This window comes from Mercenaria mercenaria, chromosome 14, assembly GCF_021730395.1.
Source record: "Mercenaria mercenaria strain notata chromosome 14, MADL_Memer_1, whole genome shotgun sequence".
Classification (NCBI taxonomy): domain Eukaryota; kingdom Metazoa; phylum Mollusca; class Bivalvia; order Venerida; family Veneridae; genus Mercenaria; species Mercenaria mercenaria.
The window spans coordinates 70,848,828-70,920,916 of record NC_069374.1 but is presented as its reverse complement, the minus strand read 5'-3'; the positions used below and the strand labels follow the sequence as shown (position 1 = coordinate 70,920,916).

General features: G+C 34.1%; 2 protein-coding genes across 2 annotated transcripts in view; both read left to right on the top strand.

The window, feature by feature from the left end:
• Nucleotides 1-19,574: 19,574 nt before the first annotated feature.
• LOC123526913 (chordin-like) lies at nucleotides 19,575-45,982 on the top strand. Its single transcript, XM_053522704.1, has 23 exons — nucleotides 19,575-19,598; nucleotides 20,288-20,383; nucleotides 20,999-21,131; nucleotides 21,382-21,468; nucleotides 23,486-23,618; nucleotides 25,569-25,662; nucleotides 26,209-26,350; nucleotides 27,143-27,274; nucleotides 27,799-27,875; nucleotides 28,294-28,432; nucleotides 29,088-29,173; nucleotides 29,766-29,897; nucleotides 31,600-31,744; nucleotides 32,407-32,591; nucleotides 35,473-35,586; nucleotides 36,786-36,980; nucleotides 39,171-39,264; nucleotides 40,784-40,920; nucleotides 41,426-41,534; nucleotides 42,289-42,354; nucleotides 43,114-43,211; nucleotides 44,032-44,125; nucleotides 45,585-45,982. The coding sequence occupies exons 1-23, from the start codon at nucleotides 19,575-19,577 to the stop codon at nucleotides 45,626-45,628; spliced, it is 2,556 nt and encodes an 851-aa protein (XP_053378679.1). The 3' UTR covers nucleotides 45,629-45,982.
• Nucleotides 45,983-62,046: 16,064 nt separating this feature from the next.
• LOC123528283 (uncharacterized) overlaps nucleotides 62,047-72,089 on the top strand; it is an 11,684-nt gene continuing 1,641 nt past the window's right edge. The window contains exons 1-4 of the mRNA XM_045308015.2: nucleotides 62,047-62,953; nucleotides 69,375-69,639; nucleotides 70,521-70,643; nucleotides 71,729-72,089. The exon at nucleotides 71,729-72,089 is cut by the window's right edge and continues 1,641 nt beyond it. Of these exons, the coding sequence (XP_045163950.2) occupies nucleotides 62,726-62,953; nucleotides 69,375-69,639; nucleotides 70,521-70,643; nucleotides 71,729-72,089 (977 nt within the window). The 5' untranslated portion in view covers nucleotides 62,047-62,725. The remainder of the gene's footprint in view (nucleotides 62,954-69,374; nucleotides 69,640-70,520; nucleotides 70,644-71,728) is intronic.

The following is a 72,089-nucleotide window of genomic DNA, read 5'->3' as shown; positions in this document are numbered from 1 at the left end:
CCCCTTTCACGGATGCTCGAACCCACGACCCCTGGGTTGGGCGGCCGACACATTATTCACTGGACAACCGCTCCCCTCAAAATATTTGAATTTCAGTCATCCTGCTGGATCTAATTTCAATTCTGCCTCGAAATTCGACGAATTCTTTTTATTTTGATTTCGATTTCCGAGTCTGTGCGAAATTCAACATCATCCTTTCAAAATTTGAATTTTTATTTTCTACTTCTAACTTGCCCAAAATATGCCGCCTTAAATTTCAACGTTTCTGTTTTAAATTTTGAACTTCGATCCTCAAGCTGTTTAAAATTGACTATTGGCTGTAAACAAATCATATTATGGAGCGTCCACTAATATATAAATCCGTACATGTGTGCTGTTTAGCGGGTGAGAAGATATCAGTCTTTACCGTTAAGGAGCTTAAATTCCGTAAGAATTGACGGAAACATACGGGAATGTTCGAGTCTTTCCGATAAGGAAAAAAAACCTATACTCATCTGCAAAATGCTTAAAAAAGACCATTTTCTTCTTCACCTAGAAAACTGAAATTAGTATGAAACAATAGCTAAATGAATATAGATTACTAAGTCGTTTGCAAAGGTCTTTAAGCACACATAAGAATCTATTTATTCTTTGTTAAACAGAAGAAATTTCAGCAAATTATCCATATTTTACTATATTTCTAATTGTAGATAGACAGACATAAAGTATACGCAAAAAAGACCATTTTCTTGAAAATTCATTTTTAAAATAAAATATTCATAAGAAAGACAATGCATTGAATATTATCACATCGTTTGCAAAGCTAAACTACCTATAATACTTTTTCCATGAATTTAAATAAAGTAAAGGGCTCCTTCTTTGCGCTATATAAAATATTTTCACTCGTGTGAAAAATCGATGGGTCTAATTTTCCCATATGGGTGCACGCGTCTGCGTGCTGGGGGTTTCGTTTCGAGGAGGCTGCGTTTTTGGTGCGTGGCATTCCCTGTTTGATATTTTTCTTTGTTTTTTTACGGAAAACGAGTGTCAAACAGTTTCCTGTTTCCTTGGAATAGATATGTGAAGCTTTTCTCATTGAGCTACAGATAGATTATTGTTTGTAATTCTAAGTTAATTTCTATATACAATATGTTGAAGTGCCTTTTTTAACGCAAATAAACTGGCCATTCTAGGAGATAAAGACGACCTACTGCTCAGTTCATTTTGTTGACAAGAACAATTTTATTGAAAAATTAGTAATTTCCGGTTTTGTTGTTGTCGTCTACGTGACATCTCTAATCACAAAGCAACTGGCACTTCCGTACATTTCCATTCGTATTCAGATATAGCGTGTCTCGTTACCGTTTCAGAGACAGAGAATCAAAACCACTACAGGGAAATTGGTTAAGAAACCGATCACTCGTTTATAATCTCATTCAATATTTGTCTCAATTAATCGTGTTACTTTTAATAAATAGTACATTTTCGGCCGTTTACGTTGATCATGTTCCACCGTTATTTCTGAGTAATAAAAAGGAGTAAATTTAACCTGTACTGAAGTTAAATGGTAGAAATTGCATTTACCATTTCCCAAAATATTGGAAATGATGTAAAAGAGAAATTACTTAACGTTTATAAATCATTCGCAGTGAACTAATCGATCTTACATATCTCATGCCGTTTCATCAAACTACTTCCAATCGCTGACTTTTGGAGGAGCTATCCTGATCTTCAATCGCACATGAAATAATGCCCAGAATAAAGGCATAGGGTGGGGGCGTGGACCGGGCAAACTAATTTTGAGAGAGTTGGACCAGCCTCTGATTTTCCTGGACCCTCCTCTTGGCTTAACAAACTGACTTTTGCAATTATAGAAAACATTGTGGGGAAAGCCTGTTAGAGAGGGAACTTCGATGTACTAGTAAGGATTTTTTATCCACATCGCCGTGTTTCTGGTTGTCAAAAAAAAACTGTGCAAGAATACGTGTAATATGAGCAAACTCGGCACTATCTACAAACTTTGAAATCACTCCCATGCCAGTGCAAGGGCACTGTATCAAGCTCAGATGACAGATATTGTATCGATGAACAGTCAAAATCCTACAAAAAACACTTGAGAAAAGAAAAAATGCAACATTAAGACATATGGACATGAGATAGTAAATCTTAAAGACAAGTGAAAGAAACATGACGTATAAACTGTTATCTAAGTCTAAGCAACGCAGAATAATTCATTGTTGTAAAGAATCTCAAGTCGGACATTTGTTGCAATGAAATACAATTATTTAACATATACATATATTTATGAAGTATTACATACGTTCAACACCTCTCGTATTGTTGAAACATGTTCAAAATAAGCTGTAAAACAGAAAATAATGTGCATAAAGAAGACACAGGACAGCTTTCAGTTATGATCAGTTTCAATTTATTAGATCGCAATGACACTTGGGAACTATTTTATTGTTCTTTAGCCAAGACATTTACTGGTAACAGACAAATAATTTTGTTTTATCACCAAGCTTTGGAATGCAGTAACAGAATTCCAATTTAATAGGTCGCAATAACACTTGCAGTAACACGGGACAGCTTTAAGTTATGACCAGTTTAAATCTATTTGATCGTATTGGCACTTGGGAACTATTTTATTTTTCTTAGCAAATACATTACCGGTAACAGATGAATAATTATATGTTATCACACAGGTTTGGAATTCTTAAAAAAATAGAATTCTTAAAAAAGTAGAATTCAGTCATTTTTAGATGATCTAACTAATACTATCGATATAATGTACTGACTAATGAATTATGTAGTTTTTTCTGTAGTAAACTGATTTAAGTCCGTTTGCTGATTCTCTATATTGTTATATCATATTGCCTTGACAGATCGTGAAATTAATAACGTCCTTGATGAAAGATCTATGCCATGAAATGCACCTTCTAAATAATATGTAAACTCAAATTAAATTAACTTGCACTAGCTTATTACATTGTAGACCTAAAATTGTTTAAGAAATATCCTTTTATAGAATAATCTATTTACGGTCTAAAAATAAGTATATTATTACGCAGAAGTTATCCTTTTGGTTTTACTTTAAATCATTCTATTACAACAAAAATATATCTTCTAAAATAAATCTTCATCTTATACTGAAAGTAGAATTCAGTGTACAAGGACAATAATGGAAGAACTAAAATTGCATTGCTATTTCAAGACTCACAAATTTACATTAAAAGTTGACATACCACTTACAGAAATGCACTTTTGATTTTCTAAGTATAAAGGAAATTCTTAATAAGGTTAAACGTGGTGCTCAAAACGGTCTGACATATCTGTTTCCTAATTTTACTGATTTAAGTTAAAGGGAATGAACTCTAGCTTTTGACTTAAACTGATCTTTCTTTAAAATTAAAGTTTGGTCATGCAATTAGTTCAGAACATGAGTTTTTGTTTCTAAACTTTCTTTAAAAATGCGAACTCAATATCTGCGTTGGGAATCGAACCGGGACCGCCTTGGCAATAATACCTTTCCTATCATCTTGACCAGTAAACTATGAAAGAGTTCGTATTTAATGAAGCTTTATGATTAAGACGGTTTACCTCCGGTTCCACTTTACAAACATAATTCAATTTTGAATAGAAAAAAAATACTTAAAACAACTAATTCTCTGTTTCTTTTTCATATAATCTGTCAGTTACTAAGTTTCATAGCTTTCTTCAGAAATTAGCAATAATTTCCTGATATCTACAAACGTTCTTTTTTCTTATCTAGAGGTCAGTACCTTTAAATGTGGGTCTGACTTTTGTATTTGGGAGCAGGACAAATGATTATCGTAGTTTGTCACAGGGGTCATGTCAATCACGAATAGGAATGTATGTCACTTTGTTCTAATGTCACACGATTAAACAAAAATGTGTATTAAAAACAGAGAAAAAAATATCATTGTACCACCAATGGTGTGCATAATGGCAATGACTTGGTATTTAAAAAGTATTACGGGGAAAGCGGATTATATGAATAAATCAGTACTTATTCCTTTTGGACGGACCACGCCTATCAAAACCTGAGTATATTAAGTTCTGTATAGTTCAACTTTGTGTGATATATCTGGCAGACGGTTTATAAGATCCCCTGTTTTGATATGTTACAGTTGTCTCTAGTATATATATGTGTGTGTGTGTGTATGTACGTGTACGTGTGCGTGTGCGTGTGTGAAATCAAAATCGAAGCTGAGAAATATTGAATAAGATGTTCAAAAGGTGTACGAAACATATTATGCTACGGAATAAAAAGATGAAACAATCATGAAAACAAAGTTCAAGGGACTTCGCAAAATGGCTAAACCTACATGTGCTCATGTACTTGCAATTGTTGAGAGACAATACCCTTAGCATGTGACACACACTACTTGTTCAGGTTTTCAGAAGTGTATCATTAGCAGCTACAACTTCAGGAAAACAGAACTCATGAAAATGAGACAGGCTATGTTATCGTGTATGAGACTTGCTTAGTTATCGGACATGAAACAGACTACGTTATCAATGATGAAACAGCTTAATTATTGAAAATGAGAAATGCCAAGTAAGCAGACATGAGACAGGCTTCATTATCGGACATGAGACAGCTATGTTATGCTAATCTGCCGGTCATAAGACTGGCTACATTATCGGACACGATACATGCCATGTTATCGGACATGAAACAGGATGGATATGTTTATCGGTCATGAGGAGGGCTACGTTATCGGACATGAAACATGCTAAGTTGTCGGATATGAGACGGGCTACGTTATCAGGCATGAAACATGCTAAGTTGTCGGATATGAGGCGGGCTACGTTATCGGACATTAGTGGGCTACATTTTCGAACATGAGACAGGTAAAGTGAAGTTATCGAGACAGATTCAGTTACATTGTGTTAGACAGAAGACAGGTGCTGTCATGAGTCGGGATTTGATGAAATTAGATTTAAAGGAAATATTTTCTGTGTAGAACAATAAATACTTTTGCATTAGTCTTACAAGATTATTTTCGGCCTTCTATGCGTGTTAAAATTGCAATTGGGAGATCCGCTTAAATGCATTATTGTCAGTGAATTAGTTTTCAGCGAATTAATTCAAGTTCTTAAATTTAAACATTTCTAAACCCCAAATCTGAAATACACTTTTTAAGAAGACCTTGTCAATTTATAAATGTCAGAAACATTAAACATAAAATAGGAAAAATTAGAGAGAAAAATGACAATAACATCATTCTCACTGATGCAAACGGTCAGTTTAGCAAGAATGATATGAGCCGCGCCATGAGAAAACCAACATAGTGCTTTTGCGACCAGCATGGATCCAGACCAGCCTGCGTATCCGCGCAGTCTGGTCAGGATCCATACTGTTTGCTAACGGTTTCTCTAATAGCAGTAGGCTTTGAAAGCGAACAGCATGGGTCCTGACCAGACTGCGCGGATCCATGCTGGTCGCAAATGCACTATGTTAGTTTTCTAATGGCGCGGCTCAATTATCGTATTAAGCATTTAATATTTATTCAATGGCCAATTAAATTAAAGGTTGGACCTTAAATATGCCTTTAAAATTAATATTTTGTGAAATATTTCAACAATTACGTCGCTGATGACCAATATTGTACACTTTTGAATATTTACCCACACATTTTCTAAATGCCCTCTAAAAATTCCTTAAACCCTATACAAATATAGACAAAATGATAGTTAAAGTATCATTACATTTGCATAAAATATACGGTTACAATTAATTTAGATACTATTAAGCAAATATTTGACACATTTTGCATTTATTTGCGGACGTATTAAGTGAACAATGAGAAAAGCTTAAGAAATGTGTCGGCATGAAATGAATACGCGTTTTTCTCACTTTCCCTTTATATTTGAAGTTTACTTACTTGTTAAATGATACACAAATAGTTACTATTTGCAGTCAAAATGAATAATCCGCCTCAATATTTCTACGTTTCTGTTGTTGTGTATACTGCGCGTAAAAATGGACGAAAGATTTGAAAATGGTTGTGAACGAAAATGTTTAATTAATAACCAGCTATCGTGATTCTTTAATTAGATAGTAGTCGGCCATCATTTTTGTTTACACATACATAACTAAAGGGTAAGTCAATATTTTGGATGTATTGAAAAATAAATTTATGGAGGTATGTTTACATAAAAACAGTTTTGATATTTTCATGAAGACCGGATTATTTCATTATGGTGTAGGAATTTCATCATCCTTTAATTGATGCCGAATCTCAACTTCGTAAGATACTCGTATGAAATTTCAAAGTAAATAAATAGTGTTTGTTTATTAAATATTTATTTCCATTAGTTAAGGGTTTAGTTATAAAAAGAAAACAAGCCCTTTTGTAAAAGAAATTGAATTAAATTAAATATGTACTGCTGTCAAACCAAATGTTGACTCCAAGTATACTTTTTTTTGTATTTGCATTTCGTTTCTAATTAACTTGACATCACATGTATCTGTACAATCAACCCAAAATGTAATTAAACCAACCATATATCATTGAATATAAATACCTATGGACTTACCTTTTATTATCTGGTGAGGCAGTCAGAAAAAAAAAACATATAAAATGCGCAGAAAATTTATCAGCTCATTTGTTTATTCCATTCATCCGTAAGTAAAATCTGATTGCCGTAAATAAATGTTTGAATAATTTTTGTAGTGAAGTATACAATAACGTATGGAGGTGATAATCCCATGAAATTTACGAAAGTCATGCACAGAAGTGATTTGATTCAAACCCCTTTAAACCACTAATAATGTATCAATTTATTATACCTGCGTTCATCTTTAAAATTTAGAAAATAAATTTGTTGAAATCTGGCTATTTTTATACATTTACCGCTGATTTAAGAATTTTATATCTTGTTTATGTGTTGAATAATAATTACATATCAATTTCCTCACACAAAATGGATTTAATAATTCAAGGATAAAAAAACAAAATTGAAGATTGCGAGTATATTTGTGAAAATGAAGGGATCTGTCTGAAATGACAATTTGTTTCACAGTAGTTTAAACAAATCAAGCATTGGGCATTAAGACCTAAACGGATTAAATTATCCATAAAGAAGTTCAATTTTGGTTAGTTTGACTATATATGTTACAAGATACGAATAACGGCTATATACGATGTATTTCCCGTTTAATAAAGACATCGGTGTAATTTCTGGTTAATCCAAAATTCGCGTTTCCTTTGTCATAAAAAAGAAAACGAGGAAACCACAGTGTGACATGTTGTGATTTTTTTTAATGATATTAAATTTCAAAAGGAAAAATAATCCTCAGGGTTGTTGAGGTTGTTGATCAACTGCTGCTATTAGGTGATGTCTTTGAGATTGTATTCAGTGAAAAAACAATAACGTTTACAACATTGCTCGTTAACTTAATAGTAGAAACAAATAGAAGAGATAGTCAACTGCAAAATATGTATAAAACAATCTATAAAATGCGCATTTCTTTATCTCGCTGCCTTGACAGTATTTTGAAATTCGTCGCCTTAGTTTACATAACAAGTATATGCCGACAACCAGCTGCAGCGTTAGGCTGGGAAACAGCGGGACCAGACGTGCTGAAGAGCCGTGTCATTCCACCACTGTTCAACCAGACTTATCCAGGTACAGAATTGTTTATGCAGTATATCAGAACCAAGTCCAATATGTACTTGATATTTGTATGTTATATTGTTAAATGAAGATTATACATATGTCTATACAAGTATAATGTATATACCGGTATATTGTATAGACATATGTACAATCCTCATTTAAGTTTAATCAGTGTATAAATTTTTCATATTCTGTTTACATGAATGGATATCAAAAGATATAAATACATTGCCACTCTACAGAAGAGTTATAAGAGACTGAAATATGTTAAGACATATGTGTTGTTTTGCAGTGGCAATATCTAGAAGTACACATTCCTGGATTCAAAACATATATTTTAATTCCGTATGGCTGCGCTCTGAATAAATGAGGTACTATCAAATGACTTCACACATAATGTGATCATCTGCGCAACATTTTCTGGAAAACGGGTATGTCAAAACAACACAGAACTGCAGTTACTAGTGGTTTCTCAGACTTAAAATACATGTATTTTCATAAACAAAAATTTCTATAACACAAACACTTATTCTGAGTGTCATTTCATTAAGTAATTTCCAGACGGTGTCGTTGGTTTTATTTGTAGCCCTGTCTCGAACTAATCGATTTTCACCTATAAAAGTGATGTTTGTTTGTTTGTTTGTTTTTTTAATTAAGCACTATTTAATTCTAGTATAGTAAAAACTCGATATTTTGGTTTAATAGACAATATTATAATAATGAAAAAAAAACAAGATCATATCAGTAAAAGTGATCATATACAAAATTAATAAAACAATTTTATCATAAATGTGCAGTCACTGTTATTGGTATGTAACACAATGGAATATATTCAAATTATTGCATTTCATGTATAAAGTATGCATTTACTCGTTCATTTCTAAGTTACAGCCTGAGAGTCATCTTACTTCCCCGGGTGTTAGACGAACTTTTCCCAGCGCCGACAAAACACGAGAAACTCCTGAAATTTATTATATCACAGGAGTCTGAAATTCTATCTGTAATGCTCCAAAATGGCTAAATATAAAAATGGCCCCTCCTATATATATATAAAAAAAGAACAGGAATGAAACAAAACCGTACCCCGCCCACTTTGTGTAAAAAAGAAACTTCGAAAAACAGCAAAGCATCTCTATACGAGCGGTCTTATTTTGAAGAGGACAAAAAATCTACTAGAAACACTGCTTACTGTAAACTGTCTTCCTTTTAACTAACATAAAATCATCATTTTCAATACCTTTTCGTTCATCGCCGAAACCATTGCATGACGTCCACATCTACATGTACCTGTTTCACAGCCGGCAGTTAATTCGATGTACTTTTCACTTCGATAAGAAATAAAGGTAAGAATTGTTTATGTTCTATATTTTATTTGTTCATTTTTCCATGAATAAAAATTATATATTTGCATTTGTTTGTCAATGTATTCAACTAATATTTCCAAAACAAAAACGTAAACAAAAGGGGAAGTAATCCATTATTCACTGGAGGGAAATTTAAAACTAGAAATTTTCCATAGTGACTATTTTTTATTATGGCAGATAACCTGAGCGCTGCGAATGGTATGGAAATCCTGTGTTTTTTATAAAAATGTTGCATTTGACCCTTAATTAGTTTATGACCCATCGAAGTGAAAGTACATCGAATTAACTGCGAGGCTGTGAAACAGTACATGTATGTGACGTCACGCAATGGTTTCGGCGATGAACGAAAAGGTATTGAAATGATGATTTTATGTTAGTTAAAAGGAAGACAGTTTACAGTAAGCAGTGTTTCTAGTAGATTTTTTTGTCCTCTTCAAATAATACCGCTCGTATAGAGATGCTTTGCTGTTTTTCGAAGTTTCTTGTTTACACAAAGTGGCGGGGTACGGTTTTGTTTCATTCCTGTTCTTTTTATATATATAGGAGGGGTCATTTTTATATTTAGCCATTTTGGAGCATTACAGATAGAATTTCAGGCTCCTGTGATTATATATACAACACCATATCTAGACCATGCCTAAGCTAGAATATTTAAAAAAAATCTAACTTCTGTTATGAAAATTATCTAGATAATCTAGGTAACTAAAAATGTATTAAGAAAACAATTAACATGTTTTAGACTGAGCTCGCATGAGATTGAAATAGAATTTGGTAGATTTTCTGGAACTATAAGAGAGGCATGTATTTGTAAAGATTGTTCATGTAATATGATTGAATGTGAATACCATTTTCTTTTGCACTGTCCATTATACTTGTCAGAAAGACTCATGTATTTAAGAAATACTGCATGGCCGAATATTCATATGTTTATTTCTTTTATGTCACCTAGAAACAAGAAAACCATATTAAATGTAGCGAAATATATAAACGAAGCTTTCAAGCTGCGAAAGGAAACCCTTGCCTGGTTAACTGCTTCTTAGTTAAGAAAATGTCTTTTCTAAATGAAGTTGCTCAAGTTGCTATCTACCAGTATGTATCTTATTATGCTATGTCCTTGTCATATTTGTCTTGTTTATGTTGATGGCCAAAGGCAAATAACTTGCCGATTTGCTTAATAAAATACTTAAAAAAAAAATGAAAATTCAACGTAAATATGAAATAAAAATAACACTTGTAAAATTAAAACAAAAATATACCAGGAAGGTAACAAATACAAGAATATCGAAAAATAAAAATGTAAGGAGTAACAACGGTTCAAACACAACGACGTTATATGACATAAAGAATTAAAGTAAACATACTGAGCCCGATACAATTTCCATTACACATTAGAGTAACTCTAAATGATTATATCATTCGCTATAGCAGAGAGATGAACATAATCCCTAAATAAATAATTTCTTTCTGATATTTGAGGATGTCTTATGTAAGCCCCCCCCCCCCCCGCCCCCCCCCCCCCCCCATTTGGCGACACATCCTTGTTAATTTTTTGGTTTACCTCATCCTATACACCAATCTCGGAAGAATTGTGACCAATAATTCTTGCATTGTTAAATGTATTTTTGTACGGCATCTATAGCTAGTAGCTCGGTGCTGTTTAATGGGCTCTGGCCAATATCGTTTCCCCCCACAGTGTATCACTATATAATCAGGAGGCACATACCTAGTGAGCAAATTCTGAATTTTTTCTACTAAATGATGAATTCTCATGCCCGGCTGATAATCCCAGTATATACTGACATTGGTAATTGAAGATTCTTGTCTTGCGTATGGTAGAAGGCATCTCGGATAATCGAAGACCCAACTATCCATACTGTGTGATATCTGAAAATGTTATAAACTTATAATCTAATGTATCTCTTGTAAGCGACTGACCTCCAACGTCCGTAAGTCCTGATTGTTGCTCAGGGACACCCTTAACATACAAATATGAAGCTCCCCTATACGAAATGAGTGCGTTTGAAAGGACTTAAGCGGATATCCCAAAAATGTTAGAGACTTACTAAGCATTTGTCTAAACTGATACTGAGTCTGATACTTTGGTCTGGCTAAATAAAATTGTGTAACGCTTTCCCTTAGCAAAATACAATCGCTCGATTGCAAATTGATCTTTATCGTAGCGCCTTTGCCTAACTAATCAGTTTTTGACGTGGCAAGATGCACCTGAATATAATTTTGAAATATGATAATTTTGTTTCGGAAATTTATTCACTGACCCTCAATAAACCAAAGAATGCCAGTAAAATGCCGTCTTGAAGAGAAGTGCTTCGTACTCGGAGCTACAATAAACCAATTTTTTTGTGATGTTCAGTTAACATATCTATGGTGATTGGTTGTCTTATGTCGCGTCTATATTGTAAACGCTTCATGCCTTCAATCATTTTCTGAATAAAGAAATTCTGTGTAGTATCTACTAAATTATTGATTTTACATGTGAATGCAACTGCAGCCACGTGACAACCAACAGACCCGTATGAATAGCCATTCCGCGACATATAAGCTATATATTCTGCCAATTGTTGGACGCTTGGAGGCCAGTGCTTGCTGTAATGCATTCGGTGCCTAAAGTTTTCGAACGCGTCAATTCCAGCTCTGTAACATTTATGTGTATTTTCTGAGATAGATCCTTTAATAAATCTGCTAATTTCGTGCTGATAAACTCCTGAAATTCAGAGGGAATCATGAGAGGGGTTTCGCTAGCGAAGGGTGGTAATAAAGTTTTAATTCTGTTAAATTGTAGACGGCTTATAGCATCGCAAAGTTCGTTTGCTCTTGACGTGATGTGAACAGCCTTAACTTGTATATTGTTTTCTAAAAGAACTAAAACTAGTTTTCTTAACAAGACTAACACCCGTTGGATACGGGATGTCTTTTTCTTAATAATATGAACGAGACTCATTCTCCGTTCAAGTAAGCACCACATGCTAACGATTTGTTTCCGGCGGCGTCGGTGTACAGATTAATGTGGTTATCTGAAAGCCATTCCTGTTCTGACATAATGGTGGTTCCATTAAATGAGTTTAAAAAGGTTAACCACATATTTAAGTCTTCTTTCGTGTCCTTATTAAGACGGACATAGTGATGAGGTAATTTAGCTTGGACTTGCGCTTGATACAATCTACAGCTGAAAGTTCTGCCAGTAGGAATGGCTTTCGAGAAAATATTAAGGCTTCCAAGATTGGACTGCAGTGCTTTTAAAGTTATTTTCTTTTTCGAAATAGCTTCTAAAATCTGTGCTTTTGCCTTTTCAATTTTATCACTGGGTACCCGGATTTCCATACAGATGGTATCTATTTCTAAACCAAGGTAAACTAATGTAGTGACGGGACCTTCCGATTTTTCGGCATTTATTGGAACTTGAATATCGTTGCAAATATATTCAAAAGATGATAAAAGATCAGAGCAATCACTTGTACCAGCTTTACCGGCAAAGAAAAAATCATCCAAATAATGATCTAGATTTTTTGAATTAGCGAACATTGCTACAGCATATTGTAATGAAGTTGCGAAACGTTCAAAAATAGCCGGACTAATAGAACAACCTTGCGGGAGCATTTTTTGAATCCAAAAATTGTTATCGCATTTAATTCCAAGAATATTAAAATCCTCTGGATGAACAGGTATTAAATTAAATGCAGATTTAACGTCTCGTTTCCCCATTAACGTACCCTGTCCTAGCCTTTGTATAATATCAATAACATTGTCAAACTTTGAATATTGAACAGAAGACAATTCTGGGTCTATAAAATCATTAACGCTATTCCCGTATGGGTATGATAGGTGTGTTATTAATCGCATACCGCCAGTGCTTTTTGGCACCAGTCCGACAGGATTGGTCCGAAGGTTCGAGAATGGTTCCATCTTAAATGGCCCAAGTATTTTACCAAGCTCCACCTCTTTATATAATTTTGAAAGAACTAAATCTTGGTTTAATACTGCGGACTTTAAATTGTTTGAATGAAGTGCGTAACGTGGACCATGATATTCGATTCGAAACCCCTATCTGAAACCGAATAATAAATAATTTCTTTCATTATGGTCGTAGTCGTGGAGCCACATGTCTAAGCGCACCGGATCTATCGGTGTATAGCCTAGGTCCCATAGATAAGCCGTTAGAAACTTGTCTGTAAACGGGCCTTGGGAATCTTGGTCTGAAATAATTCATGCCTCTAGTTTGTTCTAGTTGAAAAACATTTTTGCAAATTACCGAAGAATGTGACCCTGAGCATTTTTTACATTTGTGAGAGTATTTTGAACAGTAACCTTTATCACTAAAATCAAAACAAGGCCTCAATTTGTCACTGACCGGTGTGTGGCTGGTCATAGTAATAAGCCAGATTTGCCCGGATTAGTTTGTTGTGAGATAGTATTAACATATCCGGCAGATAGTGCGTTTCCATGCCATTTTGGTTACTAGGCAATTGTGTCGACGTTGCATACTGGAAGGTGTCACTAGGCACTGATATGACAGTCTCGGAAGTGTAAGAGTTTCCAATGTTTGAGTAACCATGTTGCGTGGGATTGACTATAGAATCAGAGCTGCCTTGTAGCTGATGGCTGAATTCACGAGAATTACAAGTCCCTGATTGTAAATTGGCAGCTGTATGCGCAGTTTGAGGTGTTCCCACCGTTGAAGCTGGGTCTGAGTTAAGGCACTGCTCAGCGGACTGTGGAGTAGCTGACGCTAACTCTGTAACTCTGTGACTACTTCTTGTCGCCGTGCATTACGTCTGGGTCTGCCAGTCACAGTTGTAATACGTTGCCTTCCTTGTCGTGGCATGCTGTTTGTTCAGCTTCCCAGACAAAAAGGAGGAGCTCTGCGCGTTTCTTCTTGATGACGCAGGCTTGATGACGTAGTTATAAACCGCGTGCATGCCATCCAACAAGACCGGAGGAGTTAGCTCCCATAACATCTCCAGATAAAGACATCTATTTGGAGACAAGCTCCTAATAACTGTACTTATACATTTATCTTCAACAAAACCAGTACTAATGTATTGATGGGTACTCTTTGAGAGGTGACTTCAAATCACTGGCCCCTCAACGATGTTCGTTAGAGACCTCGCTTGTGGTGTACAATTCTTTCACGTAAGGAAGTTGTCCATATTTTTATGACCTGTTATTGTGTTGATGTGACGTTAAACGCAGCAAAAAATGTATACTGTTTTTGTTAATACTCATAGAATCAATGAAGGCTAAAACCATTTTCTCAGCTGGCTTAATTTTGGGCATGAATTTTTTTGATACTAAATTCATCTTACCAGCAGTGCCTACGAAGCACACCTAATTATGGTATCAATTTATAGCTTAGTCAAAATGCCTTAAACTTCAAGGTTAGATACACGATATGCACAAAGAAAAAAAAACGCATCCACTATTTTATTTCAAATGTCAGGCCCTAGAGAAATGCTGTTTTTGAAAGCAATTAAGATCAACAATGATGTTATCAGAAAAGTAGCTGTTTCAACTGCCATAAGGAGCGTAAACTAATTATAACACAATAAACCCGATCGAAATAGATGAGAGAAAAACTTGAAATAATTATTTCCACCTCAGTGGAACTTCTGCATCTGGTTTTCTAACGCAAATGTAGTTATACCGCAAATATATTCGCATAAAGATAATAAAACTCATTTGTAACGATACCATTTTTTCTGGAGTTTCATCTCTAATAATGACGTTTTATACCAATATTTAGTTACACAATTTCACTAAATTATATTAAACGAAATTACGCTGGATTATTTTTCATGTACATTACATTTCGTATTTTAATTGATGAGGGAAACTAATTGGATAGTGTGTTGAAGTAATGAATCTGCCACTTTTTTTTAAAAAAAAAGGGCCCACAAGTCTTGAGACCGCCTCATGTTTGAAACTTGACTAAGGTCTGATGTTTTTTCATTCGTTTGGTCATTTAAGTTTAATTACGGCCCATCCGCCCTTTCAGGCACAGTATATAGCTTTCCGCTAATAGTAGAATAACGAGCCGGGCCTGCCGTTGAAGAAATTTTTGAACACAAAAGGTGAAGTTAATTTACCTCTATGCAATTCTCATAAAGTGTAAGTCAAAATGTCCAATAGTTTTGAAGCCAAAATGGGTCACTGCTCGAGGCCTGTGAGACCTAAATGTGTGTGCTTGATTTTTTTTGCTGAACTGATTTGAAAACTTTGGCCCTTAGTCAAATTTTCATAATGGAAAAATCAGTTTTGATGACATTTTCGCAAATAAAAAAATGCAGAACAAAGTAGGTTTTAATGACACTGTTCACTTTTGTCAGTCAGTATTTTCCTTTTTTATGATCATACAAAATGTAAAGGACTGTAGTAAAAACTTTGCCCATGGTTTTAGAAATCCGCGAAGTTCAAGCGGATTGAAAGACAATAATTTTATCTTACTTTTACCCATGCCTTTTCGTTTTCTTTTACTCTTCTGTGTTCAGTATGTATGTGTAACATTCTGTCGAAATCGGCATGGTTCTATTGCATACTAGATAAAATGGCGGCTAAGAACTTTATATCTCGACTTTGAAAGAAGCGAAAAGGAGTAATCTTAATTGACGTGCAGCTTTCTTATATAACCCAAAAGCGAGCTCTCGGTATAATGTAGGGATAATACACGTTTTTGTGTATTAACGTCTGCATAAAACAAACGTGTATTGTCGCTATTCTTGCATAAAAGCATGACACACCGACCAAATTTATTGTTTCCATATGAGATGACTACGATTCCGATACATTTTTTAATGACCATTCTATTGTTCTTGCAAACGATATACATGTTTTAAATATCCATAACCGGGGCCTACCAATCAACAATACTATCAAAAGCATGTATTGAAGGTTTTAAGCGACTATTTTTATTACTCCCCCGCCACGAGTGGTGGGAGGTTATATTAATGGTCTCCGTCCGTCCTTCCGACCTTCCGTCTGTCCGTAACATTTTGTGTCCGCTCTGTATCTCCTAAACCCCTTGAAGGATTTTCATGAAACTTGGGTCAAATGATCATCTCATCAAGACGATGTGCAAAACTTATGAGTCAGCTATGTCGGCTCAAGGTCAAGGTCACAACTCGAGGTAAAAGGTTTGAGTCTTCCGTTCTGGGTCCGCTCTGTATTTCTTAAACCCGTTGAAGGATTTTCTTGAAACTTGTGTCAAATGATCACCTTATCAAGAGGATGTGCAGAACTCATGATTCCGCCATATCAACTCAAGGTCAAGGTCACAACTTAAGGTCAAATGTGTGAGCCTTACATTTTGTGTCCGCTCTGTATCTCTTAAACCCGTTGAAGGATTTTCTTGAAACTTGTGTCAAATGATCACCTTATCAAGAGGATGTGCAGAACTCATGATTCCGCCATATCTGTTCAAGGTCAAGGTCACAACTTAAGGTCAAATGTTTGAGCTTTACATTTTGTATCAGCTCTGTATCTCCTAAACCCCTTGAAGGACTTTCATGAAACTTGGGTCAAATGATCACCTCATCAAGGCGATGTGCAGAACTCATGAGTCAGCCATGTCTGCTCAAGGTCAAGGTCACAACTTAAGGTCAAAGCTTTGAGCCTTCCATTCTGTGTCCGCTCTGTATCTCCTAAACCCCTTGAAGAATATTCAAATTCATTGATGTCGAAATACATGGACTATAAAATATAAATAACAACGCCAATGCTTCCACCCAATACCATCAGCCCATTCACTATCCATAACAGCGGCGGGGGATATAGCTGTCTTTCAGACTGCCTTGTTTCTCGTTATTACAAACATGATATTACCCATAATTTTGCATGTTACTTACAAATTTGATAAACCGGAACACAATTCCAAGAATAATAACTTTGCATTCGTGTTATTTTGAGTACGAACACATTTCGAGTACGGATGAGTACGAACGTAGTGACAAGCTTTCAAAATTTCCATGAATATTGCGAGCAATTAGATAAAGCTATAACAACGGATACTACCCTAAATTATAAATACACGGGCTGTAAACACTGGCTCCCACTCTTTATGGCGGTGAGTTGAGAAAAGAGCCAGTGATACTTCCCGGCGAGGCGGCGCTAATGACTGGAACTACACGAGAAATGTAAATAAAGACAGAGGGTGAGTTTATTTTTTACTTTCTGTAACAAATTTAAGTCCTAATGGGCAATGCTATTCCACTCAGAATTGGTTAAACTTCTAATATATGCAGGTCGATCTGCAGAGGGAATGCATTTCTTGACGTGAGAACTTTTGAAAGTTGTGAAATAAGACCGAATTAAACCGAAGTCATTGATTTCAAAGTCATTGTTCGTATGTTGTTAAAAAGAATGTCTTACCAGTGTTTACAGCCCGTGAAATATGATTCATAAAAACAAAAAATCGAACACTTTACACGCAGTTCAATACATTCACGGTTGTCGACAAAATTTGAATCGACGCTAAGTTAAAAGAAAAGGGAAGTAAACAGAGGGAGAAGCGGATAAGTACATTGTTGGAGGCAGTACAGTTGGGTCTGGTAACTGATACAGCAAAACATACTATGGATTAGATTGCATCTTTTATGCTAAGAAAGAGATTATTGTGGAAGAAACAAGATGCAGATACGATACCAGAATTCCATCTGTGCAAAGATGTGTGTCCGTCCCTGGCAAAGCATTTAAAAAGTTAAAAAAATCATCTATTAACAGCACGTGAATCGCCTTGTACACGATATTTCTCCCGTTATTATATGGGCGGATCCAGAGAAAAAAATAGTTGTTATGAAAGAATACCAGTTTGCAGTGTAGCAGCAGTGATGTCATTCCATTTGTTGCCGTCCTCATGTTGATAGTATTATGAATAATGGCAAGTTTTGTTTCCTTTCAAATGGTATCTTTTCAAAAAATAATTATTTCACAATCAACTAGATACGAGTCGTTTTGCATTTCCGAAGTTATAGGTAATTTTATCTAATTTGATTGATCAATCGGATGACGCTATGTTATTAATTGCACCGTAACGGCGCTTCCGCCTCTGACAATGTAGCGGCGTCCAGATAATGTACTGCATGATATTCAGTACTGATGCCCATAACTGAAAACTGAAACTTAGATGAAAAATTCCGGCAAAAGTAAACAAATCCATCAATGAATGAAATATATACTCATGTTACTGTAAAGCTCGCTTCTCAAGCTCGCTATATATATTTATATGCCTGAAAAACCACCATTTCCTCAGCACATAATACATTTTTTTATATTTTCACTTTCATCATGTATTTTTGTAGAAAGGAAATTATTTTCATATAATTAGCACTTGTGAAATAATATCTCGGACAACCCTTCCTGTGGGATTGAACGTCGAATTTGGATCTGATGTCGTTCACGAATGAAGACGATGATAAAATGGCATCGTTAAAAAAGCTTTGAAAAACAGTAATCAAAATTATCTTTTTTTTTTAAATCATAGCTAAAACTCCCTTTTTACGGTGAAGACTCTGTGATTTTTCTTTTAAATTAAGGATTACTTGAACTAAAATCAAGAATTGTATTTTTATAAAAGGCGAATTAAACTTAAGGTTAGTGAGTCTTTTTGCTGTTCTACCTTTTTACTGTAAGGAACGATGGTCGAAGATTTATGACATGACTTTCTTACATTTATGGAAAAGAACATCGTTTTTGTAGTTAGCTACTGTAAAAAAGTAAATAAGATTGACTGCTATTTTCTAATGCTAATATAACTGATATAAACCAAACTTGGGCTTCCGGCAAATTCATCCACATACTAGATTTTACTAATTAAATTTTTTATGCAACTGAATCTTAGTATGTTTGTAAAATGTTACTTTATTTCATGTTCTATGTTACACACTAATGAAATAATTGTCAAAATCATTACGTTAAAGGACCATATTTTAGACTGACCTATTCTCGTTAAATAAAGTTATTATTATTATTATTATTATAATTATTGGTAATATAGGGCCTACAAGAATCATTAACGGTTAGCCCAGCATTTTGAGAAAAAAAATTAAACAACACCAAATCATAGAAAGAAAGGGTGGTTTCACATGAAAATTGAACAGCATATAAAACATGTACATTACGCTACAAAACAATTGTCAGTATACTGATATATGCATTGATTTCCGGAAGAAAAAAAACATCATAAAGGGGCCACACTTTGGGCAGCTCAACGCTTTTAAATTTCGCCATTTTCAAAGAACTGTTACAGATCTCTGTTTTGGTGCATTTGCAATAACGTTCCAGTGATAAAATTTCACATAAATAGGTAGAACATAGTTTCAAGCAATTTTATTTCTATTTCTTTACAAATTACATTCATTTTTAAAGTAGGTGGCGACTTTTTCAGAAGTATCCATCGTACGGGACAGTCCGACAGAACATGTAATGATCAGGTAGATTGTTGGTAAAGATGTTGTTCGTTTATCAAATATTTCTGCGTTTTGATGATATACTCCCAAACCTTAACGCGATCATACCCATATAAACGCAAAAGAAAAGAAAACTTCTAATCATTGAAAACATTTTAACGATGGAATGATAGTTTGTGCATTTAATTGGGTATAGCACGCTAGCGTGATTCATAAATTTTTCAGAAGTACTAAAGTGAAAAATAACACATAATGTTTATTAGATAACAATAGTTTTCACCGGGAAAAATGATAACAGTTCGTATTTCTGTACAACTGATCAAATCAGCCACCTCGCAGGAAGATGATCGCTTAAACTCAGTCCATTTATTGATTTTGGGATACGAATTTGAAATTTGCATCCTAGCTAAGCCGACCAAATTTGGAAATAATGTTTTATAATGTTTTCCTCATATCAATTACGGCAATACATAGAATGGTCAAATGTTGTAATATTGTTATGAAAATCATTAACGCCAAAACCTCGTAACAAGAAAACCTGTTTTGTAGAGGTTTCAAAATATATTGTGCCCCATGTGGTTCTGGGACGATCTGTGTGTGAAAAGAATTGGAACCACTGCCTTACCCTTGCATGATCGTAAGAGGCGACTAATAAGGTCTTAACACTTGGTTTTGCTGTAACTCTGTGATTCCAGCAGGTATGCAAATTTTGATTCCATACCTGATGTTCTTATTTCGATGTAAATGAGATGTGAAACCAAAATTTGTAGTCCTGTTTGGCGCCATATAACCTATACTGTGTTGGTACGCCGTAAAACCAAAATAAATAAATAAAATATATTGTAGACATACAGTATTAGATCTTGTATCCGTTTGTAGAGATATTTAGATGACTTTGCAGGTTGTTGGCTAGGAAATCAGTTTTACATGGTGGGGGATCGTTGGAGTCCTTCAATAAATCCACATGGATTGATGGTGTGTGTAAAATGCCAATGTGTACAGGTACTAGTACAATCTTCTTTTACGATATATTAGCCAGTCTATATGAGAATTTCGTTTGTCCAAAAGTATATTAAAATACATTAATTCCGGTTTTAATTCATTTTATTTCGATGTATTTTTGTTTAGCATTTTGATAGTAGCATTATAAATCATACAAGTAGTTATAACAGACTGTTGTGATACGAAAATATTTTGAAAATTGGCTTTTATGATCCGATATGTCTTTTAATTTTTGAGAAACACTCGTGTGACATTGTTCATAAACAATGTGTAAAGATTGAGCGAGGGTAGAAGACACAAATGTTGCTGGAATAAGAAATAGCTTAAAGATATATTCTACCATTTTGATATTTATTGTCTGCAGCACGTTTTGAAACTAAAATTTTTGTACTAAAAAGTAAAAACATCGGAATATTGTATTTGCGACTCTTATCATATAAGGTCGTACACATGATAATGTAAAAGATTGTCTAAACAAGAAAGAGACTTACCTATAAAACGACTTTTTTATTTAATAAATGTCTTAATTTCATTAAATTTGAAATTTGTTTGACTTAATATGTCTTTACTTTTCCATTGATATTTAAGGTAGTTAAACATCATCGTGTTCAATTAGAAGGGAGAGTGCTGTGTACAAACATCAAGCGTGAGTGTCCAAAACCAAAATGTGCCACGCCCATTCTCAGACCAAATACATGCTGTAAGATATGTCCAGGTCAAGGTAAGAATTAATTTACAATATATAAGTATTGACTTAAAATGTATTTTTATATATCAAGTAACAATTTAAAAGTATACGTATGAGTGTACTGCGGTGTTTATATCTGGGAATGGTATGGTGAAATTTTATCCGTTAAAACTCCTATTACCATATTGTTTCCGTCTTTCTTATTTCACCAAGACGATTTACGTGTTGTCTCATGTTTGAGTGTATGTTTAATATTTTGATATTAACGTTTCGCTTATTGCAGATACGTCATATGAGGACCAGTTCAACACTGTTGACACTGCTACATCCACAAACCCAGTTCTGACAGAAAGAAGTCTACCCGAAAAAGGTACGTTAAATTGTTAACGTAAAAATAAAAACAAGGTAAGTGTCTCGTAAATCTAGTCAGCGGTCCGTTGTGTGATCTAGGTAACCTGATGTTAACGGTATCTGTAGTCACTTAAAAAACAGGAAAAGGGTGAAAACTGAATAATCACCTGTGCCAAATGAGTGCAAATAATTAATGGAAAAGAAATATTGGTTTATATTTAGATCACTTTCTTCAACTAGCGTGCTTTTCCTTTTTCAAACATCTGGTCTGATTTAGATTTAAATTCAACTTTTTAAAATGACATGCAACTGTAATCCATGTCGAATTACTTGGTAAAGTAGCACCGCTTGCTGGTGCCAATGCTTGTCTGTAAGCGCTTGGCATATTACGGCAATTTACAAGAAAAGAGTTCTGGATCTTAGCCTTCTTACCTACCTATTGACGATGATAAAAATGTGTAGTGTTTTAACAAAAATGAACTTTAGCGAAACAATTAACCAACAATTACCAATTTTCTAAGTAAAGAAAGGCCACTCTTTTGACAAAATGCAATAGAAAGCTATGGTACTTTGTCTATTGTCTACGTACTTATCTAATAATATTTAGCAAGTCTGTATAGTTCAAAAGCAATTGTTTTTATAGTATTTAATTAAGAAAAGTGGACCGTTAAAAAATCAAATTTCCAAAGTACAGAAAGGGCCACAATTATGACAAAATACATGTGAGAGCTATGATTAATGGCTTACGCACTCGACAAATGCTGATAAGAATGCAAAGTCTTAAAGCTATATTTCTTAGCGTTCATGAGAAAAGATGTGTTACCCTACGGCTGGTGTTACGTGATCGTATAGAATATTGTTCCTTCGCGTTGTGTCTTTGGTGGGTAATCAAGAGCTCATATGTATGTGAAACGAGAAGAGATGGAAAATAAACAAACACACTGTCAGCTTTATATAATGTATTAATTGTTAACTAAACTGTGCAGAAATATTCACACGCGAGCCTCTCTCTGTATTAACGTATATACAAGTCAAAATAGATGAAACAGTTAATAGTAAAATAGTCCCAAAAGTCTTTCAATACAGCACACCCTGACGCAGAATTGGTGGCTGAAAATAAGGTGTATACTCTACAAGTATCTATCTAACAGTGCGCGCCACAGTACCGTGGTCTATGGGTTTTATAACAACTATGTGACCTTTGACTGTCTAGACATGAGGACATAGTTATTATTAGCTTCTTTCTAAATATATGTTTGACCAATGCCCATTTGATCGGGTCAACTATATGTCACGCGTTTACCTGTGTGACCGGTTAAGTTATTTACTGTATAAACTGAAATAAACGAATATACATGAAAGATGGAATGCTAGATATCATAATGACCTGGGTAAGCGTTAAAGTATAACAGATGGACCTAAACAAAATTCTTAACCGACGCAGACAGCGACTCCGACGCCGACCCCGACGATGAATTAACGACAATATCTCGTACATCAGACAAGCTGAAAACTAATTTGATTTGATTTAAAAATATTTTATTGCTCTTTTTTATAAAATGTACTATAATATAAATGCGTATACATTTTATGATATTAAATGTAGCAAAAAAAGGGTTGAACCACGAGTTCTAGCAACATCAGTAAACGGTTCTCCCCAAACTGAAAACTCTTGGTACTCGAAAGACCCAATAGCCATAACTGTCGAGAATAATGATGTATGCACGCTTGCAAAATAAATATTTTAGTTAGACTCCCTTTATCATCGCCAGAAATTCTTTCTAAAGATAATGTTTTAACTGACAGAATTTATTTTAATTCCCTTAGAGGATTTTTAAATATTTCAATCAGCGGATTTCGAAGGTTTATAAATGAGCAAAGGTTTTTTTATAATTCAATTTTCATGAACCAAACTGCATCTTCATAGACAAAAACTTGAAATAGAAGGATGTCTCATAGGGTTATTTCAATTTCAAGATATGCCGGGAAAATGTCTAATTAAATATTTTTGCTTCTTAATTTAATTTCTCTTACAGATATGAGTGCATTATTGGTAGGCGGTGGGCGTCAGAAACACGGTGGTCGAACTGTTCGAACAAGAGCGGTTGCTATGGTGCATATTACAAATATAACCGAAGATTCATTCAACTACGCAGTTAGATATTCAAGGTTGTCGTTCTTTTCTTTCTTTCAAACCGGTACATTGACGAGTTTTAGGCATTCTAATATTTCGGATAAGCTTCTAATGGCTAAGGAAAACACCGGAAAGCACAGGAATCTTACTAAATATGTGAATTAGACAGATAATAAGTTTTTCTCCAATGAATGTTGTCAAATTTCATTTCAGTTTACAGTTGTTACGTATAATGTTAATAGGTTGCAAACGTTTTACAAGCAAACATTCCATTTATTGAATACACGCATATAAAAACAAGCATCTTCTAAGCAAATTTGTGTCCAGTCGATATCTCAGCCTGAATATATATATTAATTTAGACTTTAACTTGACCTTTCGCTTTTTAAGATGGTCAAGATAACGTAATAGCTCTGGTTAACCCTTTCCATGTGAAATGATCTCGAAATATAGTAATATCGCAGATACAGAGAGACTATTTGTTGCTCGCATACAAGATTTCCAAAATAATATAGCGGCGAATGATAAAAGTACCGCTTTGACCATGTTGACTGCAAGCTCACGTTATCATAGTTAACCTGTCTCTTTATAACGACACCCGCGTTACAAATTAACGTGAATTATTTAATTAATTCTTAAAAAGGTGAAATTTAAACTAATCCTAAATGTAACAAAAACTGTTATTAAAACGAACATGTCTTGAAGCTAATTTTTACGTGAAAAGTGTCTCTTATTTCGTGATTTCTTTTCTAAGGATAATAATAAGTTTCTTCTACTGTCATTATTTTCAATTAACCTTCGGACATTTTTTCTCTGCACGTTATTTGTCTTTTCAGGATGAGTTCAGTTAATGAGATTTTCACAAAGAACAGTTTTTCAATTAATTAAGATGCCGCAAATTAAAATTGAACATTCAAAACTGTAATTTAAGAGAAATAAATGTTTGGGAAATAACAATCAAAGAAGACCTTTAAAAAGGTTCAACAATGACGTCAGACGTATTGCGTAATTTCTGTCTGCAATTAGACACAGCTGTTTCTCGTTTTTGCAACATTGTGTCGTAATCAAGAACATTTTAATTAATTAAACGAAAACATTGTGAAAATATTGCGATTTTTTGTATACTAAAATACTGAAATAATCCAGAAGGTATGCAATACTTGCTAAAGTGAACGAAAAGAAATACAACAACAACAACAACAACAAAATATGTATTGTCATTTATACATGTATAAGGTCAAAGGTAGATTTCTAAGCTGCTAAACATGTTTTAACTTTTGATCATGATCTCTCAAAAGATATTTCTTAACTCATACTGAATGTCACTTACTTATCTTCCAATAATGTAGAAGATGTTTCCATATTTGCAATCCTTTTAAAATATTTATAAATTATGTAATGGCGGTCAGTTAAAATAACTAGTTTTCTAGGATTCTATACCAGAACTTATATCTTAGTACACCAACGTTACAACCTAGCATTCGATAGTCTTCTATAGTCGTTTTACTCACTTCTTCGCAAGTATCTGAAAACTTCCCTGCATTAAACAAGAGGTCGAGGGCGACTAAAATCAGACACATTCTTTCGGATCGAGGAAGAACATGTTCTTGCCCGAGGATCAAACTCCCGACCTATTGACTGATTGTGTTCTGTCTTTTCTACTGAACTAAAAAGACAGACATAATTTACAGACATAAAACGTTACAGTGTTGTAATAAATGAGCCGTCCCATGGGAAAACCAACATAGTGGGTTTGCGACCAGCATGGATCCAGACCAGCCTGCGCATCCGCGCAGTCTGGTCAGGCTCCATGCTGTTCGCTTTTAAAGCCTGTTGGAATTGGTGAAACTGTTAGCGAACAGCATGGATCCTGACCAGACTGCGCGGATGCGCAGGCTGGTCTGGATCCTTGCTGGTCGCATACCCACTATGTTGGTTTTCTCATGGCACGGCTCAAATGCAGATTTGTGAATATTTTCACATAGATTGAAGGATCCCGTATACTTCAAAATAACTGATGAATATGGTAACCCAGTCATTGAACGGAAGATACCGAGGCAGCAGTCAAGATCAGGAATGGTAGGATGATTTTATATTTATAATGCAATTAGAATTCTGTCGTTTCCAAACTTGAATTATATTATACGAGTAAATATTATACGAATTCCCAGGTAATATTTGCATAATTTTGCCCGTACATTTGTCGTTGTTGCAAAGATAATTCATTGTTTGCTAAACTGAATAGCCGTATTTGCGGCCGTATGGGTGACTGTGTTTGTTGTTATTGGACTTTCTTGTGTTTTAAATGCATACTATAAGGTGTATCATTGGTGGAGCTTTCCACCTTGGGTTCAGAATTACGGCCATTTGTTGACACATACGAATAAACCCAAACCCTTTATATGAATGTTATCATCATTTGTGTCTATATTTATACTGTTTAGTGTCTATAACATATATCAGAAATTAAAAAAAAAATGGTGAAGCCAATGAATATAATATTTCGTATCTGATTTTTTTTCAGTAGCAAATGTATCTCGAACATTATAGATTGTATTGAAAGTGGAAAGAATATTCTAGTTTGTTGTAAAACCCTGTTTACATAAATGTTTTATATTATATCAGATATATGATAAAGTTGAGAACATACCAAAGAACTATGTGAAGTATATACTACAAAACAATGCATACATCACAATAACTACCACGAGACACAAAAGGGGCGAAATACATGGATATCTCCGGACTAACACTATTGCCGCAATTGGTAAGTTTTTCATAACATCAGTATGTACTCCATTATTATTTACAGTATTACCTCTGCTCACTGACACATCACACCCAAAGAAAAATCATCTCTCTACAAAGACAGAAATTTTCTTTCACATTTGATTAAATTCTCATTTATTAACTTCTTAAGACCAACAATCTCTAAAATCAAAAACAAAAATAGCCCCACATTTTTGTCTTCCCAAAGATGTTCGCTCTACAGACTGTCTTGTAATGATGTTTTATGACGTCACAACCAGAATGGCGCCATTCAAATGATAGATTTCCTTCAATCAAACTGAATATGGAAGATAAATGTGTATTTATAGAAATGGAAAAGAACTTCAGTTTGGTTTCAGGAAATAGTAGACGTGATGTATAGTGCGCTGGTCCTGTTGGCAGTATGCGCCTGTCTATATTTCATCAGAATCCGGGAGGATTCAGAATATTAAAGCTTAAGACTGTTTTCTTTAAACGTATCAATATAAAACATGAACAATTCTTGCGTTATCAAATGCTTGCTACAAACAAAAATGACTGGTTAGAACTTTACAAACTAGAGTAAAAAGGGGATGAATATATGTATTACAGAAAACAAGACATTTAAAAAACAAGCAGAAGTTCTCACGAACTTTAAACTGATACACACGTAAAAGTTACCATATAAACTATCTGTGCATCAAAACAAACAGAACAAAACACTACATCATGATTGCTTGTTGACGAACATTACAGGTAGTGAAAATGATTTTAAGTCTTGATAAACAGAAACGAAAATTCATGTTTTCAGCATCATTTGAAGCCTTATTGAATCCCCCAGACAAATCAGGAATCGGAGCTCTTGTAACGATGTTTTATGACGTCACAACAAAAATGGCGTCCTTCGTCATTCAAGTCGATGGATTTCGTCATTCGAAAATAAGTAAGATAAAGACGTATATTTATATTCTTAGACGAGAGGTTAATAATTTACTGAAAATGCTTACATTCTTAACCGGCACAGACCTATCCTATCATCCTAGTTACGTCGTCGACCGTCGTGCTTCGTTAAAAATTAATTGTTCGCAATCAAGGGGTTTCAATGTTCGTCCAATCTTGATGGAACTTTGTTTGAATGTTTTCCTCTTTATATCTCGAACTAGTTTGATAGCGTATTATTTAGATTGAAAACTAAAATCATATAGGATAGCCTTGTCAATACACTAGAGACCCCATTATATAACTGATCGTCATTACAATTGCTAAACTGCGTAATACTATTTCTTATTAGTTATTACAAAGTATATTCACCTATATGAAAATTTAACTGAATGTTGCAACTAAAATATTACAATTCTCACTCAGTCATCTGGAATGGGTTATCTGACAGTACACGCAAAATGCTTCACGCTATGATCATTTACATTTCTAACTTCAATTTAACTTCTAAATTCTGTTTTTAATTAGTTTCAGACGAATATTTTGTGAGTTTCGAGAAAGATACAGAAATAATACATCAACATATTTTGAGAGTTTCACACCAGGTAATCTGTCTAAATTTGACTAAAACCTGTCTAAAATCACTGCAACAGGTTTCGGTCCCCATTTGTCTTGATTAACAATTAAACAAATTTAAATTAACATTTTCGATAATCAATAAATGTTCTTTTTTTAAGTTTTCTGCAATCCGTCACATTGAATCATTAATTATAATATACTTTGTAGGATAAATACAGTACAACTTTTATCAAGAGCCACCTGAGAGAAGGGCAAAAAGTGGTACTTTTACACAAAGAGTGTTTTTATACATCATTATTTGTCCTTTAACAACACAAAAAGGATCTGAAAAAAGCAGTTTCTAATTGCAAATAGTCTCTTAAAAGAAATGTGTTTTCAACCAAGAATGACTGTATGAATAGAGACTGACTTATAGTATACAAGTTGCACTGAAAATAATTTCAGAAATATCAGATGGTAGGGAAAGTAAGCGTTGATAGCAAAATGTCCAAACAAATAGCCCGCGGAAGGTTACATGTTCGAGTGACGTCACGTTCAGGAGCGACAATGGTTGGTCAGCTCAGACCGAGGCTCCTACGTACAGGTACAGTGTTTCTTAGACATATAAAAACATGTTTAGAATGGATTATGAATACAGTCTAATGACAGGACATCCTCAGTTTAAACTAGTACATGTTTACCTAGGATGCGGACACCAAACTAGCTAAAAAATGAACCACACGAAGTGGATATTGCAGTCACTAGATCGTTAAATTCGAATGTATTGCTCAGATATCTAATGCACGTTTCATTTAGTCTCTATGAATTCATAATTTATAAAACACGTATCCATTTGCTTTAATTTACTTTCTGTCAAAAACAACATAATTTTAAACGAGTTTAAATGAGATTTGTTTCAGTCCGAACTTGTATGTTCATAATACTTGTCCAATATCAATACACACTATTGATTCAATTCATAGTGAAAAAAGCATTCAGAGTTAGGTATAATTACTGAAAAAAAGGCTAAATGGATAGTGCAGAGTCGTCCACATGTAATACAAGGACACCTACTATTGTTACACTACATTGTTTAGACATCCCTGAGGTTCGTTTGTGGACTCGATCCATGGAAAAATACACAGACTTTGGCTCTTGGCGCAAACAGTCATTTTTAGTAATAATAACGACTGAATGATCAATATTTGCTCTTGTGGAGGTATGATAGAGAAATTGCAATATAATTTTCTCTTCTGTAGATATGATAGGGACGTTTGCCACGACTAACCGCAGTGCCGGATATGTTTTGATGACACTAGAAGATGACGGAAGCTTGAAATACAAGGTTGCTATAGTTTCTCAGAAAATACATCATTGTGTTTTAAGTCTATGACGTTTGAGCTTAACATTTGTAAAAAGCACGACAAATGCTACAACAATAGCAGCTTCAAATTTTACATTAGACATTATATCAAAGAAGACTTAATCATCATGAGTACTGATTGTTTAGCTATTTCTTTTATAAACTAAGGCATCATAATAACTTGCAAGGATTAAGTAACTAGTCTCCAGACTTCAAAAAAATGTTACTAACACATTTGCTGAATGATCAAAACTTCGAAGTTGAGTTTCTCACTGAGCTACTTTTAGTACGAAATTAACAAATGAGCCGCTCCATGAGAAAACCAACATAGTGGGTTTGCGACCAGCATGGATCCAGACCAGCCTGCGCATCCGCGCAGTCTGGTCAGGATCCATGCTGTTCGCTTTCAAAGCCTATTGCAGTTAGAGAAACCGTTAGCGAACAGCATGGATCCTGACCAGACTGGGCGGATACGCAGGCTGGTCTGGAACCATGCTGGTCGCAAACCCACTATGTTGATTATCCCATGGCGCGGCTCAAATTAAGAGAAAAGAAAAAGCATTACATTTTGCAGGTTTCGTTTCATTTGCCGCATAGTGCTTCCATTAACATTGTATTACAACGGCAAATTAAGAATAATGCGAGCTGGAAAGATTTCGCCAAGCTTCTAGAGGAGACAGAGCACTACAACGAGCCTCGTTTTGAGGTATGACCATTGTTAGTAAGGTAGCAGGGTACACTTAGATTCGGAAAATTCTGGGCACGGCCAGTCTTACATGTAGCGAGTCGTAATAGTGCACTTCCCTAATGAGCAGAATCAGGGTGGCCATTTTATAAATTGTGTGCATGTTTTGTGCTTTTAATTAATGACAAGATCAGGACTCCCATACAAGAATACATAAAGTTATCAAAACAAAAGTTTTACACCATCCATTAAAAATAACTGGCCAAAATCATCCATTTTGCACTTTTTGAACAGCCTACAATGATCCCGTTGCAGGAACAATGTCCAATTTTATTGCATTTCTCAATTTAATAGCCCTACTGAACTACAGGATATTAATAGAATGGGGGCACATCCATCTCGTTTTATTCACAAAATAGCAAAAATGTTCTGGAGTATCAATCAACAAGCATGGAACCCTTCTATGATTTGAATTTCCCGCGCCATAGTGACTCATCGATTCATACAAAGCTAGCAGCAGATAGTTTTACAACTGACATCAGAATTTTACATGTATCAGCTGTTTAAATTTTCTAAAGAAGAAACAAACTTTATCTCTCACTTTAATTTACAGACATCCAAAATCATGAAGTTCTAATTATAACAAATATTGACGGGGGCCAAAATTCGAAGTGTACCCTGTTACCTTAACTGTTCCGGTGCTGTCCTCTTTTGTTGCTCGAATGAACAGTTTGCTATTGTTGACGGGTCTCGTGGCACTTGGCTTTTTATTGATGACTGATGTTTTTACTTAGATTTTTTACTCTACATATATGGGCATGTACAGTATAACAAAATTGGTAGTTAGATTGTATTTCTGTGGTATAGGCGTCACACCATTTTTAACATTTTATCTGTGATGTAAAACAGACGAGTAGAAGAAATTAGAATAATATGTTCTCTGCAAGTAATTTATAACCTTCTAACACGAACCATTGTTTGAGTAACAACGACTTCTGTCGAAAACATTTTAGCGCGACCATTTGGCTTTATTAAAATCAATGTACAGACCATACGGGTAATGATAATTACAATGAATTGTTTAAAATAAGCTAGGATAGTTTTCGTAGGTTTAAAACAATAATGGAATATAGTCTTGCCATTTGTAACAAGAAAGATCTATACAAGTTGTTAACTTTTAAAAATACAAGTGCATGTTTATTCATAATATATATATATATATATATATATATATATATATATATATATATATATGTGTGTGTGTATGCGTGTGTGTGTGTGTGTGTGTGTTCGGGTTTAACGTCTTTTTCAACAATTTTTCAGTCATATTAACGACGGTGTCTACTAAAACGTTACGTTATATACATGTTTTTGTATTGTAATTCAAACATATAATTTGCCCAGTTTTCAGTATTAGGTATTAAAAAAAGTAAGTTCCCACTGTGTTCCTTTGTTTGTTCGTTTTGTCCTGATGTGTTGGTTTTGTGTGTGTTTGTGTGTGTGTGTGTGTGTTCCTTTGTTTGTTCGTTTTGTCCTAATGTGTTGGCTGTGTGTGTGTGTGTGGTGCACGCGTCTGCGTGCTGTGGGTTTCGTTTTGAGGAGGCTGCGTTTTTGGTGCGTGGCATTCCCTGTTTGATATTTGTCTTTGTTTTTTACCATCCTGCAAATGTTAAATTATAATAAATTTTAGTATACTTTGCCAGATATGATGATTCATTTACAGGCTGAAGGGTCGTTTAAAAAGTTACGAGCAAGGGACATTGTGTTTATACAGAATGCTGGTGTGCGAATTAGGATTACAATAAATAATGAAGACATTTACACTAGAGTGTATCCATTACAAAGGAAGACAGATTTTTTATTCAAAGGTATGCAAAAAAAACAATTTTTATTCAGTCGTCGTATAGTGTATGTCTTTAGATGGTTTTATTGCACTCTGTTCTTTTCCATAAACTGAACATATATGAGTAAATAGATAACTTTCACAAAAAGAAAACTTGTTACACGTATTTTTTTTTTAATAGATCTACTTTCTTCAAAATAATGGATCATTTATTTCCGTCATACGGGCTTTATTTTAAATTCATACAATTTCAAGTTACATGTCAGTTCAGTAACTAAATATTTTAATTTAAAGGTATTTTAGATACAGATTTCCTATATGAAAACACGAAAAGTTACTACATATAGTTTATGTAAATATGAAATTAGGAAGTTATATGTATTAACAGTACTATGCATTAGGCTTAAAGATAGTACACACTGTATACGTGTATAGCTTTACACAGTATAAATGTGTACAGCCGCTGACAAACTGGAAGTTTTTTTAACAGTTGATTGTTCCTGTACATGATATTTAATTATAATTATAATTAAACACTCACAATCAATTTGTATATTAGTAAAGTTAAATACATTTCATGAGGATTTATTTTACATTTGAAGTAAATACCTAAAGATTAAATATTTAAGTGAACAATATCCATAGAATATCTGTAAAAATGTTGAATAAATTTGTCTTTTTTTACAGCGTCAGATAGGATGCTACGATCGACGTATTGTGAATCACCAGCATTTGTGTTTTATGACGTCAGCAAAAATTGCTCCGACCTAAGTTACTACGTCATATCATCTGGCGCACGTGACGAGACCCTAGACATGACATTTACCATAGAAACTAGAAACGCCGGCTCTTTTATAAGAAAACTAGAAAAGGTGAAAAGATAATCAAATAATGTTAATATTGTTTGAATCAAAGAAACAATTTTATCTTGATTTTAAAGAAATGTCGTCGCAGGTGAATTATACTGCAAAATCAAACTTTTCTTTCATATCCAGTACAGTAAATTCAACTGATACATAGGCGTAGGAGCAGGGGGGGCCAGCGGGGGTCAGGCCCCCCAAAGCTAGGAGAGGGGGGGGGGGGGGCAAACTATAAATTGCCCCCCCCCCCCCCCCCCCCCCAATATTTTGGAAAAGAGATATAACTTGCAGTCTAATATAACATTTACTTAGCATCATATAATTCTTTTCAACCAGATTTCTTATTTGCATTTGGCCTTCCCTTGTATTCTGACTTGTCTCTTTCCATAGTGTCAGTACTGAAATCTGTACGCGCCACGCCAAGGATTGTTTGATTACATTTTATAAAAAATAATATATCATTGAGCGCAATCACTACAGTTCCGGTTTGAGCGTCTGAAAAACCTGTGTAACTATTAAGTCTGTTTACGCATGTTTACAAACGTTATGTATTTTTTTGTTTTTGATTGTCCATCCATTAAAGGGAAATGATATTTCCACAACTTTATATCACAATTAAACAAATGCAGCGCTAATTGATTGTATGTTCAGGGCTTCAACAGAAGAATGTAAAAAAATTGCACACTTAATTAGAACAATACATAATATGACAGATTAAGACAGTTCAGTGCCTAGTCGTATGTGTATCATCAGAATAACTCAATGTTTGCTAAAACATAGAGGCTTGAGGGGGCCTATTGCCCATTTGGCCCCTGTACAAGACTTTGAGGCTTTGTCATGAATAATGCACCAGGGATACCTTGCCGCACTCACTCTCCCCCACCACCGCCGCCGGTCGAAAAGGTTTGGCCCCCCCAAAGTTAAACTCGCTCCTACGCCCATGTGATAGATCTATTATACATTAATAAGTAAAGGATTAAAGGTGAAATAGCATGTTTGCATTTCCTAAAATTTTATCATTCTTAAGAAATGATATAGATTGAGCGCACACAGGAACAGAACTAAAAAAAGCAACAAAAAATTACAAAGACACAGTTTTTTTTAATTAGATTTATGTCAGCATTGTGCCGTAACTGATCAATCAAAATTGTTAAAAGATCTCGAAGAAATCCAGTTGTTTAGCGTATCACCGGAAGTTGGCAAGAGGTCATGACTTTTGCCCACGGATAAGTAGTAATTGGGCGAGAGAAAAAAACTGAAAATATTTCAGATACAAAATGGTTGCACATTGTGCGAAACGAGTTTGAACGTATTCACCGTAGGTGCAGTTCATTAACGATATAAACGTGATTACAAATATGTTTAACATCAAAAAGGCAAGACATTTCATATGGATGTGAGCTATATCGTTATTTTCAAAGCGGAATTTACAAAGTAAAAAAGACATGTATTCGTGTAACTTTTGAGAAATGTTTCAGAAAGAGCATAATATGAGCCATGCCATGGGAAAACCAACATAGTGGGTTCGCGACCAGCATGGATCCAGACCAGCCTGCGCATCCGCGCAGTCTGGTCAGGATCCATGCTGTTCGCTAACGGTTTCTCTAATTGCAGTAGGCTTTAAAAGCGAACAGCATGGATCCTGACCAGACTGCGCGGATGCGCAGGCTGGTCTGGATCCATGCTGGTCGCAAACCCACTATGTTGGTTTTCTCATGGCGCGGCTCATATGTTAATTAAGGAGACTCGTCGCATGTTAGAAGGTTAAAACGTAAACCTTTGAAAAGTAATTAGTGTCTTCTGTACATTACGCCTAAAATATTTCGTGCGTCAAAAACCCAATTTGTCTGCAGCTACAGTAGTTCTTCTCTTCATTAGAACACTAATCAAGTTAATTATTTATTTCTCCTTTTTTCTCTTAAAATGTAGCTTTCTGTAGAGATTCTGTCTCTTCTTCAACGCAATCGGCATTCTATTTTCTTCTTCATTTTGTTTGATAAGGTTCACTATGTTTAAAAGGTATCTGAATGGGAAAACGCTCCGTAAAGTTACGTTTTGTCATGCACCGTTTGCAGCGTATAACTTACAAAAATCCGGACATATTTATGCATATTTTTATGCCCTGAAATATCATGGAAAAGATTATTATCCAATCATTATAAGACTGTTAAAAGAAAATGGAGAACAGTATCTTTTAAATAACCTTTTTACACATAAAACGGCATTTTGTCACTCTAACAGCAGCAACTTTGGCGTATTGGCTTGTCAGGAGTGATATTTAGTACAATATTCTGTTACAGATGCGATGATTATTATGTCCATTTATCATGCAAACCTGTAAACTTCAAAGCCCGGATAGTGTTTTAAAATCTTTTGAAGGATTTTAATCACAAGATGCAGAGCACACGTGACAAAACTAATGTTCAGCACATTTCACGAGCACCATATTCGATTAGTTTCGAAATGGAAGATATTCCCGGGTACCTCTGTTCATTAGTATGTCCAATTTAAAAAAGTCATTTGTAACTTTGACAAAAATGCTTTTATTATTTCACAATTATTAGAACTATTCATTTAGAAAATAACACATTTTTCTCTATGGGTCATAAAATAAGGTCTTGTGAGATCTGGAAACCTTTGATCTGCGATGAAAAAAAAAATCTTTTTAATGCATAGGCAGGCGCACATTATGATTCCGGAAACACCGTCATTGGGAATAAAATTAATGTTTAATCATACACCAGACATGGAAAATGTTACAGTCATTAATTATACGGAGCTTCGTCAAACAATAGGGACATTACTCTATTATAAAATACTGTTGGCTATCAGATAAACCATGTGAAAAACGTGTTTTAATCAGTGGTTCATTTAATTTTTGTTATGTTTGTAGCCGATGGGAACAATTACTGGGATAGGAGATGGCGTGTACAGAGACATAAATCATGGTAAAGCGACAGCGAGGCTTAGGGTCTCCGGTGACGTATGTGAACAGTACGAAGGAAAGGTTTGTAATTGACCCAGCATGAAAACTGGCAATTTATGAAATATTCGTTTTAAGTTTTAGATATAAATCAGATGCGTTGTCTGCTTAAAGGGCACTGCACGTTTGTCTGCTTGATAAAGTATAACATAAAACTTTTACAATTCATAAATTACATATTGCGCAGTTGAACGGCATGCTACTAAATGTTTGAAGACAATATAATATATCAACACTCCTGTGGAGCAAGAGAAAAGTCAATGGTTCATATTTTAGATTTTTAATGATTTATTTAGAAAATATTATCATAACGATACAGAGCCAGGATACGAATGCTTACTTATGAAAAGTTCTATAAAATATTTCGCTTTCATGAGACCTTTCAGCAACTTCTTTTATTAAAACATGCAGGCAAAAGGACTATTCTTTATAACCAATTAATGCGATGGTCATTTTAAAGCATACATGATAGTAGAGCCGTAAAAGATTCATGTAATCACAATTTTATGAAAGTTTTTCTTTTACACACTTGTATCTAAAGCAGTATTAAACCCATAGCAGATAAAAGTTTTATGCCTTTTGGAATTTGATAACATGGTGTAAGAGCCCTTCATTTTTCACTAAATTCATAACTTCAATGCTGGGATGTTCAGTGACATCGATTCCTGATAAAATTACCTATGCTAAAAAATCAACAACAACAGGATTGATCAGTTAATTCAACATAGAATCACATATTGCTTGATATTATCAGCATTTGCGTCGTCTTTCTATAAGATTATCGATATCTAATCTTTCTGACTGACCTAAATATTACAGTCCTAATAGGTCGGTTATGTTACTTAAAGTAAACTTTTCCAAAATAAGCAAGTAGCTCCAATATTTGCATCAATGTCAAACTTGCTTTGCTACAAGTGTGGTGCAATAGTAGAACTTTGGACTCCTTATTTTGATGTCACGGGCTCGAATCTAGATGAGAGTGTAATTTGACCATGATGTCTACAATCCCTTACCGAGGCGCTACTTACGATAAGGTCAAAGACCGAGCGTAATGAGGGTTTCGTCTACTATCGATGTAAAATGTAATGTACATATTGTACTAAATTGTAGATATATATCTTAACAAGGTTTTGGATTTTAATGTCTTTTTAGGTGTTTCTTGTACAGACATGGTGTAAAACTGACCCTGACTGAAACAGATAAACGCTTTTTGGCTTTTACAGATTCGAATTAGGAACAATTGCTGGAAGAAGTCGTTTCCACAGACCACTACAGGTTCGGTGATAGATTCGCAAGAAAACGGGTTAGAAATAGATAGATTTGACACATTCAGATGTTATTACGAAGGGCAGTTTTATGCGCATGCGCAGTCTTGGATACCAGCAGACGACAATCCTTGCGTCACTTGCAGATGTAATGTAAGACATATTATACAATAAACATGTACTAAGGAGTTCGAAGAAAGGATTTTAAGCTCTGTATAATTATATTCCATGTAAAAGTGTCACGTGACTGTTATTCAAAGGCGAGAATTTACGAAGTTACGATGATTCGACCGTTTTCCTGAAAATATGTTTAAATGCCTATTTGCAAAAATCATAAAGTCAGTTTATGTCTTATCTCTGTAGTTTCCAATCATTCCCTTTTAAAAAGCTAAAGAGTTGCATCGTGAACTTAAGGAATCCACTTCTGTATATCTGCTACACTTCTGATATCCATTACAACTTACTTCCTGTTCAAGAGGATATGTATATCATGAACTCATTGGCATTTACCCTTTCATTTTATGTAAAGCTTATCTTTTGTTTTTATGTATACATCAAATTTATTGGCAACGGTTATATTGTCGTGGAACATTTATCATTATTGTTTTATAACTTTTCTTACAACATTTAGTATGAAGGAATATCGGACACAAGATATTGCTCTATGGAAATATCTTTAATGCCAAGCTTATCTGTTAAACCTGTCTGTAGGTGCAATTGGAAATGGTGTTATTGAGCAGATGTCGTTTTTCATTAGGTTAATTTTAGTGGACTTTTTGACGTCTACAACAGCATACAGAAATGCTTCTTCGGTAAAAAAACGAAACTTTTCGACATTCAATGAAACTTCAATTTCACATGAATTTCACGTCGAACTACGTAGTTTGCAAATGTTTGCAGGGATACTTTAATGAAACAACTCTAGTTTGTTACGGTTTCTTTCTGCTTTCATGAAACATAAATACATTTTCTTCTCAGTACTTGAGTATCTCCTGCATTCTGTGTTTGATAGATCGAACGCTAATGGGTTATTGGTGTATAACATTTGCCAAATGAATTCGATATATCTATATAATAGTCAAAAGTCAAAAGATTGTTTGTACATTTATGTAAGAGTACATTTTAGTAATTGATTACGTATGTAAATATTTTATAAGTTTGTTTCAGGAACAAAAAAAGGAAAATCTTTCACCAAAAATTATGACATTAGTATTCATTCTTGCATAAAAAGTACTTTTTTCACTGGATCCGCCCATGTTTTAACGGGAGAAAAATCGTGTGCAAACAAGGCAATTCACGTGTTGTTAATACCCGTTTTTTTAAATGCTTTCCCAGGGTCGTAAATGTATTTCTGCGCAGATTGACATCTATTATCTGCGTCTTGTTCCTTTCATAAAAACCTCTTCTTGTAACATAAAAGATGCAATCTAAAACATAGAATGTTTTGCTGTATCAGTTACCAACGCCAAATGCGCTGCCCCCAACAATGTTCATACTAGCTTCTTCCCTTGTTTACTCCCCTTTTAGAACTCGGCGTCGTTTCAGTTTTTGTAGATAACTGTGAATGTTTAAGAATCGCGGGTAACTACAACGATTGTTTGTATTTAGGAACCATATTTATGATTTTGGTAAGTATCAATTGGTATGTTTTTATCTAATTTCTCGAAGAATTTATATAAACAGTTTGAAACCTTGACACTACGTTCGTACTCATCCGTACTCCAAATGTGTCCGTACACAATTTAACTCGAATGTAAAGTTATTCTTCTAGAAATTGTGCTCCTGTTCACTAAATTGTTAAGTTACATGAACAGTTTTTGGTAATTTCATGTTTGTAATAACTAGAGATCAAAAAATCGTTAAAAAATACACTTCAGGATGTACTTCTGATGGTGATGTTTATTTCTGGGCCCTGGATACGGATATTTAAAACATGTTTACCGTTTCCAAGAACAACCAGAATGGTAATTAGAAAATGTACCGGAATCTTAAAGTCATCACGTATGAAAACAATACATTTAGTCGTCGTGAAATGTTTTTTTTATGCAAGAATAGCGACAATACACGTTTGTTCTGTGTATTAACGTCTGCAGAAGCCCTTGGAATATGTTTGTGACCTAGACCTTCGGTCTCGGTCACAAACGATCCCGCGGGCTTCTGCAGATATTAATACGCAGAAAACGTGTATTATGCCTACAGTGGTGAAAAACAAATATTTAAGTAGTACTGCAATATATTCACGTGTCAGAGTTTTCTGATACTGTATTTTCACTGTACTGGTTATGTCCCCGAGCATGGTCCTGGTAACTGTTGGAAGCATATCTATGAAACTTTATTCCACAGAGAGGCAAAGTGCACTGTGACAGAATGATCTGCCCGCCCACTTCGTGTAAATATCCAATCAAAAGAGAAGATGAGTGTTGCCCTGTATGCAATGGTAAGTGCATGTTCTTATCTCTACGAAAAAAACTAAAAATGACAAAAATACAGAAATTGTACTACCAGACTGTTCGGTACGATCGAAAAAAAGGAGGTGAAATTTAGATCATGTCATTTCATTTATTGCCACCAGACTAGTCCTGAATCTAATTGAAAACAACAGGGATATTTTTACATTTCATACATCATTAATTCAACAAATATTGCGTGTTTTGGTTCCAGCAAGTAACATTATAAGGTCGTTTTGATTAATATACAATCCATACATGTTTGAATTGAATTAAATTAATTCATTCACATGACAGTAACGAGTACACATACTGGTCACATAGATTTTAGTAGAGCATTTAGAATATTAAAAGAGTTTTACAGCAAACTGTCCCTACACGCTTCCGTACATTTGAATACAACATAATTATATTACTGACGGAAGAGGACATTTAATGTAAAATGGAATCGACAACATGCAGATACATTTTTAAAATTTCTTGGGTGTAGGTACAATGTACATAACCATAAAGCAAACAATAGTATGACAGTCACTAGAAAAACACATGAGAGCAAAGATGGCTAATATACCAATCTGATTATAATATTCATTTATAACTTAGTATCCTGAAAGAAAGAAAAACACAAAACTCGGGAAAAAATGCCCAAACTAACCATTAAAAACACCACAAAAACACAACGATATTTATCTGAGGCAGATGCTATAAATTTCTAAAACATGAACTTGTCTTGCTATAACAGAGTGCTGCTGACAAAATCCATTTCAATTAAAACAAGGACACTGTTTTTTTCTCTTCCAGCACCATATATAATTAACTTTGTTAGAGCTAACGTTTGTTGTTTTTTTTTCTTTCTCCATTTTTTTGAGATGATTTTATTTAGTGCATTAGTTGCATGACATCAGGCTAGTGCTAGAGGTTATTTAAATTACAAATGAATTCGCTTGAGATAATCTGATGTGTGTGCGGGCAACGACAGTGTTATGGAGTTATCAACCCTTACCCTGCTAAATGTCTACAATGAACTTGTCCATCTTTGAGTTTGGACAGTACCATTAACTGTTAAAAGGGATTCTTACCAAAAAGATACTGACTGAATGGCGAACAGTGCAGACATTGGTCAGACTGCACGGGTGTGCAGGCTGATCTTGGTAAGGCAGAATCACTTGCGGGTTAATCTGGTGTAATAACGTTTTCTGATAGCAAACGGGAGATAATCGCGATGTGTAGATGCTCGATAAATTGGGAGGAATAACCTCCCTGTATTTTGTTTCATGCCATTATAAGCGTTTCCAATCCTTATTGACAAGTATTGATACATTTATTGCCTTCTGATATTATAATTCAACATACATTACTACAAATGTTAAAATAAATATTTGTTTAGAAAAGGAATAGATTAACGCCGGATGCTTTCTCATTTTAGAAATACATTTTCTAACAGTTTAGAATGATACAAAGTTTAGCATAATCTATAACAATAAGTATATCCTACTTCAATTCTTTCAGACGACAACGATACTGAGAAAAAGCACTCCGGAAGTTGTTATTTTGAGGGCGACAAGCGTTGGCATCTGGCCGGATCCTACTGGCATCCATTTGTTCCACCATTTGGCTACTCAAAATGTGCTATATGCAACTGTGTAGTAAGTTTCGTGAAAATTGTTCACCCTTTTTCATCTTTACTCAATACTGATTTTCGGAGCTCTAGTAGGAAACCAATCTCTTTCACAGTTGTCGTCCCTGCTGTCACCTTCAGGCGTCTGTGTACGTCACTGTAGAATGTCCAACAGCTAATTTAAAAATTTATTTTCTAAAACGTAATATTCAGGACTGATGGTTATTAAATACTAGACAAAAGCGTCTGAAAAGAAATGTGTCTTGTTCAGACCTCACAATATGGACAGTCAGTGCAGTGTAGCATGTGGTGTTCACGTGGGGAAGAAACAGAACTGTTTACCGGATGTCTACAGGATTTGAGGATAGTGTCACTATTGACCGGCATCTAAGCTATAGAGTGGTCCTTTAGCAACTATTGACCGACCATTTATGAAATAAGTAATAATGAAATGTATTATATCATAAATCTTATCAACATAACTTAGGCTATTACAAATAACACACACATATATATGACATCTATATTTACAGCAATCGACCTTAGAGGTGAATTGCACAAGGGTACCATGCCCAGCATTGAACTGTCCAAAACATCAGCGAATTAGAGTAAAACCTGATGACTGTTGCCAGGTTTGTCGAGGTAAAATATTCAAAAATATTCGAAACCATTCATTGTTACAAAAATGATTGAAACGCAAAATAACCTTTTTAAAATAATTCTATATTTGTACCTGGTACTACTACCTGGTACTTCTACAACATTATCCTATGATATCGTTTCATGAAGGTTATTTATTGAATAAACATATGTACATGTACGTGTAAAAAATCTTCACATTATATTAAGAGCACTCTTACGGTAAATAAACTATATTCTCTACCTGTTAAAACATTTTGCTATCATGTGAAATGTTTATGAAGATAAATAACTGAGTTAATTCATTATAAGAAAAAAGTAAGGAGCAATATTGTGAACATTTATATTTAAAAAAAACTAGATTTAATACAGTAACAGTAAAACGCATGAACGCGTGCAAATGAATGTCAAAAAATATGAGCCGCGCCATGAGAAAACCAACATAGTGACTTTGCGACCAGCATGGATCCAGACCAGCCTGCGCATCCGCGCAGTCTGGTCAGGATCCATGCTGTTCGCTAACAGTTTCTCTAATTGCAATAGATTTTGAAAGCGAGCAGCATGGATCCTGACCAGACTGCGCGGATGCGCAGGCTGGTCTGGATCCATGCTGGTCGCAAAGCCACTATGTTGGTTTTCTCATGACACGGCTCATATAGATGCACGTTGAATTAGTTGTACCATATTGCATGCTAAAATGAAAATTTGCATGTTGTTCACTTTAAAACTGTTCTGACTTTGATGTTCATATTGCCAGGAAGGAACGATGCTGCAGTTAGTTTTGATGACATTTTCCTGAAGACAAAGAGAAAAGGCAAGGAAGGTGATTATTTCAACATTACAGTTAAACATTTAACACTAATCGTTTGAAATGATAAGCATTAAAGACACACTATATGTAACAGTATACAAAACTATGTCAAGTACACCGTATCACAGATACAGACACATCTAGTATCTGGCTTTAAACGTAAACACACGAGAAGCAGGTAGAGAATTCTAAAAAATGGACTTGTTTCAACGAAGTTCTTGTGAAATGAGCGACAGATTACGAACGGCAAAACAATGAAATATTAATTTCGTTTGTTATGGTTTAACTGAAACCCTATCATATCACCTGACAAACGTTCACCTTGACTGCAAGCGGGCGTCGTCATAATCACATAGTGGCGTTATCGTTATTTTGGCGCCTTTCCTTTTGCGGTTAATACAGAATGAACGTCATAATCGGGAGAATGTCAATTTTGTATAATCACATGTTTGACATCGGGTGGAGTAAAATGCATTTGGAATATGTTTTACACTAGTGTAAATAACAGTTTGACTTTACGTAGAAGACGTTAGTCGAATTGTATTGGTCTCAAATAAGTAAAAGAAAACGAAACTTCGATGTTTCATCAAAACAAAAAGCCGAACAGTTGAACATAATATTACAATTATGTCATTCTACAATAGGTTTATTAATATCTTTGAATACAAATGTCAAAATGACCATGGTTTTACTACATCTACTGTCCATAAAGTCTGCCTTAAATTAAAAGGCCACCAAATTTGACTGATCGAAGAAACATTTTTATTTCAGGGTGTACATTTGGAGGTGGTTTGTTTCAGCACGGTGATAAATGGCACCCTGTGTTACACCCATTCGGAGAGATGAAATGTTACACGTGCTCATGCAAAGTAAGTGTAATTAAAGTGGCTCACATGGTTTTTTTTTGTTTTGGGTTTAACGCCGTTTTTCAACAGTATTTCAGTCATGTAACGGCGAGCAGTTAACCTAACCAGTGTTCCTGGATTCTGTACCAGTACCAAACCTGTTCTCCACAAGTAACTGTCAACTTCCCCACATGAATTCAAGGTGGAGGACTAATGATTTCAGACACATTGTCGTTTATCAAATAGTCACGGAGAACATACACCCCGCCCGGGGATCGAACTCACGACCCCGCGAATCGTAGACCAACGCTCTACCTACTGAGGTAAGCGGGCGGGCTGTATTTGGTCTTGTTCAACGGTGTTAACGTTGTCGTCAAAAATATTAAATTCTTTATAATTATTATTGCCACGTTATAATGATAATTAATTTCATGGCTAATTTTATAGAAAAGGACTCGCGAGAATATGTTCTTTCTCACAATTGACACAAGAACGATGTATGACTGAAATGTTTTTTTTTTCTTCCATGCTAACAGTATGAATAACGTCTATAACACACGCAACAAAGACGTTTCGTTAAAAAGAGACCAACGGGATTTCCTTTGTAGAAATTTTAAAAGTCTTTCATTGAACCGTAAATGATATATTTTAATGTAGTTGAAGATAATTGTAGTCCTACCTTTGCTTAAGAGTACTTTTAAGTAGACTTGAACGAAAACTGGTTTTTAAATGAGAGGACTATTTTAATTTTGTCTAACTCAATGTAACAATAGTATGCAAGTTGGTTCTTTAAAATTTAAGATCTGGCCAAGTATGTAGGCATGTTTTCATATAATTCTCACAGAATGGTAAAGCTCGATGTAGAAAGCAGAGATGTCAACCTTTAGACTGCAAACACCAGTACAGACCGTCAGGAGAATGTTGCCCTGCATGCACAGGTAAATACTTTTGTATGTTGATACTTGAAGTCACGGCTTATGAAGTAGCAAGGTTGCTCCAATTTTCGGTACGGTGACGTATATATACTTAGTACTTTGTTACTATTAAAAAAGTAATCGGTAAATATATCATGGAACTGTACACCTATTCCGTCGCCGCCGATGATTACTTAAACTAACTTTAAAATGTGCGTTGATTTAATGGCTGTTGACAACGGGTATTAAAAATATTTTGTTTTTCTGTCGAAAAATCTAATGCAAACTATATGACTGAAAAATAAGTAAATTTTGGTATTGGCCTCATAATGTGAAGCCCTGTTTTTATATCAATTATTTAAATATAAACATGTAAAAATGTCCGTTCACATTTTATGATTTAAATTACATGACAGATTTATTGTTTACGAAACGTGCATACCTAACTACATGCTGTTTAAGAGATGACCATACTGTCACAGCACGTGCATTAGTCTGGCCTTACCGGAAATGTCTGTCATACAATGCAGCCTTTCCTTGTATAAAATCATAAATAGAAAATTAATAGCTGTATTGATAAAACAATAAGAATTAAATTAAGTATTTTATGACTTTTATTTGAACATATTTAAGTTTCGTTTATCAGAACTAGATGCGAATGGCATTGATTGGTAAAAAGTAGTGAGTTTCAGTTGTCTTAAAAGCTATTCGTCATAAAATGTCAGCTTTATGCGGTCAAAAACACCATGCATTAGATATGCACGTTCATCTACGATGGCCATTATAATTAGGCGGAAGAAGCTGAAATAATTACTACCGCGGATACTTTCCAGCATTTGGCAAAAATCGAAATAAAAAAACGAATGCTTTTGAGGAGTATTATCAATATGTTCTGTACATTTAAAGACAGGATCGAAATATAACTAAAGTTATATATCTCTGAAAACATACTGATACCAGGCTCTGTTCATATACATTTATTTCACAGCATTCTCAATTGTACTTCAAACGTGAAAGACCTGTGAATTTGTGCGATTTTTCTTTTATTTACCTTAGCACACAAATCATTACAAATAATAACAGATGTTTGTCAGTCTCATTCTAAAGGTTTGTTACATTTGTTAATAACTGATTTTTGTTAAATGTACTTCTTCCAACTGGACTGATGACGTAGAATCGTGATGTAGAGACTTTTTAGGCGCTCATTATTGTTGCGTGTTATTGTCTAGAATACATTAGAACAACTAGGACAAAAGTCCAACATTGAAAGCTAATAAAGTATGTAAATATTTTGTGGACACAGGCCTTAAGGAAGGATGCCTTTAGAAAATAGTGTTTTTGTCCCATAAGAAAATTACTATAAATCATTTCCGCTTCGTAGGCCACCCTTTGTTCGGATGAGTTAATAAAATAATTAATACGTACATTTATTGGTTTTGGTTATCAATTTTAATATTGACACACTTTTATTTTTATTTTTCAGAGAAGAAGTCAAGACAGAAGGGCAGTAATGAAATATTAGTTTAGGGTGTGTGACGTTCTTTGTTTCTGTTATAGCTGCTGTTGTTGTTGTTGTTTCTGTTATTTGTGGTCACATTTTACTCTTTTTATCTGGATGTCAAGGGGTCGACGGTGAAACGAAATATTATTTAAATATAATGTAAAATTGCCTTGCTTCAAGTGAAACAATCCACTTAATATTAACAGCTTGACTAATCTGAACAGTTTACAGTGTCCAATCATTTACCCGGAATGCTTTGGTTCCCTCTTATTGTCTGATTTGAAAACGTCCAGACAAATCATTCAGACTTTATATTGCATTTTGGTTTTTATTTTACACTCATAAAAGTTTGTATTGTGTTGATCAGTTGAATAAATGCATAGAAATATGATGATATTAACACAATAAACGCTGTTTGTCTTCATAACCTCCAAACCTTCGACTTTCTCAATCAGAATTTCAAAGAAGGATACAGGCGATGTTTTAAAGTGTACTTGACGTTTCCATCCATAAACTTGAAACGTGTGTTCCATTTCTCAGATACATGCATCCGCGGCCGACAACCTTAGAGATATGTATAATTATATACCACATGATACTTTCAGCTTGAAAGTGTTTCCGTAAAGCTAGTGTTTAGTCACTAATTATACATACTTTATGGCTGTTTTTTATTTCAACCAATTAAACTGATACTGTGTTATATATATTCATAATTAAGACAATAACAGTCATTTTGACACTGATGTTCAGATGGAAACATTTGTGTACATACACATAAGGAAGAACTAAAACAACAGCAACAAATGTCCAACTTTTGTTAAATAATTATGTATGACCCTCTGTGTCACATGTTTATGACACTAAATGTTTATATTTTCAACAAAAAAGTTCCTAAAATATGATATATCAGTTTCACCCGAACGTACTTGATTTATGTTGACCTAAGGAGTAATTTCTGTAAATTTAAAGTACCTTTATGACTTTACGAGTTTCATTTCCTTAAGTGTTTCTCTTATACACGACCTTAAACACATTACTCTGAAAAAGCAGGCAGGCAATTTTGTTTAAGAAAGAGGGGAAAAGAGCTGATATAACAAAATTGTCACGTATAAACACACGAGCTCGTGCAATATCATATTTATACTGGAAATAATATATTAACATCTGTTTTGACTTTGAAGTTTCCTTCCTTTTAAAAATATATATTTATGGCCGTTTTCTGGGTTATGATCTTCAAATAAAATTGTGTGGTTTAATCTGCTAACCCATATTCACATCTTGCGGTTATTAATCAGACCAAATCACATATTTGTAACACGGAAAGTGAATAAATTACTGTAAAATTTTGAAATAAAATATGTCTGAATGATAAACATAATCTGTCCGGTAAGATAAAAGGTAGTAATAAAATGTGAATTTTGACCGAGTAATAACTTATTTATTCTTCTCGCAACAGAAAGCAGCGTACTTGAATCTGCGGGTCATGGGCTGTACGTTAATTTATTATTAATGTCATTAAGTTCACATTTCTGAAACTTGCTGCAAAGTACAGCAACAAGTCGTGTATTCACCTCGCCTCTAAATTTGAAACAGCCCCTTTATACATCTTGACTACACGAAACTTTTTTTTTTTATGCAGAAATAAGAATGCATTGACTAAATCACTTTGCTTTTATTTTCAATATAAAAACATTTCAAAGAGATCTATATGCAGACTGATTTAATATCTGACCATGTCATTTCCATATTTAGTCGAATGTAAGCACTATGGCCTTTTGATGTTGGACCTGAATAAGTCGATAGACCGGTCAAACCCTTTCTGGCTCTACACGTAGTGTTTAATTGGACAACAACATACTACAACGTGACAAGAACGTGTCGAGAACGTAGTACTAGTATAACGTAGTATAATGTAGCAAAAACGTTACAGAACGTGAACATAATGCCCCAGTCATAGTGTCACGTTTTGGCCGCCACGTATAGCTACGTTGGTAATTAAGACCAGTCAGCCAGCCAATGCGTGACAGTTTTCAGCTGCACGTGGTTGCAGCGTGGCATAACGAAGCACAACGTAGAAAAACAACGTGGCAACAGCGTGGCGGTAGCGAGGCATAAACCGATCTGCAAAATTCGCTGCTGTTTTCTAACAACGTACTTCAACGTGACAACGTGGCGAGAACGTAGTATAACGTAGCAAAAACGTAACAGAACGTGAGCTTGTTGGTATTACCTTAGTCGTAGTATTACGATTTGGTATAGCTACGTTGGTAATTGTGGCCAGTCAGCTAGCCAGTGCGTGATGAGTTTAGCGAGGTGGCAGCGAGGCATAACCGACTTTTGATATTCTCAATCGTGTCTCAACGAGACTACAACGAGGCAATAACGTGCACAGACACTTGGGGCTTTGAAAGCTTATATCACAGACATATCTAACGAACATGAACAAGTTTCCTAAGTATCATGTGGCATTTTGAAAATACCCTCATATACTATCAGGCCTAAATATACTTAAAATTCCAAATTTCTCCTCACTGTTTACATACAATGACCTTGTTCAAGACAATTTTACTTAACTTAATCCGACACAAACACAAATGCTATTGGAGTCCATCGATAAAGCCCTTAAAATCTTTCCATCCATATAATATTTATCTCATGCCAATGATTTTGCGCCGGCCACATCAACTTTCCGTTGGATTGTCCGTGGCGCCCGGCTGACATGCACAGGTATCGACGAACCAATTATGCATAAGTGTTTGTGTTACACATATGTATAATTGGTTCCCCTGTTCTAGGTTACTGATACCTGTGCATGCTAAATGCTACATACTAAATTCACTATGCCATATACTTAATGCTGAATGTCAAATGTCTAATCGTTTATGCTTATTGCTAAATGCTGAATGCCAAATGTCTAATCGTTTATGCTTATTGCTAAATGATGAATGCTAATATTCAACTTCTTTAGATTTATGAATTAATGATTTCCATTTCTTAAACTAATGAATGTAACTTTTAATTATTTGAAGATATAATATTCTACCAGTCTAACTTGACAATAACAAGTTCTACCGGCCCTAAGAACATTTGACATCAGAGACAAAGTTATGTAACAAAGACCAATAACTATTGCTATTAAATAAGCACTGGGCATTTGGCATCTTTTGTTCCGGCGTTTCACAGTAAACAAACAGTTTTTATCCTTTGACAGTTAATATTTGGCATTCAGCATTTGGCAAATAGCACTTTGCATTAACTAGTTGTCGTTTAACATTTGGCAATTAGCATGGCGCACCGGTTCATAGTTTAATATATGTCATTTCGTTTTAAAAACATTTTGCATAAGGTGTTTGACATTTGGCATTAATAATTGGTACTTAACAATTGGCAATTAGCATGGCGCAACGGGCCTCCACAGATACATGTATACGAACATTAGCACCACTTTGGTAGAACCACCCTACACACACTGGAAGTCTTTACTCCCATTATGATACCGTAACCGTTGAATTATGGAGAAAAGTCTAGTTATATACAACGTAATTAATTATTAAAGTGATAGAACTATCAATTCTAAAATACTTGATTTCGTAAACGATAAACAGTAACAGTAAAAATTCAACAAAAAAAAAAAGAGAAAAAAATCTAATGCATACATTATATGTAGAACGAATCTATACAATACTGACAGTAATCAAAATGCAGTGTAACCGAAAAATCTATCCACATTTTTCCAACAATTTATCTAATGAACATTGTTTGTTTTTTTGTTTTTTTTTTTGTTGTTGTTGTGTTGTTGTTTTTTTCATGTAATATACGTTAAATATTCCAAGTCGAGAGTTAACGAGTTATTCTTTAACTTCATTTGCCATAAAGTATTGAAAAAAGAACCTATATGGCATGTAATCCGCTGCATAAATATATCAAATGAAATTAAACTGATGTATCCAAAATTTTAGAATTTTAATTGCATGCGAATTATAAAACATTTTCCAGCCAAATATCAACCAAAATTGTAATTAAGTCTTTAAAATATTTTTTGATTGAAAAAAGGCAATTTCTTGTTCACAACTGAATGAACGTGCTAATTACTAAAATGCATGTGCTGGCAAAAACTAAGAAATGTAGTAAAATATTTGCAAATAATAGGTAGTCATAACTTAATGAAAATGGGAAAATTCAAGTTTCTAATACTATTAATTTTTGAAATATGACAAAGGAAAGTTTTTTAGTTTCCTCGACGACCAGTTTCAGTAGCCGTTTCCATGGTTACGGCACACCGCTAAATTTCTACGACCTCATTTAGAACCTCAATTTATTGCCGTATTGTATTTTAAACACGTGAATTGGGTAAATTAAAATCCTTACGGAGGGCCCGTACACACGAAAGCTTCTTCAGTTATATGAAATACCATTTTAATTAGACAATTTTTAAATAGAGTGTTATACATGTAGTATAAAAGCTTCCCGAGTAGCCAAATACGTGTTTTCATGTAACTGTTGCTTGTCGCATAATGCATGATAGTACATCGTATATCTTATTTGATTTACTTCCTTTAAATTTACATACAAAACGACGATTGCATTTTTATCCCAACGAATACAATTTAAGTGTAATCATAATTAATGCATTCGCATTCGTGTGACATAAAGCGAACTGCATCTTCATGTACATAGCTGACATGTAATTAGCTACAAAAACAGTAAAACTTTAATTTCTGTACATGTAAACAATTTGCAAATATATGTTTTAATAAATAAAATCAATTTATGTATTTTATGAGCATTCAAATTCAACTGGTCTTTTATAACAATTATAGAAATAAGGATATTTGCGAATGACCAATTTTTGTATTAACCTAGTGAAAGCTAGCACCTTAGAGACGACTATGTGTAAAAACTAACTTGAGGTATCTTATTATTATTATTATTATTATCATTATTATTATAATTATTATTATTATACCAGATTTATGTAGCGCCCTTTTCATGATAAACACGTTCAAAGGCGCTTTTCATATAGCAAACGCAGCCACACAGGGCGCGAAATTCATCCTCTACTAGTACAGACACAGAGCGGTCTGACCAGAGGGACAGACTGAGATAAAGTCCCCAGAACAGATAGAGATCCTTTTTAGATACAGGCCTGTCCGGCTAACTTAGCCTAGCTCTTTGCGAATAGAGCCTGGTTCTTTAATGTGCCCGGTGTATAGCACCGATACACGCGAAACCGTCTTTCCTGGGAAGAACCAGTACATGTGTCTTAGTTAGGTGAGAGACACTCAAAAGCATCTCAGAAATTTCAAGTGCCTGGACCGGGCTCTAAACCGGAACATCCATTCATATAGAATAAATTCACTTTAAGTCAGTCATTCGCAAGGTTCTATTGGCTATTTTGTCTCAGAATCGATTGTACTGAAACAGCTATTGAAACTTATTTTCGTTGTACAAAGACAGAAATAGTCATGTGATAAAGTGCTACGCATACTTGGGTAAAGATTTGCTTTACTTTACTCTTGCATTTTTAGTTTTATGGTTTTACACGCACTGGTTATCAACGCTGTTTTGTCATTTCCAGTTTAATTACCCTCCACCCCTCTAACCCCCGCAGATGAAAACCATAGCAACTGAAGAACTACAAGGCAGTTAACGAAGGAAACAAAACAAAAGCAACACATATTTTATTCATTCTGTACATCTTAAAACCAACAGAACGGAACGTGTATTGTCCGGCAGGATCAACACATCGTCGGTAACATGTCATTGCAACATACTGCTGGAGATCATAGCCGCTCTATCTTTGGTATATTTGAATTTATTGCGCAGATTGTAGGAAAAAAAATGTAATTCGTTTACATGTGTTTCGAATTTTAACTGGGCAGCTGAAATGTTGAGTGAATGTATTCTGCACAGTACATCTGCGTGCGTGCATGCGTGTTTGAAACTCCGTTATTGAAAATTATTACAAGTGCATCCAATAAAAAAGACATGCAACTTTGATTGATTTATACCTGTTTGGAGTTATCAGACAGACAGATAGGCATAACAGTAAATGCAACGTCCTGTTACCAGTCTTACCCAAAACGAAGACGAAAATGTTTATTATTTCCTTAACTACATGACTGTATATAAACTATCTAAGCATATTTTGTTTATTAGTTATGTATAACAATAAAACGTCTCTTACAGTAACATTTACAACCATATCAGCAACGATGATTTTGATTATTTTTTTTTTGCAAGGTTTTGAAAATTTAATACATGACACTGCATAACACCCAGCAAAACAGACATCAGTTCTGAGGTGATGAAGCTCATAATTTATAATTAAACAGAAAAGTACTTTCATTTGTTTCTAGTTGATTCCCAGAGTGAATAAAACTTTAAATTTAAAATCTAGAACTTCATGAATAATCTATAGCCAAGTAAAATTATTATTTCTGCACGCATATATAAGTAACTTAATGTATATCAAAATTGAATAAACCGTCAAATGTTGGTTTCATGGACAATCTGAATAGTTTTGATGGATGTTCGGTGAAGTAAAAGGTGTCAGTGTCGACACGTTAGTCAAAGTATGATATACCTTACATATTAATTTAAGAAACAAATAGCATGTCAAACTTAGACATACGGTAGAATACTTCTGTGCAAAAACAAGCTAAATGCGATATTCTCTCCTAAATTTTAATTAGATCGCGGATCAAATACTATTTAGCTGGAGACGCTGCTCAAGAACAGATCGACGCCTAAAAATAGCGCCATTGCATAAATAAAACATACTTTTTGGAAAAATATACCTATTCAAGTGCATTATTAGCGTGTGGGCTTCATTTTAGGACATGAAACAAATATAGCCAATGTTTAAATATGTGAAGTATTTTGATAGCTGAAGATTACTAGTTTTAAAATTCCTGCATTTAATTGTACTGAATACAACTGAAGCTAATTGCAGCACATACAATTATATAATGATCTATCGAGCATTAAAACGTAAGAAATATTTAATCAATGTTTAAGATAATGTTATTATGTTTTACTGAATGCTTAAAATTGAAAGAACGGTTAATTAAGACCAGTGTTACGAATTTGATTTAAATTGTATGTTTATTCATTTGTCTTTCATATACAGGTCTTACGTGTTTACACGTTTTCAAACCAAATTTTCTCTACTTGTAAAATGACCTTTCTACTTTTTGATTATGTGTTGTTTTAGCTTGAGCTCAACTTTTTCTTATACAAGCCACATTAAAATATGGAACCCTGAATTAAGGTTACAAAACGCATTCTTTAATGTTTACAAACATGATGTTTACGAAAACGAACTGTACACATATCTATATCTAGATAAACAAACACAATGTCAATAAACTATTAGCATGTACAGTTAACAAAACATTGATTTAAAAGCAAGTACAAATGTATATGTCCATTCAAAAAGCAATAAGTACAGTAAGCATAGAGCACACAACACACACAGCCAGAGTCACATATCGCCAGGTAGTCCCACACCACAGATAGAAACTGTGGTCGTTAGATGCCTTAAACATCTATCAACAAGTAAATTGTGATTTTATGCAAGATATAAAAATGGCGACTTTTCATACTGACGTTATCAAACAAGTTTAATAATCAAAGGCCTGAAGGGCCTGAGTCGGCTAATGATTGATGTACTGACAGTATAGTCTACCAGTTTCAGTTTGATTTTAGTTTTTTTTCTTAAAATTTCATAACACAGCTCGATAATTACCCAAAATATTATATCCGGATACGATTACACTTTTCGCCAGTTTCAACAATGTATTTTACAAATTGTGATGATACGAAGACATTAAGCAGCAATTGGCAGTATCTGACATTGAAGTTTACGGTTAAATTACCTCTTATTTAAATCTTTTCATAAAAAAGTTGTTTCGTTGCGTGAAAGCAGCCAAACATAGACGATCTACTTTCGATTTCAAAAACTACAAGAAAATACAATTTAATGTTTCGCCGATTTGTTTATTTCTCGAAAAATAAGAATTCAAATCATTTTTAATATCAGTAGTAACTAAACAAACCAGTAAGAGCTTCTTCTTCCGATAATTTATCCGTTTACTGACTGCAAAATTCAACCCACGCAAAGTTTATAGAAATCATACGATGCGTGTTTACGTTCAATGTGGGAGAATTAAGGCTGATCGGCTATGTTACCTAACGCATCCAGACGATTCAGATTTTGTTTTTAAAAAAGCATTGTGTGCGTTTCTGTAATTTTATATACGTTTTTATACGCTTAGAAATTATTAGACATGCGTATTTGCATTATTTCTATACGTAATTTACGCTAATACGCATCTTATCTGGAGCCCTGTGGAACTATTTTTTGTCTTTCGCTGGATGTTACCCAAGCTTTGTAAGCCTGCGCAATTCTTAAAATGCACATTTATGCTTAATGAGTTACATTCGAGTATTGCACAATTACAAGTCATAAATATGACAGATTACATCGTATATTGGTCATTGCAAAGGGAATTGACACAACTTAACTTCATTCATGCAGTGAACTGTTTGAAGTTTGAGAAATCTAATGGAACTACATCCCTTCACGTGTTATTCGGTCCATTTAGAGAATCGCTGAACAGCAAGGACTCGTCAAAAGGCTTTCAGCCTTTAGCCGACTCAAAAATAATAAATTGAGAGGCTCTGCCGAGCATTTTACCAGACTGATAAGACATGTGATATTCTTTTTATTACATACTAGCTTTTTATACTGAATTATCCAATTTTCTTCTGACTTTACCTGTTGTTTGTTTTGGGTTTAACGCCGTATTTCAGTTATGTAACGACAGGAAGATAACCTAACCTGTTCTCTGCATGAATCATAGGTGGAGGACGAATGATCTCAGACACAAGATCTTTTATCAAATCGTCACGGAGAACATACGCCCCGCCCAGGGATCGAACTCACGACCCCGCGATCCGTAGATTGGCGCTCTCCCTAGTGAGCTAAACGGGCGGACCTTTACCTGTTATAGACAAACTAAATTCTAAAAGATTAATTCATTGTTCATATGATGACATCAACGTTTTCATGCGTTTTGCAGAAAAACGCGAATTTTATCAGTAAATTATAAAATAGGGGTCAATTCCAAAACTCGCAAAATTGAATGAAAGTAACCTGAAAACTAGAATAGGTTTGACACAACAGATAGCTAATATCTAGTCGACATATAACTGCCTATTAACGAGATCGTATCAACCTGGCGTATCGTCTGATGACGTCATTTGGAATCTTCCAGATATTGCAGGTTCTTCAAAACGTAATATTTTACTGATTTTGCTCACCAAAAGATCTAACAGATTACAGTCTGAAGAATACGCGGGTCGTGAACGTTTTGTCCTGCAAGAAATACCCTTGTATGGGCAGCTACATGGAGCTTGGCGTTGTCGTACATAAGAATCCGATGATACTGTTTTAGAAGGGCGCCGCAATGCCTTGTTCGCTGAGCTGAGCATTCAACTTCTCCCTGATGACAAATGATGACAGTTTGCAAAACTTAAACGAGATTTGTCGATATAAAGCACTCTTGTCCACAGTAAACGTGCCCAGCGTAAATAACGCCTTGCCCAACGCAGATATATATCATATTGCTTTTAAACAAAACTCTTTATATAATCTTCGGTCAATAGTTTCTGCTAGTTACCGGAGTATAGTTGTGCAATGAATTTTGCTGAGCTTTATTAAAAATTTGAAGAAAAAATAGGAAAACCTATTTATGATGTAATATAATTAAACACTTGTTGACTGACTTGCCCAGCAGTTGTTTACACTATTGTGCATCCGAGTGTAATAGTTTTGACTATAGGAGAGATCGTGTTTGTATACAAATTCTATTTTTAGAACTGATAAGACAATGATCGGGTGGGCAGAAGCCGACCGTCCATGTTTTTTGTAAACAGTGATGTTTTTCTAACGGTCTAAACTTTCTTAAAACACAAATTACATAAATAATTTTTTGATCAATGGAAAGGTTATAAAACAAGCAATTTATTGATTACTTTTAATTGTTATTTCGAAATAAAATGGATTAATTATGAACGCTTAACTAACACTGTTTTTCTAAAGGTTGTGAAAATCACTACGCCGCTTCTAAATTATATGTCATTTAAAACGGTTATTCATTGAAAAAAGATATTTGGATACAAAAATATGAAGATTGTTAGTATTTCAAATCTTTTTGAGTTTTGAAAATCCATAAATGAGCAAAAAAGTTATTAAGAATTAAAAATTCTGATTCAATACGCAAACGGTGTTAAAATCATTTGTTTTGCCAACCACCAGATAAACAGATGTTAACGCGTGACGTCACGGCGATCTCTCCTATTGACAGGCAAGCCATTCAAAAGGTGTATAACGTTTCTGTAATGCTTTTTTAAATACATTCTCAACCAAATGCTAGCCAACTTAAATAAAGCATTGATGAGTACATATATGCAAGTGGCGTTGTTGACAACAACAATGTAATAAAACAAGAAAAAATATTTGTGTTAATGGTGATTCGTTGTGTATATTTTTACACTATAATTATATCCCTAATACAAAACTTCTTTTAACATGCTTAACAAATAAAATGTAAGAAAAAACCCCATAGTTTTATATAAAAAAAAATATTGTTAACAAGTACAGTTTTGACGTCATGATTTATAAGCAGAGAAACATTGCCTTTTTATTGCCCTTGTTTATATAACACTTGTACTTTTTTGTTTGTTTGTTTTTAATCTTGTTTTAGCCACCAACGGCAACATATTTGGGCTAGAAGACTATAAGTAACTTTAGCTGGAGGGCGTTCAAATTCCAGAAGTTTACCTGGCTTTTAGCGACCTAGATATAAAACGCAATGAAAGATCCGTCAGATGACCCTTGCTCTCAGAAATAGCAAAATATTGATTGAAATTTAATCCACTGCTTTACACCACTGTATTATTTTCATATAATACTTGTAGCAGCTTTTATTTCTATGTTAAGAAAACAATATTTACTAAGCAGAAGAATACCGTTAATGTTGAAGTAGTTTCTCGACAAAGACCGCTTATGTTCCAAGTAAAATATCAAACCCCCTACTGCTGTTTCCAATGACGATATTCGCTTGTTTACATTGAGATGTAGTAATCATGTACTAAATTTAGAAAATAGAAACGAGGTCAGGTATAAATGGAATGAGAAATATAAAGATGATTTTCGCTCACGTCTTATCTCAAAATTACCTTGTTTTAACCAGTTAACAAATACTATTGATACTAATAATAGAGAATCTGTTAATAATACGTTGGCTAGTTTTACAAATATTTTATGTGATGTTGCAGATCCATTATTTTCTAAGACTTATACCCATAAACCTGAAATATGTTTTTCTGATAAATCTGTTGTTAAAAATGCTGAATGGTTTGATGAAGAATGTGTGCAGGCACGAAAACAATATCTGGATGCCTTGAGGTTATATAATCGATTAAAGACTAGTTATAGTAGAGAGCAGTTTTGTCATTTAAAACAGGTGTATAAAAATATATGCCGTAAAAAGAGAAACGTTTTGAAACAAAAGAAATTAGATGAAATTGGAAAGTTAGTCCATGCAAAACCAAAGCAGTTTTGGTCATATTTTAAAAAGAAAAGTAAATCTTTCAATAATATAACTCTTGAACAATTTCGTAAATACTTTTCTGAATTAGGCAATGACCTGTCACAAGATAAAAATCCTAATGCAGAGAATTTTTGTATTACGCATGATTTTAATAATTTAGATTGTTCATTTGATGAATTAGATCGGCATATAAGTATACAAGAAGTTCATGAGGCAGTAAAGGATTTAAAGAGGGGTAAGGCAGTTGGTAGTGATTTTATAATGAATGAGTATTTTATTGAGAGTGTTGATATTTTAGCTTCACATATTTGTGATATATTTAATGCCATTCTAGACTCCGGCTATTTCCCAGAAAAATGGATGGAAGGTGTAATTGTACCCCTATATAAAAAGGGAGATAAGAATGATGTTAATAACTACAGAGGAATCACTTTAGTTAGTTGTTTTTCAAAATTATTTACCACAGTTTTAAATAAGCGTATTGTGTCATTTTGTGAAAATAATAATGTTTTATCTGATGCTCAGTTTGGCTTCAGGAAAGGTAAATCTACTGTTGATGCTTTATTCATATTGTTAAATACTGTACAAAATTATTTAAATAATAATAAGAGACTTTACTGCACATTTATAGACCTGAAAAAGTGTTTTGATACTATATATAGAAATGCATTGTGGATGAAATTGTATAAAATTGGTATACAAGGTAAACTATTGAGAATTATCAAGGATATGTATCAAAAAGTAAAGTCTTGTGTTCGATCTTGTAACGATTACTCCGATTATTTTGAATACGCTGTAGGCTTAAGACAAGGGGAGATAATGTCTCCTGTCCTGTTTTCTTTATTTGTTGAAGATCTAGAGTTATTTTTACAAGAAAATACAAGTTCTGGAATAGATATAGAGGACATGATTTTACTTTTGTTGTTATTTGCTGATGATATGGTTATACTTGGTAAAACGCCGCAGGAACTTCAAACGCATTTAGATAAATTACACGAATATTGTAGAGATTGGGGGTTAGAAGTTAATACTGAGAAAACAAAAATTGTGGTGTTCAGAAAAAGAGGAGGTTTACTTCAAAACGAATCTTGGTCTTATAACGGTAAAAATATTGAGGTAGTGGATAATTTCAATTATTTAGGGACTGTATTTAACTACACTGGCAATTTTGCACTTAATCAAGAATATATCACAGGTAAAGCGCTTAAGGCATTAAATGTTTTAATTGTTAACTGTAGGAAATATAGACTTAAGCCAAAACTATTATGTCAGCTTTTTGATGCTTTTGTTGGTTCAATTTTATCTTATGGTTCGGAAATTTGGGGATTTACAAAGTCAAAAGAAATTGAAAGGATACATTTAAAGTTTTGTAAAACGATTTTAAATGTAAGATTAACAATCAGTTCTACAGGTGTTTATGGAGAGTTAGGAAGATATCCACTTTATATATCACGTTATTTACGTATTGTTAAATATTGGTTTAAAATATTAAACACTGATAATATTATTCTCCGCTATGTGTATCAAAAATCATTAAATGATTGTAATAAAGGATTAAATAATTGGGTTTTAAAATTAAAGAACCTTTTATGTGATTATGGTTTTGTAGTATTTGGAATAACCCTTATGTAATTGAGTGTAAACATTTTATGCATATATTTAGGCAACGTGTTATTGACTGTTTTATTCAAGGTTGGCATGTATCTAAAGAAACTAGTGCTGTGCTAGAGCTGTACAATAATTTTAAATTCAGTTTTACTTATGAAATTTACTTGGATCTATTACCAAACAATTTGAGATTGTATATAACTAGACTTAGAATTTCTGCACATAGCCTTAGAATACATACTGGACGATACGCCAGAAATAGATTACAAAGAAATGAACGTTATTGTCAATGTTGTAATGAAAGGGATATAGAAGATGAGTTTCATTTTATCATTATATGTCCTTGTTACACAGATGTAAGAAAACAATATATCAAAAAGTATTACTATACAAGACCAAGTATGTTCAAGTTTTTAGAACTGATACAAAGTAACAATAGGAATACACTATTCAAGTTAGCAATGTATTGTAAAAATGCCACGAATATCAGAACTTCGATTTTAAATAATGTACTGTAATATCACATTATCATGTTGTATGTTTTCTTTATTGCTTTATTATACTGTTCATCCTCAAATAATTTGAAATGCTGCTGTACCAAATATCGCATTAGACCTATATATTGTTAAAAATTGAAATTATTGTATGTTTGATGATGTACGTTGTACAAGTCAAAATAAATTATATGTTCTGTTCTGTTCTAAAAAATTTGTTTCAGCCAAAGAACAGTCATAGTGTGTAGAAGACTTCACCTTCAAGCCCCCTATATGGTAATCGTCTGGTATTCTGATTATTGCCCCATCTTTCCGCTCGTAACATTTTGTGGTCTATGCCTTTGGTTTTGTAAGCCTTTTCAATTCTAATCGCTTTAAAAAAAATTCTGTTATGTCCAGATCGTCTTCAAAAGTCTAGAAGTCAGCTTTTCGCACTCCAGTATAAGTCTACACAACAATTCTGGCTACTAAAACGTTGACATTACTGAACTGATGTGTACCTCAAAATATCTTTAATGCAGGAACATTATATAATATAATAATATATAATATAACTTTATTATGTATTAAGCCAATTCTGGCCCATGTACATGCATCAATATAACATAATCACAGAAGAAATAACAATGCAACTATACAAGATGTGTAAGTAAGATGACAATAGATATATCAAAAGATGAACACTACATACCAAATGCATGTTATATCTTTGAGAGAGGGAGAGACTGTGAGAGCATTATTTAACATTATGACAAATATCAAGTGTTACATCATAATAGAGACTTTTTAACATATATTACTGACTGCTACATTGTATTAAAATCAAGTTTCGTTTTTCAAACGCCTTGTAAACATAAGCTGAAAGTCTTCTTAAATCATTAACATTTTCAGTTTTAATTAGTTCCATAAATTTGATATAGTTAGGATGAAACCAATAGTATCTTTTAATGTACTGATGCCTTAAATCTGTATATAGAGGGCACTCAATAATAAAATGGTATTCATCCTCCAAAACATTACAAAATAAACATTTTCTTTGATCCAAAGGGACGCTTACAGGTTTTCTGCATCTGCCACTTTCTATTTCTAGTCTATGTGATGACATTCTTAGTCGAGACATACTTATTCTATGTTTTTCAACAATGACATCATTTAAATATTTCTGAAAAGTAAAAGTAGCTATTGTTCTGTAAAATAAGGCACGAGAGGATCCCTGTAAGCTGTCGTTCCAATTTTGTTTAAATATATCATAAAGACGAACCTTCAAGGTTTGTAAAAATATATTGATGTCCCCAACTCCTTGGTTTAACCACACCTCATAAAAACCTAACCTTGACAATAAATTTCTAACACTATGTACCCAATTTATATGATTAGGGTGTAATTCCATATCATTTTTTAATAGAACATACATCTGTCGTGCATATTTTACCTCTTCGCACTGACACAATTTTAACCAGTATTTTATAATGTGTAAATATCTGTGCGTAATATATGTCACTCTTCCAGTTTCCCCATATACAAAAGCATTTTGACAACAAACTTTAACTCCTAACAACTTTTTACAGAAACAAAGATGGGCTCTTTCAATATGTGTACCCTTGTTAAAACCCCATATCTCTGAGGCATAATTCATAACCGGTGTAACTAATTTATCATAGAGATTCAATATATGTTTTGGCGAGATATATGTGAACTTATACAAATACTTATTAAGTTGAAAGGTGGCTTTCAGTGCTTGGCCTGCTAACATTTTGTCCATCTCGTTAAAAGCACCACCTGTCGTAAAAAGAACACCTAGGTATTTAAATTTGCTAACAATTTCTATTTGTTCATTATTATAAGTAAATGCTAAATTATCTGGCAACCGACCACCTTTTCTAAAAATCATAATTTTTGTTTTCTTCGTATTAACAGTGAGCTTCCATTTAGAACAATAATCATACAAAACATTTAAAGAGTTCTGAAGACCGTCTGCAGACTGAGAAAATAATATAATATCATCAGCATATAATAAAAGACAGAGTTTCATAGTACCAATATCAATACCTTCTATACCTTTGTTTATGAACGTGTCTTCTATGTCGTTTAAAAACATGCTAAAAAGGAAAGGAGAAAGACATTCACCTTGTCTGACCCCTAAATGACATTCAAAAATATCACTGACATTATTAGAGAGTTTAACTTTTGATTTTACATTATCATACATAGACTTAATAACATTTAAAATTTTCCCTCTTACTCCTGTTCTAATAAGTTTGTACCATAAAATGTCTCTCACAACGAAATCAAAAGCCTTCTGAAAATCAACAAATGCACAGAAAAGTTTTTCATTACTATTACACATATGAGAAATAAGGCTGTTTAACACAAAAATATTATCTATTGTTCCCATATGTTTACGATATCTATGCCGCTCGTGAAAATATTGCATCTGGTGTTCACAAACAAACAAATATCTTCTTCATGACCTCGTTGATATTTTTACATTTTCCCCTTGCCGTAAAACACAGAAAAAATGAAGACCCTACTTTATTTAAACCATACATTATTGTGCGGATTAATTATCATTTACCTTTGTTACAGTAAACATAACTTTAGTGACTTTAACGGTGAACTACATTAGTATTTTTGCTTAATTACAAGTATCTTTGTATGTTACTACGTTACTACACGTTTGTCATCGAAACATTAGTATATTTTGTCATCATACAGGACTTTGCTATAGTTATGTGTAGATGGCTTAATTGAATGTTTACTACAAACGGATTCTTTAAATAAATAATTATGTATGCACTCTGGCCACACATCTAAAAGTCAGATTTAATTCGGACTAAAATGTTAAAATGTTTTAATTTCGTTTTGATCTTTATACGATATCAAAACGTGCATTTTTTGCAGGGACTTTAAAGACATTGAAAATGTAATTTATTTATTTGCAGTTCTTTTTCTGGTTTGGAAAAAAAAACAAAAAAACATTTGAATAATTAGTTGCAGATTGTAGAAAAGAGACCTGAATACAAGTCTGTAATATTTCAAAGTGACGTTGTACTGCAATGCAGTTTTAATCCTTAAACTTTGGACAACGCTGTTAACATTAATTGTACAATTTATCTTAATTAAAAGAAAGCATTTATTTTGGAAACCATATTAATTAAAATGGACTAAAAGTATAAAGCAGACAAGACTGAACTAAAAAAATCTGCGCTTGACAGATTAGAATAAAGTGCTTTAAAGTGTATGACATTATTAAAATTGATATTTTGTATAAAAACGGACTTAAAGTTTTGACAGTCAGTTCTTCTAAGAGTAGATAAAAATCATCGTAGAAAAGAACATTTTTAATGCAGAAGACAAGGAAACAAAAACGTTGTGATTAAAGTGATATTTAAGGAATGAAATGAACAGTAAAAAGTTGAACTTACACAACATGGAAGTATTTAACTTTGGACACTGGATGCTTCGATGGGCTGTTCTGAATGCTGCAGTGTTTTTGCTGGGATTAATAGACTTGACCGTGGGGCACGGACGACTGTGGGAGCCGCCCTCAAGATCCTCTATGTGGCGGAGAGGTTATAATACAACTGTGAATATAAATGATAACGAACTGAGCTGCGGGGGTTTCACGGTAAGAATACTTTTTCATGGCATTGGCCCGGTAATGCTACTTCTGAATAACTTTGATACTGATGTAAGCTACGTTTGCACTATACTATACCTACATGTTTTGCTAAAAGGAACTTGTATTCTTAACCCTTATCATGCTTGACACGATTGATTCTGCCTTTGCGACAGAACAGTTAATGGTACTGTCCAAATTTAAAGAAGGACAAGTTTATTATAGAAATTTAGAAAGGTAATGGTTACATAATTGATGATGTAATTTGTACAAGTCAAAATAAATTCTATGACTGGTTCTATTATGTGAAATATCAGATAGAAGAATGTTTGTACTTGAGGGTTTTAAATCCTAAATTTATAATTGCTCTATCTTTTTGCAATGGTGGCAATGGATTTTTTTACATGAAAAAAAATGTAATTAATTCTGTTATCACTGTTGCTCACGTGTTTTGCAAGTAAACCAAGCTGACATCTTAAATAGAAAAAAATGCAGTAAAGGGAATATTAGTATAATTATTTCAGGAAGGCATCGGCGCGATGGGCGTTCTTTCTCTTTGTCGCACGATGCTGTCGAGCTGCCAGCCAAGAAGCTGTCATTTTTAAACATCCTGAAGACGTTTTATTACTTTGAAAAATCAAGATATCATAGAATTATGAGTGAAATATTAATGCTGTTATATTTTATGGACGTTGCCGTTTTACGACGACAAGCTGTATAATTTTTTGTATATTTTTTGAGAAAAAATATATATGACAGTTTGATAAATCTATTTTATGTCAGTATGTTTTTTCAATGTGACAGAATGACGGACAGGTACTCTTGACTTTGTTTTAAAATTAAAAGCAAATTAGTATGTTGGTATGTCATTTGAGTGCGCCAGCTGGTATTACTGCATAGTCATGACGCAATAGCTACGGTTTACAAAAAATGCTGTTGGTGGTATCCGTCATTAATATTTAATTTTCTTAATCTGTGCCTTTCCTATTCCACACCCCTTTAGGAGATAGGTCTAAGCTTTCTTTTTTTTTTTAAATAAATTTGACCTCACCAAATAATAGAAAGAAAAGGCTGTTTAACATGAAAATTGAAAAACGTACAAACATGCATATCATGCTACGAAAGAATTGTAAATTAGCCTATATTTAAGGTTTTATTTCTTTTAATCACAGACAAAGGACTGCATGAAGGGGCTATATTTCCGGTTAGTGCAATGCCTTTAAAAGCTCTCCATTTGAAACCGCTACACCGTCCATTTTGATGCATTTGTGACAAAGTCCCAGGACAGAACGTTCACATAACTAGGTTTAAATCGTTTTAAGCGATTCTGAAAATTATTTACCATTGAAACTGTATATCTCGAACTCGCTTTTCTCCAAATTCCCGCTTTTTCGAAGACATGTTTAAGTCCCGTCCCGGAAGCACGTGCACAAAATATTATTGAAAGTCCAATTTTGGTTGTTTGAGGTAAAATGTTCGATGCTTTGGAATTCGAGATACCGGGTTTCAATTTGAGCCGCGCCATGAGAAAACCAACATCGTGGGTTTGCGACCAGCATGGATCCTGACCAGCCTGCGCATCCGCGCAGTCTGGTCAGGATCCATGCTGTCTGCTATCAATACCTATTGCAATTATAGAAACCGTTAGCGAACAGCATGGATCCTGACCAGACTGGTCTGGATCCATGCTGGTCGCAAAACCACTATGTTGGTTTTCTCATGGCGCGGCTCATTTGATATCGAGTATTTTGTTAATTTAATTATCGATCGGGAAGGACGGGGCAGAACAGGACAGTATGTTAAAAATACAGTAGACAGGTATATTGTTGGTAATGATGTTAATGTTAGTTTATATTCACTTTTTATGGACTGGTCATGTCGAATTCATGAAAGGCGTTATAGTAACTTATCTACAATTTAAATCTGTCAAAAATTGCATAAATTGTATATAATATTACGCATGCATGATTAAATTAGCGAAAAACTTACTTATCTAGAAATTGTGTGGCTCGAACATTTCCACGTATCATGTATAAAACATTGAACAATACGGAAGTGTGACTTCTTCCTGACATTCAACTTCATATTTAGATAATAAAAATAGCACAATAAACATGTTTTGTTTGATGCTCAATCTATATATATAACGCAACTCTTTTTTTTTGTGTGTGTTTTGGTGGTACACTCCTTAACCTTGAACTGTTTTAATAATTCTTTTATCTGGCGAGGATAAATAACTGCAAGTTGTATTATGTTGCAAGATGTCGACCAAACAGTAAAGCAAACTAGGAAAAACCAAGGGCACTACTAATCTAAAGGTGTTCCGTTTGAATCATTGTATTTTTATCATTCTTCCAAAGTCCTGATGCTCCAAATCATGAAAGTCAAAATCACAATGTCGACAACATGAAACCGCGATATATGCAAACTCTTACTGAGTTTTCACATCGTAGTGTCATAACAGCGACAGTCATCATCATAATTTCGAGTTTTCACCATCGTGATTTCGATTTTCATCATCTTGGTTTCCACTCAAAAAAGTCACAAGTTTCGTGATTCAGACTTTGCGAAATGGGATTCAGAAATCTGAAATGTCCTACTGAAACATCGTACGTAGCATACAGTGTACTAAACCGCAAACCAAATCATGTAGCGTAGTATTAGTGTATAATTTTATCTAATTTTGTGAAGCATAAGTTTTTTGTTTTAATCGTCGCAAATTTAAATTGACGATGCGTGAATGACAGGCTGGCCATATATCTTAAACAAGTGATGAAACTGTCGTTTAGTAAGTCCGTCCTTGTATGTGATAGAGGCAAACTCTTCAGAATGGAGGAAGCGGAGCGACTGATCCTTGAATTGTCTGTCGATTGCGCGTTTTTTTTCTGGTTATTCTTTGTCCCTCTAAATATGTCAACATCTAAATAACAGTCTGCTTAATGAAGAGGCTTATATATGCATGTTGTACACTACACATTTTGAAAATGTTTGGCTTATCAATGAATGAAAAATTAGGGTAAACAATTAAGTATTTTTATAGTTCAATTTAGTTCCGAAAGCTAGATTGTAAAACGAAAACAATGCTCTATACGCGCAACGTATCATCGAATGAATATATATATAAATTAAAGTTCATCTTTGATCAAAATATACAATCCATCTATTTTGTAGAGCAACATTAAGATTCAGAAATGTTTCTGGTATATAAAAGTTGACGTATAAACTCGTTAGGCCGGACTATTTTGAATTTTTAATACCTGTGTAATGTATATACAATGTATCAGTACTTTGCACATGCCGCCATGATACTTTTAACAACGAGTTATTATAACAAGATAAAAAAGAACGGAGGGACTAAAAAGATATCACATTTCCAAATAAAAAATGTTGTTGTTTCTTTTTTTTATCAAACTTTGACTTATTTCCAAAATGTTCAATATGTGTTCCAAACTTGGATTCAGTGTTGTTATATTTTCTGGTCCTTTGGAATCATGGAGTCCATTCAACATATGTGTAATAGAGTTCCGCTTAAGCCGTTGCTAGGGGGCGTGAGAGGTGTTACACATTTCATTACCTCTCATGAACAGACTTAATCAAACCGAGTCTGCTGTTGTTCTTCTTGGTTGAATTCATTGCTTCCAAAGGATCTTTTTACAGATTTTATTTACTACACGGTAAAACAAAAGAAACAGCTGGTAACGTTCGTCTTTGTCAAAAATAGCAAAATAAATATCTGTTTAAGAAGTATTTAAACCACAGTTTAAAAATCTTGTTTAAAAAGCTTAAGGTACTGTTTCGCTCAAAACTTTCTGAAATACAGCAGGGGCTCATAAATCATTTTAATTATGATGACACCGGACATTTTATGAGTATTTTTAAGTTTGGTGCGCGAAGAAAATCCTTTGTGATGCTCATAAAAAGACAAAATGCATTAATTTGCGCATCTGCTCACGGTATCGTTTTCTGATCGGAATACAAATAATGCATGAGCGTGTAATACGTACGTGAGACATTATTTATAGCTTCTTTATTTAACTTAATTAATTATTAAAAGTGTAATTGTTCTTACTTTAAAAAAAAATAATTGCACTAATTTGGAACATCTGTATTAATATTCTAAATATATCTTAGACACTTTTACAATTAATATTCTGCCACAATACATACCAAGTAATTAACAATTGAAACAAATGATATCGCAACATAAAAATGCATTATATAATTAATATCAACAGACAACCGTGGCGAGGCTAACATCACCGGTTAGGACTATTTTTCATGCTTTCATAAAACAAATGATTAAAAGGCATAAAGAGCAAACAAAGTTATTTCTTTCTTAGTCTTATATAATGTTTTATGTAAGAGAATGACGACACAATGTATTTGATAGATGTTTTAAAAGTTGCATTTTAACAAAGTCATGTCAGAATATCATTTTAATGACTTTCCAAAAATATTTCAATATCTGCACTGTAAGTATGCCATGCATTTTTCCTAAGTTTTACTCATATTACAGATTATATATGTACCCACGGTGGAAAGAAAAAAGAATAAAGCAGACATATGCAGTTTAAATGTCAATATTTAATTAACTTTACATGAGCAGCCTTAAAGTGTCGTGTGTCGGCCGTAAAGAGTTGCATACTCCAATACAATTCATATACAAGGCTTAGTCAAATCGAGTATGCTATTATTTTACTTGTGTTGCGAACTGTTCTCCCAAAAGTCCTTACTGTACTATAAAATATTTTCTGTTTTTAGTTAAACATAAGCAATATCATGTCAAGCATTTCTACCCTTGTAACAACAGCAAATATTTTACCAACTGACTGTGACCCCATTAATTGAAATAACTTAATGCATCTGACATTTGTTGGCAAAATAATTATGTTAAGAAAAGAGAACGTTATAAATGACAAATAGGCACTAGTAGGTCGTGTCATATTAGAAATTAATAACACACAGAATGTCATCCGAGACAGACAGATGGAAGTGATCAGCTCAATTAGTAATAATTCTCAAAATAATATATTCATTCGTTATCGTGTAGACATTCAAATGATGTGTGCACACTTTCTATTAGAGAGGAAAACCAGTAATGACACTCGACAAGTTACGTAATCTTCGTCTGTAATTTCGGCAATCCTCGGCTTTGTACGGAAAACGATATTGCGTAGAATGCCGAACAAGAATACGTAATCACACGAAAATAGACGAGTGTCATTACGGGCCCACTATCTTAACTCGATAGCTCGGGACGCGTTTCCTTCCTTCCTTGAATAGCAATATTGTTTAAAAATGGAGTAGTTTTTACTTACAATATTTGTACATAGTGTGAATACAATCATAGAATTTTCTTGGTGATAACAGGCCTTGTGTACAGGTATATAACTTTTTTTCAGGGCAAAAGGGTCAGTTTGAAACTCATTATACAAGTAAAGACTGCAGCTGAACCTTTGTTAAAGACAACTTGTGTTGAACAGAAATAGCCTCCTCGGAAAACTACTATAATTCCAGATCCGACTGAGCCGTTCGCAGTTTTAATTATCCTGTCGATAAAACACTTGTCAACAAAGACAATTTTCTGTCTGGTCTTTTAACATAGGTTTTTTTCTGTACTTGTCCTTGTTAGTTTTTTCTTTTTTTTATGCAGGCTGCAATAAAAAATGTACTTCAACTAACCTTAGCTTAATTAATAATTATTCATATCTTATTATGATCATTATAATATTTTTTATGGTTCAAATATTGACATTTTACTGTCACTGACGTCAAATTCGCTTGAAGAAACGAAATGACAATATTATAAAATGCATCATTAAAATATCCCTATGGGCGGTTGAGGATTTTTAAAATGCAATTACAAATTATTGTAATGATTAATAATCACCTGTTGTAAAAATTTATTTAATGAATGCAACTGCAAATTTGTAATTATGATATAGAAAATCTGCATTATGATACAAGGTGACCTTTTGTTAAAAACCACAGTTCTGAAAATGTCAGTGAAACATACGCGGCATAATTATTCGAAATAGCTGCCGCCTACTAAATTAAATTAAAATATCATTCGCGAGAAGCAGATGCAAACGGAAAATAGTTTAAATGTATATGAATGTCTACACCTCTCCCTAACTTACCTACACCTCCGATCTCCAATCCGTCCACCACCCGCGTGCACACAGACACACACGCACGCACGTACCATATTCTCTCTGATACAATGATCCGTAGTTTGAAATACTAACCGATCGGTCATTGGACACGGCAGCTGTCCTAAAGAAGACGACGACGAAGCAAAAGGGGTGTCAAACACGTTACATATATCCAGATCTGTTGCCATTAGAACTGGAAATATGTTACTAGTGCCACGACATATTAGCCTTACTTCATCAGTAGTTTTGTCAATACCTTGATACTGTATTTTCAGAATCAGTGGATATCATACAGTGGACTATGTGGCGTGTGTGGGGATCCGTACCAGCAACATCCACGAGATAACGAAATTGGCGGGAAATATGCTGCAGGAATAATCACGAGAACCTATCCCATTGGTGGAACAATCGATGTCGTAATAGGCTTGACAGCCAATCATATGGGATATTTCGAATTCAAAATTTGTCCCATTCTTGATCCGTCTGTTGGTGAAACACAAGCATGTATGGACAACCATCAGCTGAAGATAGTAAATGGAGGTATACTGATGCTGTCAATTTTTGTACAATTCAACGTAATACAATATTATTAAGCGAAAGCTAAAAAAGCTAAAATTAGAACAAGCAACGCAATTTTTAAGCCGTAAACATTCTAATATTTCTTCATTGAATTCGCATGCTACTGATGTTTTCACAAAACCGACTGTTAACAAACATTGAGCGAATAGAACTTAATTATTCTATTTTCTTAGACTAGTAAGCTGAAATGAAAATATTAGTAAATATTTGTTCTCAAGTTAAAGAAAAAGAAGTCCACGAAAAGAAAATACATAAAAGACTTCTGTTACAGTACTAGCCCTTAGTGTTACACCTGTACTTTACATACATAAACTGTTTAGATGTACAAAAATAATGCGATAAGTTTTTTTTTAATTTTTGACATTGACCTCCACAATGTCACAATGTTAACAATGACAAACATTTATTTATGTACAGTGGCGACATAAAAGTACGCAGATTTATTCATTGCTCCACCCACTCGACAAATGTAGCGTGTTTGTGGTTGTGGGTGTATATTATATTGTAGCAGTACTTCACTGGTGCTGTACCTGAAACAGTCGCCTACGCCTATATAAAGACATAGTTATAACGAAGTAGAGTATAAAAAAGCTTGTTTATTTTACTTATTCGGCTATTCCAATGAAAATAGTCCAACAATGATAACAGTTATATTACAAAGAAACAAAATTATTGACACATATTGAAAACGGTACATATTTTCCCGTTGACAAAAATGACGCTATACCATTTCAGAATAGTCAGATTTTAGGACCGTATTCGGTCAAATGTTGTCATCATACAGAATATTCACTTTATCGACGTTGTTTATCTTTAAAGATGTTTTGAATTTCATCTTGCAGAAGACAAAGGTTACAAATTCTACATCCGGGATCAAACTCTCGGGGGTCATGTCAAGCTTACGCTGTTGTTGCCACGCAATTTTCTCTGCAAACATTGTGTACTACAGTGGAGATACCGTACAGGTATGTAGATGCTTATATGGCACGACCTGCTCTACCACTGTTAACCCGAATTTATAGCAAAAGGGCTTCGCCTCTCAATGAGTCAAAGCTAAACATATTATTACAATTCTGCTATTTTATTCCCATTTTTACCATGTGATGAACAGATTTTCTACAGATTTTACATTTTTACGAAAATGAAAATTTGCTCAAGTTCCATGGATCACGAAGTCCTTTTATCTATAGTAATGCTATTTGTTTGAAATCTTTTTTTTACTATAAATGTACAGGCAAACCCTTGTGATAACAGGAAAGGACTTATATTCAAAATTTCTGGGTTCTCTGTAATGAAACTCCACTGTCGTAATAGATTTACTCAAAGTGTTACAATTAAATTGGCAAAAGAAGTCCACACAGTGCATTGTCAATGTCAAAATAGCAACAACGTCGCATTTTAAGCGGAATTCTATAATATATATTCACAAATCGATGAATACTTAAATATATGTTAAAACTAATTCCAGGAATCAAAGAACTGATAGTAAAGTACTGATGGAAGGTGATTTATGTTAGTACGTGTATGAAAAGAATCCTTTCCAAAAATGACACAAGCGCTAACAGCGCTTTGATAGATAAAAACCCAGTAGATATATAGGATTTGATTCGGCTAATTGCGATTTGGTTAATATATATACAGTTATGTATTCAAGCCCCCTGTAAAGCAAAAATATGTTAAGTAAAGGCATGTAGCCGATAGTTATGCGTAGTAAATTACTGCGCCTTTGGTATTTATTCAAAGTATGTTGAATTATTTTTACTGGGCATGAGTACTTGTAAGCCACGACTACCTCCAAGGTGGTGATACAGTAGGCCAACTGTTCCGGTATGTAACGATAATGACGTAAGAGGTAGTAGATTATTCCGCATTGAAGTACATTGCACAGCGGATAGATACGAAAGAGACAGTCTATTCCTGATTAAATTCTGTGCGGTTACATAGTGAAGGTGATTTTATCACTTCCAAAAAGTAGTTATTGACTTCACATTATCTGACTTAACGTGATGTTTAGGTCTCCCGTAAAATATGTTTCAATATGTACTTCCAGGGACACGCTGGGGTTGCGACCAAGACCTTCTATGCGGAAAGGGCAAAGGTCCACAAGAGGAGTTTTACGGCTGCTCAGATATTTCCATTGAAGACGTTTCCAGAACTATATACCACGAACCGGCTCCACAGACAGATAGGAACAAAGCAAAACAAGGACTGATCCATCTAGGCGGTACCAAAACACATACTGTCATTTGGAGTATCGAACCTACACCGGAGCCAAGTTATCGAACCAGCAAATATACAGATCCGACGGAATATGTCACGGAAACCCAAACACCAAGCCCATTAAGCATTAGACATAATAAGCATATGTCAACATTGAGACATTTCTTAGAAGAGCTTACGTTGAATGCATT

Coding starts and splice junctions, on each gene's coding strand:
- LOC123526913 (XM_053522704.1), top strand. CDS start 19,575: ATGATAGTTTGTGCATTTAATTGG. Junction 29,898..31,599: donor ACAACGAGCCTCGTTTTGAG/GTATGACCATTG, acceptor ATTCATTTACAG/GCTGAAGGGTCGTTTAAAAA. Junction 44,126..45,584: donor ATGTTGCCCTGCATGCACAG/GTAAATACTTTT, acceptor TTTATTTTTCAG/AGAAGAAGTCAAGACAGAAG.